The sequence below is a fragment of the Hermetia illucens genome, chromosome 3 (assembly GCF_905115235.1).
Source record: "Hermetia illucens chromosome 3, iHerIll2.2.curated.20191125, whole genome shotgun sequence".
Taxonomy (NCBI): Eukaryota; Metazoa; Arthropoda; class Insecta; order Diptera; family Stratiomyidae; genus Hermetia; species Hermetia illucens.
Window position 1 is genome coordinate 98,563,979 of NC_051851.1, and position 66,885 is coordinate 98,630,863.

Below are 66,885 nucleotides of genomic sequence, written 5' to 3' on the forward strand. Positions count from 1 at the left end.
GGTCTCAAAGTTGAAGTCCCCTATTTTTATTGTTCTTATTTGACCAATGCTATTTGATGTTGTTGGCTGTTTGGTTTTTGTGCAGACGATGTCACCATATATTTCGTCTCGTCTTAATTGATGTGCAGTCCAAGATCTGGATGAAGATAGATTGTACATCGCCGGTAGTTCTTCCCATGATGCCAATACCGTCAACATAGGCTAGTAGTTGGGTGGACTTAAACAGGATTCTGCCTCTCTCATTTACCTCCGCATCACGGATCACTTTTTTCAGGGCCAGGTTGTTGATAGCTTATGGTCTCGAGAGTGGTCTTACTGTTTATATCTGGCCTTGTACATTGGTCAGGTCAGGCTAATCACTCTTATGAATTTCGTTGGGATACCGAATTCTCTCATGGCCGTGTAGAATTTTACCCTAACTATGCTATCATAGGCGGCTTTGAAGTCGATGAAAAGATGGTGGAACTGATGGCCACATTTCAATAGTTTTTCCATCACTTGCCGCGGAAAGAAAATCTGACCTGTTGCCGATTTGGCTGGAGTGAAGCCTCTTTGGTATGGGTCAATGATGTTCTGGGTACCGCTGCCATCTGGTTTTGGGACGACGTCCGACTTCGTGTTCTTGCCGAAGGCCGAGGGAACAGGTTTGTTCGGATCCGGTGTTTAGGGATAATGTTTTTTAGTGCTTGCCTGACGCGACGATGCTGGACTTTTGGCGCCGGCTTGATGCTCTGGAGGACGCTGTTTCGAGCACGGAGGGACGAATCCTGGTAGGCGGTGATTTTAATGCCAGGCCCCTTGAATGGGGCATGCCTCAATCAGATTCCAGAGTGAAACGGATTCTGGAAATGGCGGCCAGAACCGGCCTCATAGTTTTAAACACCGGATCCACGCAACGTTTTGGCGCCCAGGCTGTGAAGGTAGCATTCCTCACATCACTTTTGCGTCGGAATCTCTGACAATCATCGGTGGACTGGTGGCGCGTCCAGGAGGACTTTTCGGCAAGTGATTACTAGTGCGTTGCATTCGAAGTGGTTGACGCTACTTGCCGGCGGGGATTTGGCTATAAGCTTGTCACCTGGAAAATCGGGGCTCTGCGGAGGCCCTGCATACTAAGTACCGACTAGTTGGATCGCATTGTGCGGGCATTGTTCCACAGACATTCTATACGGGTTGAAGTCAATAGCGCGGAAAGCGGTGAGGATTGCCCCCTTTTCACAATGAGAGAACTAGAACAAGCGGTTCTCACTGTGAAAAACAAGAAGGTGCCAGGTCCTGATGGGATCCCCAGCTGTTCCGGCAATGGCCAGAATTGCTCCTTGAGACATTCAACGCTTGTTTGAAGGAGAAAAGTGGCCAGACACGCGCTGATCAACAAAGGTAAAGGAGACCCGGAGCTCTCGTCTACAGACTGACCGATGTGTACGCTTCACACGGCCGGGAAAGTGCTCGAGAAGTTCATCAGAAGTAGATTCGCTGAAGCGATCCGCGCTGCCGGGGACTTTTCCAGGCAGTTCGGGTTCAGAACAGGGAGATCCACAGTAGATACTGTTATGGAGGTCGTAGATGTGGTTCATCGAGCCGAGGCACACAGCTGCCGATCTTGACGGATAGTGCTCCTCACAACGCTTGATGTCAAAAATGCCTTCAATTCCGTAAGGTGGACAGATATGCTAGGCACATTAGAAAACTCATTTCACGTGCTAAGCTATCTCTTGCGGATATTGAGGGATTATCTTAAAGACTTCATACCTGCTCTATGAGACGCTAAAGGGCCAAAGGAGGATGGAAATCACGTCCCATATCGATCGGCGAGTAGATCATAGAGTCAAAACCGGCGGTTAAATGCCTTGGTTTAATGCTCCACTCGAAGATGAGCTTCTTCGAGTAAATCAAAGCAGAAGCGGACAGGGCTGTAGCTGGAGTCGCGGCCTTGAGTCTTCTAATGTCGAATGTTAGGGGCCCTATATCTACTAGGAGACGTCTCCTTATGGGGGCAACGCAGTCGGTTCTGCTTTATGGCACGGAGGTATGGGTTGATGCCCTTGACAAGGAGGTGCATCGTAAACGACTTGCTCAAGTGCAGAGGCGGGGAGCTTTGCGCGTAGCGTCTGCTTATCGCATCGTCTCCGAACCGGCCGTGATGGTGATCGTGGGAGTGATCCCTGTTGCCTTCCTTGCCAAGGAGCGCAAAGCTATCTGCCGCCGTAAGGGCGAGTACTTAAGAGAGGTGCCCGTGAAGACGTCAACGCATCCTTACCGAGTGGCAACTTTTTTGGCAAAACGGGCCAAGGGACAGATCGACAATTTAGAGCCGTGGTTGAACCGAACGCACAGTGAGATTGATTACTTCCTTACCCAACTCCTAAGCGGGCATGGAAGTTTTTAGTCTTATCTGCACAGGATTGAGAAGGCGCGATCTCCTGATTGTGTATTTTACAATGGAGTAGTGGACAACGCTCTCTTGCGAGGGGTGGGACGGTTTTCGTCAGCAGCTTTATGCAGACACAGATCTCTCTCCAGACAACATTGTCAGAGAGATGCTGAAGAGCGCTGGGTTTTCTTATTGCGAAGAAGATTGAACTCGACCGGTGGAGGGATAGGTCGGTAAGGGTTCCCTGAACTGGCAACTCCCTTCTTCCCCTCCCCACCCGTTGGTGAAAGGAATTCCCTGACTTGGAGGCTCCCAAAGTCGGGAGAGCATTATTATTGGTATCCTTATGTAAGCTATGGGAGCCAACGTAACACCTAAATACAGCCCTTTGGCTGTCATCTCCAAGTATGATTTTGATATCATACCTAGAACAGGTTTCGTGGATTTGTTTCACTCCCTCGTAGAGGGTACCTTTCTGCGAAGTCTCTTCTGTAGGGTCGTTTATCGTACACGTATTTCCAATTTACTTCGTATAGTAAAGTAAAGTATACATATCATCATCACCATCATCATCAGCAACGGCGGAACAACCGGTATCCGGTCTAGGCCTGCCTTAATAAGGCCCTCCAGACATCCCGGTTTTGCGCAGAGGCCTCTGGCGTCCTGGCCTACGCCATCGCTCCATCTTAGGCAGGGTCTGCCTCGTCTTCTTTTTCTACCATAGATATTGCCCTTATAGACTTTCCGGGTGGGATCATCCTCATCCATACGGATTAAGTGACCCGCCCACCGTAACCTATTGAGCCGGATTTTACCCACAACTTGACGGTCATGGTATTGCTCATAGATTTCGTCATTGTGTAGGCTACGGAATTGTTCCTCCTCATGTAGGGGGCCAAAAATTCTTCGGAGGATTCTTCTCTCGAACGCGGCCAAGAGTTCGCAATTTTTCTTGCTAAGAACCCAAGTTCCCGAGGAATACATGAGGACTGGCAAGATCTTAGTCTTGTACAGTAAAAGCTTTGACTCTATGGTGAGACGTTTCGAGCGAAACGGCCTTTGTAAGCTGAAATAGGCTCTGTTGACTGACAACAACCGTGCGCGGATTTCATCATCGTAGCTGTTATCGGTTGTGATTTTCGATCCTAGATAGGACGGTCTCAAAGTTGTATTCTTCTATCTTTATTCTTCCCGTTTGACCAGTGCGGTTTGATGTTGTTGGTCGGTAGGTTTTCGGTGCAGACACTGCCACCATATATTTTGTCTAGCCTTCATTGCCTGCTCGATCTGGATGAAGGCAGTTTGTACGTCTCGGGTGGTTCTTCCCATGTTGTCGATATTTTCAGCATAGGCCGGTAGTTGGGTGGATTTAAAGAGGATCGTACCTCTTGCATTTACCTCAGCATCACGGATCACTTTTTCGAGGGCCAGATTAAAGAGTACGCATGATAGGACATCCCCTTGTCGTAGACCGCTGTTGATGTCGAATGGTCTTGAGAGTGGTCCTGCTGTTTTTATCTGGCCTCGCACATTGGTCAGGGTCAGTCTGGTCAGTCTTATTAATTTCGTCGGGATACCGAACTCTCTCATGGCCGTGTACAGTTTTACCCTGGATATTCTATCATTGGCGACTTTAAAGTCGATAAATATCATAGATGGTGCAACTGTCGTCCATATTCCACCAGTTTTTCCATCGCTTGCCGCAGAGAGAAAATCTGATCTGTTGCTGATTTGCCTGGAGTGAAGCCTCTTTGGTATGGGCCAATGATGTTCTGGTCGTATGGGGCTATGCGGCCTAGCAAGATAACGGAGAATATCTTATAGATGGTACTCAGCAACATAATACCTCTATAATTGCTGCACTGTGTGATATCTCCCTATTGTTGTATGAGATAGATAATGCCTCTTTGCCAGTCGTCAGGCATTGATTCGCTGTCCCATACCTTGAGCACAAGTTGATGAACCACTTGGTGTAACTGGTCGCCTCCATATTTAACCAATTCGGCTGTAATTCCATCGGCTCCTGGCGACTTATGATTTTTTATCCGATGAATTGCACGGACTGTTTCTCCTAAACTTGGTGGTGGCAATATTTGTCCGTTGTCTTCAGTTGGCGGGACCTCCAACTCGCCGATATTCTGATTGTTCAGTAACTCATCAAAGTACTCAACCCATCGCTCTAATATGCCCATTCTGTCGGAAATCAGGTTTCCCTCTTTGTCTCGGCGGGATGAGCATCGAGGTGTATAAGGCTTCATCCTGCTGATTGCTCCCTGTACTTTTCTAGTTCACAGACTTGTTGGTTTTCCCAGGCTTCCTTTTTCCGTCTGTGAAGCCGCTTCTCCGCTCGACGGAGTTCGTGATAAGTCTCTGCGTGTGCTCGCGTTCTTTGAGAACATAACATTACTCGGTATGCAGCATTCTTCCGTTCCGTTGCTAGCTTACGTTCATCGTCAAATCAGCCGTTCCGACTCCTTTTGCGGCTGGGGCCAAGTAAGTATACATATGTACATATAAAGTACGTATATTGAATACCGCTTGTACAATGTAAAAAAATATATCTATCTGAATTAGCCACTACCCCAAACCTTCATTTACGTATGCATATAAATACATAAATATGTCTGCTTGAGTAATTGATATTGATATAAATGATTAAAAAACTTAAACGAAATATTTCCTTGCGACCTGCTTTTGTTGTGGTATTGACGAATTGGTATGTTATAATGACTTCATACGCATTTTAGAATGCATGAAATTCACATAAAATGCCAACGTTTCACCTTTTATAACTTTGTTAATATTAGTTGGATTTTCTTCAAACTGTGCATTATATTCTTCATTACACGCATGCCATTTTGTACTTCTGGGATGAACATAAGGGGGGTGACGGGCAAATTTCTAAAATGTGGAAATATAGTATTATTAACCTTATTTGTGCAGATATCGCCACCGGATATATTTTGAGGCCTAGATTTCGTAGGGATGCACCACTGCGATTTTTTTCAGATTTTTCGGTTGGATAGGTTCTGAGAACGAGACCTGTTACACTTTTTGGGGGTCATATTTTGAGCCCTCACTGCCCTATGTTTCACCCAATATCAAACATTGAACCAGTTTCGAAAAGTACTAATTGGGACCTTTCATTTGATACCCCACATGGTTACATTCTGTGAAAAAAAAATGTGCACCCTCCATTCACATGTATGGGGAGCCCCCCCTTAAACTTAACATAAGATGGCGCCACTTACTGCATGTAAAGGGAACACCAGATTACATACTCTCACCAATTTTCGTGACAATCGGTTTAGCCGTTTCCGAATAAATCGAGTGTGACAGACAGACAGACACCGTCTCGATTCTAATAAAGTTTTTGTTTCACACAAAGTCTTAAAAATCAGAGCTTGTACTTCAAGAGATACTTAAACATTAGGAGAGCGGGCGAGAGCGGAATATGACCGGTTTACAGCTTCTATTTCTAGAAACCTTAAAAATCTGCAATTGCGAACTTCTACTTCAAGAGCTGCCGGAAAATCTCGTGATGTACGGATTGCAAAATTTCGAGCATGGGCTATTTTGAGAGCTACTGCAACACCCGCAAACTAAACACACGACAGGAAACTGAACGCCCCCGGCAGACTCAACCAAGAATTAGAATCAATCTCAAGAAAAGAACATTTAATTGCCATAAAGAGCACGATTAAAAAAGTTTCAAGACGTCCTCATTGGTTCAATGGGAGAGCCCACATTGGCGGCCGGGGGCTTCAGTTGAGCTGAAAACATCATCCATATACTAGCACGCCGCAACATCATTGTTCAACTCTGGACGTTGAAGGACTTGAGACTAGAATTTGAGACATTTTTGTGTGTGAGCGTTTATCAAAAAGATTTACCAGCGATAAAGGCGCCCATAAAATTCTTCTTTACAGCCTAAACATGAATAAAATCCTCCGATTCCGGCCTCCTGAATAGACGAAACTGACAATACTTCATCTCCTTCAGGCATACTTGACAAGCCGAACTGAACGTGAATGGCGGACCTTACATTATCGTCACAATCACAACCTGGAGTGATTAGCACCGCGTCACTTGTGTATACTAAACCTGGAGCAGCATTCATATCATTGGATGCGAAGCCTATCCAACACCTCTGCTGCAATTAAGAGGTACGGAGCTCGAGTTGAGCCCATAAGGTCCTCTAGCCATGGCATGGGTACATCCACCACCACTATGGAATTCCCATAAGGGGGTTAGCCGCAAATAACCGGGTCAAGACCACATTCTCCCTCCCCTGAAATAAGATGCGGTGAAGCTTCGGGGCGAGAGCCGGTTTGACCGCGTTTCTCGAGTACGTGGAAAAATGCAAGGACAAGTGTATTCCCAGATCGGTTCACTTCTTCCAGTATGTACCTGAATCCGCAGTTTTTGCAAATGTACACAGGCCGAACAACGTCTGCCGGGTCCGTCTAGTGACTTAGAAAAAGTTCTCAACTTATTATTGCCTAACATTTATTGGGTGTTTCCTTCGTCGAGGTTCGATTCCTAATTCCGCTTGCCGGATTGTTTCTTACTATTCTCAGAGTCATCGAGAATGGGGATTAGATCACATTCGAATATGTACATTATTATGTATACATGCAACAATATGGAAAACTTCTTCAGCCTAATATCAACACTTTAGGCTTGCAGGTAGCTGCTACATCATTGGCCGATACCAAAGAGGCTTCACTCCAGGCAAATCAGCAACAGATCAGATTTTCTCTCTGCGGCAAGCGATGGAAAAACTGTTGGAATATGGACAACAGTTGCACCATCTGTTCATCGACTTTAAAGCCGCCAATGATAGAATATCCAGGGTAAAACTGTACACGGCCATGGGAGAATTTGGTATCCCTACAAAATTAATAAGACTGACTAGGCTGACCCTGACCAATGTGCGAGGCCAGATAAAAGCAGCAAGATCACTCTCAAGACCATTCGACATCAACAACGGTCTACGACAAGGGGATGCCCTATCATGCGTCCTCTTTAACCTGGCCCTCGAGAAATTGATCCGAGATGCCGAGGTAAATGCAAGAGGTACGATCCTCTTCAAGTCCACCCAACTACTGGCCTATGCTGACGATATCGACATCATGGGAAGAACCACCCGAGATGTACAAGCTGCCTTCACCCAGATCGAGCAGGCGGCGCGAGATCTTGGGCTGCACATCAATGAAGGCAAGACAAAATATATGGTGGCAACGTCAGCACCGAAGACGAATCAATCAACAACATCAAACCGCACTGGTCAAACACAAACACGAAGAAGAATAAAGATAGGAGAATACAACTTTGAGATCGTTGACAATTTCTCCTATTTAGGGTCGAAAATCACAACCGATAACAACTACTATGATGAAATCCGCGCACGGTTGTTGTCAGCCAACAGAGCCTATTTCAGCTTACAAAGACTGTTCCGCTCGAAACGTCTCACCATAGAGTCAAAGCTTTTACTGTACAAGACTAAGATCTTGCCAGTCCTCATGTATTCCTCGGAAACTTGGGTTCTTAGCAAGAAAAATTGCGAACTCTTGGCCGCGTTCGAGAGAAGAATCCTCCGAAGAATTTTTGCACCCCTACATGAGGATGGACGATTCCGTAGCCTACACAATGACGAAATCTATGAGCGATACCATGACCGTCCGGTTGTGGATAAAATCCGGTTCAATAGGTTATGGTGGGCGGGTCACTTAATCCGTATGGATGAGGATGATCCCACCCGAAAAGTCTATAAGGGCAATATCTATGGTAGAAAAAGAAGACAAGGCAGACCCTGCCTAAGATGGAGCGATGCCGTGGACCAGGACGCCAGACAGCTTTTAGGGATATCGAATTGGTGGACCTCGGCACAAAACCGGGATGTCTGGAGTTCCTTATTAAGGCAGGCCTAGATCGGATACCGGTTGTTGCGCCGTTGATGATGATGATGAGGTAGCTGCTACAGTAGCCGTTTTGTTATGCATCGCGGCGTTGAAGTTGATGTCAAATCTTCCGCTCACTAGATTTTCAAATTCAAAAAGAAAATATTTCATCATATTTTTAAATTATTATTTAGGCCTCACAGCAATGAGCAAAATATCTTACAGCGCCGTGATTATTCAATCCTTCCCTTCCACATAATACAGACTTTCTGGCGATTCAAAAGGCATTACAGATTTATCTGGTATTCTTTACCCACTGAGATGCACTTTTGAGAAGATTTCTGTCGACATTGGTTGTACGAACTGACAGTACTTGACAATCGATTGTAGTCCTTGGTCTGATGCAGGCATGGCGACAGACCAACAGGCTATGCTGAGGTTCACACTTCCGCCGCAGCTCACATCTTTTTGCCAAAAGTACCCCAAGTTCATTTGGTCATCGAGGTCTGTAATCGGGGAATTTATCTATGTACCTATAATAACCCGTCACCAGCAAGTGTGGTACTCGAAGATACAGTATTTGTCGCTGCTCAGGAGCCTTGCGTAGTGGTGATTTATTCTTTGCCCCATGTTACCCTTGGTGTAAAAAGTTTGTTTCCAGTAAACAAATAGAAGGAGAGTGTCGGAGCTATCTTTTTGCGTTAAGAAGCGGATTGGCGCTTGCTGTGGGACGAAATTTGCGCTGTTCAAATATAAATATCTGATACTTTAATATTTCTATTATTATCATTTCTCATTGAGAGCAAATGCTCCCGTGACGCTTTATGCGGCGCGGCCGTAAGGTAATATTGGATTTTCATGCTAGAAATTGAGATTAGACTGGGCGAGATCGACGCGGCGGTTAAAAATAAAAACTTTATTCTTGGCGACACTAAAAAATTTTTTTAGTTTCCGAATTATTTGGTCGACTCGCCATTTACTTTCGCCAAAACTAGTTTCAAACGTTTCGTTTTGTTTAACCATGAATTTTAGATAAAAAGTGAACCTCTATTTGTTTTTTATTATTTGTAATTAAGTGTTTAAAGCCCGAAAATATTTGTAAAACGTTAGAACGGAATTGATTCGAAAATTAAAATACAAAAAGTGCTAAAAATGCGGCGCTTCTCGTTTTGGGCCTTAGTGGCACTGGTGCTCCTTTCCATTTGTTGGCACGGTAGGTGTTCATATGCAGGAACTACGAGCGTGTCTCGGTCAATCCTAACGTTATGAGTGTTAAGTGATTCATGGACATTTCAAATTATATAATAAAAATTATGCAATGCGAATTTGTAGGGTTACGTGTAATATTTAATTTTAGAAATTAGAGAATTTGTGATTTACGCAGGTGAAACTATGAAGTGCATAGGCCAAGCTTGCACCGATTCCTCCAAATATGGACTGAGTACAATGAACGTTTTGTCCTTGATGGCTCTAAAAACTTCTGGCATTTTGCTCTAGAAATTTGAATATCAGGCATATTGTCATATGTGGGTATGATTTTGAAGAAATTGAAGAAACCTGAAACGGAACCAAGAGTGCAATGTTAGAAGTTCTAGATTTCCTGCATGACCTCAAACAGCTTAACTAAACGCGCTGCCTCCATCATAAACATGAATTTGAATTGAAAACCACAGTTATTAGGTTTAGAACCGAGATCAATGTGTTGTGAAAATTTTTGGAGTACATTTTGCAAATTTGTCAAGTTTGGGCACGTATCCAAATCAATATTACAATATGTACAATGGCGCTCCCAAGAACTAGAATGAAATATTAATAAACATTTATTAAAATGAATATATTTTTTGAGTTTGCAATAATTGAAAACCACATTTTTTGCATGTAATTTTAGATCGACAAGCGTTTGCAGAAGAAGGTCCTACGGAATCTGAATGCCGACCGTACATTGAAAAAGCCTTGCACGAGTTAAAAGCTCCCGAATTAGGTGAGTTTGAAATTTGTAAAATTATATGGGAATGATTGTTAAAGTCAAAGAAAGTAAATCAAAATTAGGACAAGAAGAGAGCTGGGGCTATTATGGTTTTAAGTTATAAAGATTATTAAATATTTCTATTAGGCATATACACAGGAAATGCCGGCCGATTGAGCAGGAATTGTACACTATGTGGTCTTTCGATTACATTGCTGCTCCAACTTTTTTTTTATTATCATATTTGTATGAAACAGAGGAATTAGCTATATGAATGCAAATATAAATGGTTTGCTTTCCCATCATCTTTGAACACAAATACCAAGGAGTTTGACTAATAAAAGTTACTGGAAATGCCGCGTATATATCACGTACATATGCATCAAGGGTCGATTCTTGCCTATTTTCTTTCTGGCAACGCCTTTCCCTTTTAACTTTCAATAAATTGATTGCTGATGATAACTTGTGTATAAAATAACCTTCGGATCGAAAGGTTTTCACATAATTATACCATCAAAAATGCGCCTCTAACAACTTTTCCATATAAGCCATATTACTGCTGATCGAGTGCAACATCTTGGTCTTCTTTACTCAGAGGCTACCATCGTTGGCCCTAACCACGTTGAACTTAAGGCACCATGTAAGTTTTAGCTCACGTAATCTAAGGTGGTGAAATTTGCTGTCAAAACTTATTAGCCAGTAGTCGCAACCATGTTCCATCTAAGACACCGCACACGTTTTTACTGCAAAATTATTTCTTCCGCCAAACAACACAAGATGAGAAAACAATATGAAATATTAAAACAACATAATAACAATAAATATCTGTCATCCGGGGAAAAAATCAAAACAGACGACTACTTAAAGTTAATATGATTCAAGCGGTACTTTCCCCATTTAGCCCAGTAAACCTTAAGGCGTTAGTTAGTCCTCCTCTTTGTAGTGGCGATAGGGCAGGGCGAAAAACGCCACGGTAGCGTTCTTAAGCATCAATAGCCCTTACAATAATGGACTTATGACACCTGCTAAGTAATCGCTCATTTGTCCTAAGATGGTTAAATTTTCTGTCAAAACTTAACAGGCAGCAGAGCTAACTAAACGAAATTAGGTTGTAGGTTAAGTTTTCACTAATGTACATAGATGTCTTTGTTTTGTTGTGAAATTATTGTTGTTACCAAACTCTTCTTGAGAGCGCTTTTAATTAAACTCAAGAAATTAAATCTATTTTTATTCATTCTACCTGTATTTTAAAAAATCCACAAGACCACAATCATTCATTTTTAAAAATGTCGCTCAAAAATAACCATTAGTGCTCCTTTCACGGTTTAAGTTATGGACCTTACACCATTTCTGCCATTTTCCAGTTTCTCCACTTCACCTTCACACAATGTCTAAATATTCCATGATTAATAACGTGCAATACATGATGATTGACGATCAACATGACCACAGTTTCCTTAAGACTCTACCATCTTCATCCGGAAGTTTAAGTTTGAGCCGAAGACAAAGCACTGAGCGCAAGTCGAATTAAGTTGAATAAACATAGTTCATTCGGTACATTCACATACGGTGGAAGAAACTGAGACGACGTAAGTCTATCATGGTTAGGGATTTTCGCCTAAATGTGCTCAGGTTCTGCTACTTTCTCTGATATCATTTGGCAGATAGATGTAGCGCTGATAGCTTGAATTGGTTCAAAAGCTAGCACTTATGGGCGTTGATATCTGCTTGCAGTATTTCCGCCGCCCGCCTGCCATGGCTCTTCGGGCGGTGAACTATTTAATAAAACAGAAGCCTTTGATATTCAGGCTGCGTTGGTGTCGGATTTTGACGAAACACGCCACAGATTTCTTCTTCTATCCCGAGTGTCTATTGGAAAACTCTATGTAAACTCTATGTTCGTGCAGCAGGGATGGGGCACTTTACTTCATGAAATGGTAATGACAATACCACATTGGCTACGTGGGTTACAGAAGTCGTGGAGTTTATAACCGTATTAGTCCTGTTCTATGCTGTAGCTGTAACATCACACCACTGAGTTTTCTCAAGGTGCATCTCTTCCGAAGGGCTCGTATAAGTTTCCCCCACCTAATGGTGAATTTACCAACGCTGATACGAACTTGCATGGCTCGAACTATGTAGTTTGAGTGAATAACTCTTGCTCATTTTTCGGCACCCTGCCTTGTTGAATACGGTAGATGTGCCGACATTTTCTTGCCTATTCCGACGCTTACACTTGACAACAAATAACAATGCTCTATAAATTAGCTAAAAAGTTATCTAAATAAAACATAACATCAGAAAGTTTAATGCGACAAGTGTTATTATCAACAGCGAAAATGGTATGATGTGGTGGAGTGGTAATAGAAGTAGGTGTGCCATTCGAAATGCCTTAGGAATCAAAGGGAAATACTTTGGGAACGATTTATTTCTGAAAACTGATTGCTTTAAATCTTAATTATGCCTATGCATGGCGTATTGCCGTCATTATGCTTATTATATTCTGCGCGATTGTAAATGAGTTTTTTCCAAGAAACGATTGCTAGGTTAATATATTCTCGTGAATGTTGTTGCTGTCAAAGCGCATCTTCAGATCTCTCCATACCAATCCAAACCCAAGCACTGAGGAAGGCGATAAGTAGCCGCTGAAATATGCATATTTGCAAATTAATAAAAAAAATTTAGTAAAGTTGAAGGAAACTATTTTGATATTTTTATTTACATTAACACAACTTTTCTCAACCCCTCAAAACACAAGGTTTTGAATCTCCCGATACGTTTACAATGCTAACTTTGGAGAGCTTCTAGGAATATATTGTTTCCAGTTAACGCCTCCCTTCCCTCTATATTGGGTAAATCTGAGTCTAGTACTGCCTCACTGTTACCATTTGGGCTGTTAGCAGTTCCCTGATCATGAGCACGTGCTTAGAAGAAGTCAGCATTAGTTGATTTGAGTTTATTTTTGGGAGAACTCATTACAGTGGAAGAAGTTTTCTACTTCATTTTAATTTGCTTGGTAGCCAGTATCGCTGTCATTCTCCGCAAACTGGGGAAAGCGATCATACTGTATATCTATGATACCCATCTAGAAACGCTGTAAGTCGGTGTGAATAATGTTTCTCACCTGTGATGATTTCAACAATTACAGGTGACCAGCAGTCAAAGTATTTTTAAGGAAGAGTAAATTCCTAATATTTTTCTCACCAGAAATGCGGTGCCGTAATTTAGAGGTATCAAACTTATTCATTGTGATCGAGGATCTGTAGGCCATTTCAGGCCTTGGCCTGTAGGATCCTCCAACCATCTCCATCCATGATCGTGTTCTCCAATTTTGAAATCTCAGCAGTGGTGTGTTGTCTTCGCAAAGAGAATCGGGCCAGAGCTTACGAATAATCTTTTAGGTATCCGGGTGTCATCCATAAATTACGTGGCCAGCCCATTGTAATTTGAAGTAGATTATTTTAGAGACTTTAAGGTCATCAAATATTTGATATCACCCATGTCCGCATTTGATTCACAATTGGCCGTTCTTTCGTTTAGCTGCTATTATTATCCTCAGGACCCTCCCCTCGAAAGTAGTGATCAGTTTTTCGGAAGTATGTGTTAGATTCCATGTTTCATATCCGTAGCATAAGCACAGGTGTTATTATTGCTTTGTACATATACTCATAGCCTAGTTCCCTGTGTATACAGCTGACTTTTAAAATCGGCAGGGCCGAGTAGAAGACTCAGTTTGCGAACTGAATTCATTAGCTTGATTTCCATCCTTCGTCAGTTGAACACCTAAGTATATAAACATTTTTACATTTTCCAAGTTGTTAATCGTTATACTTTCTCTGGTGCACGTAGTTTTTCTCATTTATGTCATAATTTTCATTTTGTTTTTGTTAATTCATAGTCCATCTTCGTCGTGATGTTTATATTGTTCGCATATGCGACGATTTTACAGGACATATATAGCAGTTCCTTTTGTGTCCACAGACTACTTTTGTATAACCTGGCCGAGTGTCAGATGGAATAGTCGGGGTACCAACCCATCCTGCTTTAATCCGACTTGTGCCTCAAACGCATCTCTCAGACAATTATTGATTTTGCCATTCGTTGTTGTGGGGAGCACAGTTAGATACTAGACAGCTACCTCACTCTCCCTTGCCCCTCAAGGGGGGAAATCAGTGCGAGTACACACGATTTCAAATTGTTTTGTCCTTGAGCATGAGCGAGATGTACCGAAAACCCGATCAGCTGTGTTTGACATACCGCCCGGACTTGCCAATGTATTGGTGAGATTGGCAAGTTTTTGCTTATGCATAAGTGAATACGTGAAACAACTTTTTGCTATATGGGTGAGCATGCCGTAGTACCAGAATAGCAGAAGCTCACCGATCTCTCTCTTACCAATACGATTTGAAGAATATTATGCCTTTTCCTTGTTTAGCGTTTCTGATGTGTACAGATAAGCTTCTGCAAGCACATTCGCAAGTGGGGTCATTTTTGTAAGGGTACTGCCTATAGTAGATCTACTGTGGTGGGGAGGAGGGTTTGAGGCAACGTACTCTGTACTATCCTCAGTAAAACAAAAATAAAATGCTGAGATCAGGGAAAGAGATAAATAGAGTATAGTTGGAGTTATTCTACTATGCTAAATCCTACCTGATCTCTCTTGGTGACAGGCCACGCGACAGGTCGACCAAGAAAATGCATAGAATGTCGTTACAAACATGATGATCGGATTAAGTCACAGGCCTAGGGCGTCCACCTCAGTCGACGCGGCAGGACGGGCCCCGATCCTGCCGAGAAATGGGCAAGGGTTCTTGACGCATGGGCGGCGTCAGGACGTAAGCAATTTAGTCCGCACACAACGAACAAAACAAATACGTGTCTGCACGCGAAATGTTGGTACCCTGACTGGAAAGACGGAGGAACTCGCAAGAGCCCTTCGGAAAAGGCGCATTGACATCTGTGCTCTGCAAGAAACCCAATAGTCTGGTGCCAAAAGCTGCAACATTGAACGCGAACGCGGTAAAAATGGCTACAAACTTCTCTATTTTGGGAACCCACACACTCAATACGGTGTTGGCATTGGCAACTCAGAGGGTTTCCGTGATGCCATTAAAGAAGTCGAACGATTTGATGATCGGCTGATGAAGCTCACCATTATATCAGCTGATCGCACTATTCACTTCTTCACCGCGTACGCACCATAGACAGGCCGACCTGATGCCGAGAAAGATGCTTTCTAGCAACTTCTCGATGAAAAGACTTGTCACGTGCTTGCTGACGATTACATAATCATTGCCGGCGACCTTAATGGTCATGTGGGTGAAAAGGCAGACGGTAACAGGTGCCATGGGGGAAAGGGATTCGGAGCGCGCAATGAAGGTGGCGAGCGTATAATCGATTTTGAGGACACCCATGACCTTGTACTTATGAATACATGGTTCATCAAACGGTTGTCTCATCTTGCCACATTTTATAGTGGGAACAATAAAACGCAAATCGACTATATTCTCATAAGACGCCAACATTTTACCACTGTCACTGATTGCAAAGTCGTTCCCTATGAGACCATTGCACCTCAACATCGGCCGTTGATTGCTGTCCTGCGAATTAAGCCACCGATAAAACGGCGTGAAGAACGCACTGGCCCGCCGCGCATTAAATGGTGGCGATTTGGTGAGAAGAAAGAAGAAACGGTCTCATTCATACGATTGCCAACCATTACGAATGTGGAAGAATCATGGAACCAAATGAAAGACACGATCCACAAAGCGGCCTCTGCAACCCTCGGGGTCACCAAGCCGGGTAAGGGGTACATCAACCGAGATACTTGGCTTTGGAATGATGATGTTGAAATGAAGGTCCGTGAAAAGAAACGCCTCTACCACAAATTTCTCGACGATAAAACGCCTGCTAATTGGCAAATTTATAAGAATGCTAACCGGGAAGCAAAGAAAGCGGTCGCTGTCACCCGAGCGAACCATTTCAAAAATCTTTACGATAAACTGGACACTCGGGATGGCGAGAGAGATCTGTATCGACTTGCTAAAAGCCGTGATGAACGCACACAGGATATCGAACACTTCTGTTGTGTTAATGACAAGAACGGTAGTTTGCTTACCAACCGTCGAGCCGCAACGGATAGATGGCGAGAATACTTCGAGCAGATTTCAACTGAAGAATTTGCTCATCCTCCACTTCCACAATCATTGCCGACATTTGGAGCAGTTCCACTAGTCAGCGCAACTGAAGTCGAGGAGGCAATAAAGCAAATGAAATCGGGGAAAGCAACAGGACCTGACGACATCGCATCTGAGCTCTGGAAAGCGAAGAGCTGGGACCCAACACTGTGGCTCAGTGAATTCTTTAACCGGGTTATTCAGGAAGGAAGAACACCATCTGACTGGCAAGAAAGTACCATTGTTCCAATATGGAAAAAGAAAGGTAGCCCAGCAGAATGTTCAAATTACCGTCCGCTCCGGTTACTTTCCCATACCATGAAGATTTTTGAACGCATTCTTGACAACCGTATTCGCGAAATCGTTGAAATAACCGTGAATCAAGCCGGATTTGTCAAGAACTGCGGAACTACTGACGCAATACACGCTGCGCGGTTACTCATGGAGAAACACCGGGGGAAGCATCGCCCTCTTTACATTGCCTTTCTGGATCTAGAGAAAGCGTTTGACCGTGTACCACACGAACTCATCTGGTATGCTTTACGGCAACACTTCGTGCCAGAAGAACTCGTGCGCTGGGTTCAATTGCTCTACCACGATCCCAAAAGTAAAGTTCGAAGTATGGCGGGTGTATCAAAACCGCTTCATGTCTCTGTTGGAGTTCATCAAGGAAGTGCCCTCTCACCACTCCTCTTTGTCCTTGTTATGGACACCGTCACACGGGATATCCAACGTCCAGCGCCCTACACACTGCTTTATGCAGCGGATGTTTTCCTAGTATCTAATAGCAAAAATGATTTCGAGCAATTTGTCCAAAAATGGACAACCTCATGCCTCATGCAACACGGTCTCAGATTGAATTTAAACAAAACTGAATTTTTGACGACAGATCCCCATGAAACAGGCACAATCACTGTCAGCGGCAGTGATCTGCCCAGAACTGAGCGATTTAAATACCTCGGGTCAACGCTATCAGCCAATGGAGAGCTGCGTTATGAAATTGCTTCACGCATTAACGCAACCTGGATGAAGTGACGTTCCACAACTGGTGTCCTTTGTGATCGACGTATCAACGAACGTCTCAAATCTAAAATTTACCGCAATGTCGTCCGTCCAGTCGCTCTCTATGGTTCTGAGTGTTGGCCGACCATAAAAGACAATGAACGGCGTCTTGCGGTAATGGAGACGAAGATGCTACGTTGGACTAGTGGCGTCACATGTTTAGATCACATCCGAAATGAGGATAACCTCAATCGTTATGGGGTTGCACCGATCGTGGAAAAGTTGCGAGAGAGGCGTCTTCGATGGTATGGTCACGCAATTCGTGCAAACGAGAATTCACTTGCCAAGATTGGTCTGAACATCGAAGTCGATGGTAAACGACCAAAAGGCAGACCAAAGCAACGGTGGCTTGATACGCTGGATGGGGATTTGAAAGCCTCGAGATTGCAACCAGATCAGGCATTCGATAGAGCCAAATAGCGAAGTCGATCACGACGAGCCGACCCCGCTTGTGAACGGGACAAAGGCTGAAGAAAAAGAAGAAATACATCTAGGTCAATACTGTCATATGTCTGTTCGTTGGAGAGAAACAAATTATGACTAGCTAAATCTTTCAGACCAATTTGTCTAACATCCTTGAGTTCAAACTTTCTTGAGTATTTTGAAAGACAGTATTGTATTCCATTGAACACTACCTAGATCAAAGAGTTACCGAAAAGATTAAGTTGTTATCAATGAAAATCGTCTTTTTTCGCCTGAAAAATAGTTGTTGTTTCAATCTCCGTTCATTCATAACATGTTATTCACTCGCCAAAATAAACCCACGTGCCGCCTCCTTGATTCATTTCACATCATTGAAATCATCTGTTTGCGAGAATTTCAATCTGATTTTTAAAATTGCAAAAGATCTAAAGTACACAAACACATAGATGTATTTAAAGTGTCGTTACTTTCAAATAAGTAAAAATCGAAGGTGGTTTTGATAGAAATACGGTAGGCTTTTTGTAGAAATTGTTTCGGGAATTGGATGAACTACTGGGAGAAGTGTAATGTATGTAGTCGCCCCGAGCCCGGAGTTTTCTAGGGGGCCTTAATAGAAATTTCAATGAAAAAAAGTGATAATAGGTGACCTGTAAAATGTTCGCCCCAGATTTGTATAGTTTTTGCCCCGACCCCGCTTTTCACATAATTTTCACCCCGGGCACGGATTTCCTTTCAACGGGCCTAAGCATAGCACGTCAACTACGTTTACACACTTGTCGGTTTGCTGCAATGTATTTCAGCTCCCCTATCTATCTATCTACTGCCACTTAACACCTTGCCATTCAAATGCCCAGGAGCATCTAGTTCCTATGCCAACAAAGTCCTTCGTTCGAAATTGTCTCAGGCCAGAATAATCCGATGATTCAACCTAGACAAGTGTTGATGGAGGCTGGCAGTTCCGAGTAAAACTGGTGGACACTTTCCATGTGCTGCACTCGTATAACCACAAAGACAGAATATTAGCACTTGATGCCGGTGGCTGAGATACCAACATTTTAAGATTTTGGACAATATAACAAAAGCGGATTTTGCGCTCTTAATACGCCGACAAACATCGATTCGGTGTTTCCATCGGCACAAAAACGCATGAAGAGCGTCGCTGAAAAAAAAGTATCGGTAACAGAACACAATTCTGCTGAACTCTGCTTTGGAATTCAGAGCCCTCTGAGATTTTCCTTTGCTATGAACTATGAAATTTAGTGTATGTAGTCTTATGATATGTATATTTTTTGATACACACCAACTTTTTATTATTTGTCCACTTCTTACGTCCTGCTGACACCAGAAAAAAGTACATTGGCAAAAGAAACGATTTTCATTGTGGAAACGTTCGGCATCATTGCAAAACTTTGGACATCATTAAGATAAATTATTAAATCAATTTCGGCAGCGATGAGCTAATGCTGTGGGCTATCTTGGGTAGATGGGCATGATCATTTAGCGCTCCAATCGTCAAAATTGTCCGGATAGCTAAGCGGTTAGGGGGCAAAGCTGTCGTATGGAAGGTCGCGGTTCAAATCTCGCTGGGGGCAGAGGAATTTGTTATCGTGATTGGATGTCGGACACCAGTCGACTCAGCTGCGAATGAGTACCTGAGTCAAATCAGGGTAATAATCTCGGGCGAGCGCAATGCTGACCACATTGCCTCCCACAGTGTACTGTGGTGTACCGTTACGGTCTTGAATGAAGTGCTCTAACACACTTCAAGGCCCTGATCCAATATGGATTGTTGCGCCAACGATTATTATTATTATTATTAAATCAATAGATTTCAACAGTTTAAATGTAACCGGCTTAAAAAATGTGCTTTTCTTCAAATTGTAGTAAAATGGTGTAATTGACATTATGGGCAGAAAAACTGATATCCTAGCAGAGAAAAAAGGAGCCATTCTTACTTTCATTCGTGGTAAATGGCATAACGACTGAGAAATTACCCGCTTAGAAGTGATAAGTGTGAGTACAGTTTCCACATATGCGAAAAATATCCATGGAGGAAAGAAGAACCAACCAAGTCCGCGATCGAACTGTATGAGCAAACGCAAAATCACGATTGTTGTCAGAAAATTGTTGGAGAAGTCCTAAAAAATTGAAGACTAGTGGGATCCTCTTGTCCATTCGAATAGTGAAGCGTCGAAGTTCTTAAACTGGTCTAAATCATATTTTCCCAAAAAGGCCAAAACTCAGAAGAAACGATGAGCAAGGCCAATTTGAATTTCTTAAGCAGTACAAAACATTCATTGCAACTGATTGGGAAAAGGTAGGACTTGAAAGAAAAGTAATTACAAAGTAGCTGCGGATAGTTTTGGTTTTTTAGTTCCTATTTAGTGATGAATCCACTGTGAAGGCATTGACATTGAGTTTGTTTCCGATCGCCGAAAATCAGGAGAGAAGTACCCCCTTCCTGCGCTCAAATAACTGTTACCCTCCAATGATGGTTTGGGAAGTGGTAGTGAACAACAATCCCATTGTGGAAGGCAGCAAAAATCAGCAACAATATTTAAAAGTCTTAAACGATGGTCTTCTGCCATTTAAACAACGAATGGAAGCAAATAGAGGTTCTACAATTTTTATGCCGTGCCATGTCGCCAAATCTGTCAAGAGTCTTCCTTGGCTACCCAAGTTTCCTGATATCATCAACCTAATTGGAAATGGTTGGAGTGTTTTTAAACAAAAGGTTTATGAGAGGCTAAACCCTACGAAGAAAACTTTAACAAAAAATATTCGTGAAGTATGCCTGGGCAATTCACTTATGTCGTTGTGTTTAGAGTATGCCGTGCAGAATTGAAAGCATAATTTGAAACAAAGGTTGATGGATAAAATGCTAATAACTTTTAGATTGAATATACATTTATTTAAAATTGCCCATTTTAATAATTGATTGATTGATTACTTTTTTATCCTTTTTGAAGCATAATTTATTTTATTTCCCAGTTCAGAAGCTTTTTCTTAGTATTCATAATTCGATGGCGCTGCACTGTAGCATGTGATTTTTTGCTGCAATAATTAACTAAGTAATCTCTTCGTAATGCCTCTCCTCTCCGCAAAATACTCTGGATACACTCCATGTTGAGGATATTTAGAAGTTTTCTGGAAATAGATGAAAACCAGGTGGAGCCGGAAGTGCACACAGTTCCAAAATTTTCCGAATGAAACCAGTCTGCTCTCTGTCTTTTCCGTTTTGATGTGTCTCGATATTATTTTAGTCATTATCTTTCAATTGACTCACTCAAGACGGTTGCCCTAATGATTAATCCCTTTTCTTCCCGCTGGGAATTATCTCTGATTGCCAGGATTTCTATATAGTTGGGTGTAGAAATTTTGTGGCTGTAGCGGGGGCTGCACGGAAAATGTCCATCGAGGCCTGTGGCTTACATCGTTTGAACGTATTGATTGCGAACAGACAGATAGACGTACAAACGGAGGGACAGTCAGACAAGCAAGTAAAGTTTTAATTTTCAAAGCTACCCGGCAAATAATTGCGGTGTCTCCTCCTTTGAAAAGTCATGCTGCCTCAAAGTGTGGCTATTTTCATCCCAAAAGTGTACAAAAATTCAATCACACAATGTAGTTAGTGGTTTCGCTACTTCTGTTTTACTTGTTTTATATGTTCCCGAAAAGGCGGCATCAGAGTAATTCATCGACGAATAAAGTACATTTCTCTGAAAATATGTGCAAATATAAACCGTCGTTATAATCACTTTATGACTATAATCTATCTATCTCCATTACTGCGACGCACCTTTCATTGCTTGATGGTCGGTCAGCTCTCAGAACAGTACAGAACGACACTGTGGTAAATTTTGGATTTGAGATGCTCGTTGATACATCGATCACAAAGGATATTAGGTGTGGAAAACCACCATATACATCCATATTCATATGGACTGATTTCGTAGCACAATTCATGATTGGTTGAGGTTGATCCGAAATACCTGAATGGCTCAGTTCTCGGGCGCCTTGCTGCTATGTTCACAGAGCAATGTGCAGAGTGCTGGAAGTTGACTACCTAACGGAACAATGTCCATAATAAGAACAAAGAGGCGGGGGTCTTTCTCTTTGAACTTTGCTCTTGAGATCTCGGGAGAGCAATTTAAGCCAGGATTTCCGCTGGCGCTAGGTGCTGCCGCAATGCATACCAAATAAGCTTGTGCAGAACACTGTCAAACGCAGGCAATGAAGAGGGAACGATGCTGCCCACGATGTTTCCTCATGAGTACCGGGCAGCGTTTATTATGTGAGTAGTTTCATAGTTCTTGACAAACCCGGATTGGCTCGAATTTTAACGGTGTCGTATTACTCTTCAGATAGCTGTCATGTTGTTTCTGTGGTATTGAAATCAGTATCTCTATATTCAACGTTCAAAGCTGTGTTCAAACTCTCTCTCTCGATTTTTACCATCACAAAGCATAGTAGAAAATTTTATTTCGATAAATTTTCTGCAAAGTGGCAGTAAACAAGATGAATATCATTTTTCGGAAATGACTCATTTTAAATCGTCATCAAATTCATTTGCATGAGAAAGTTGACTAATACTGTACCGGAAAAAATCAACGAATTTGTTGGCCGGTACACGAAAAAACTATTAACTTGAAGTTTGTTATATAACGGAAGTACAAATCCATTTATACCTGGGGTGCCTAACTTCCGGACTGCCGCTTGCTTATATACATGCACATATTTATTCTATGATTAAGGTCAACTCCCAATATTCACGATCTGTTCACAGTTTTTAAGCTGTGGGTGGTATTATCCCTAGGTTGCAGGTGCCTTTTAGTATGTTTGAACCAACGGAAAATGGTGTTAACTGGTGTTGAGCGCCCTAGATCAGGGATCGCCATTGGAAATTCCACTCAGTTGCAAATGTTCACTATTCGCAATCGAGTAGGGGACGCGAACGAGCTCATTATGCGATTCTCAACAAAGTTTTAAGAATTAAAAGGAAAAACGAATACGATTGTCATGAAATAAAAACAATTATGTGGGGGGAGGGGGAGCAAAATGCTTGATGCCACCAGGATATTCATTGCCAAGTTCAATTCCTGCAGTGTCCGAGTTTAGCGCAAACGCAGAGTGATAAAACCGGATGAGATTCGCCGATCGTATCTGAAGTCTACGAGGCAAGTCGGACAGGCGCAGAAAGATTCAATTTTGGCACGATCTGTGCAATTCTAGATGAGCGAATGTTTTCTTGTTGAATTTGGGATGGGATTTCAGATTGTCAAATCGTCCACTTTGTGGTGACGTCTTTGGCTGTTATTAATCATCACATCAGATGGCCAGGGTAAGTGGGTCTTTGGCAGAGTCATACACTGACCGATTGCGAAAGTTTAATAATGGGAGAAGAGTAATGCACTTTGCAGCTTTGAATATTTCTTTTCTCGTGTTACAATGCTATGCTAAGTTTGCTAAGAGCATCAAAAGCTGTCTTTAACAACAGACATTTAATAAAAAAAAAAGTATAATACAAAATTGTACAATTGCTGATTATAAATTGGAGATAAATGATCACCAATAACAACGTTACAATGGAAATTGAACTTCTTACTGAATTGTATCTATTTTAGAACTCGCGCAGATATTTTGCATGTAAACAACTAAAAAAAGCTACTTGCAACGATCAGCTGATAAGTGAGTTGGTGGTTGGGAGGCTATTTGGGGCTGTACGATACGCACTGCTTTGAAACGGTGTCTGTGTAAATATCATTGATAGTCCGGATAATATGGGACCCCACACACCGGCAGCTGCCAACGCCGGAATTTATTTTTTATTCCGAGCTGGTCTGCTTGTCAAGTTTCTCTTGTTCGCTGTGCTCCACATATAATCTATGACCTTATATTTAAAAATAATCGGTTAATTATTTGGGAAGGCTCAAATGAAATAATATTTGGCTTGGATATTGGTGCGATTTTTATGAGAGAACCAAAGTTTATTAAAATTTATTGGAAAGCTTTTGCCTCCAAACTGATGTTTACAGATGGGACCAAGAATTTGCGTTAATTGCAAATAGATACATGCGATATTCTAATGGGCGATCAGCTAGTCTTGGTACATTCGAAACTTAAAAAATGTTGAAATGCTACTTTTTCCATCCAATCGTTTTATGATATTTCCTTCGCACATTTTTTTAATTTTTCACACTATGTTTCACTTTTATGATTACTCGTGAACTACGATAAATAGTTCGATTTTATATAATTAAAACAATGTGAAGTGTTGCAGTTCCAGTTAAAACAGTTTCCATTGTTTAATTTTCAAACTAAATTTCCCAGAAGTACATATTGAAATTTTACTTCTGCAAGTATTCCAGAAGGATTTAACTTACATTCTGGAGAAAATTATTAATAAATGAGCCATTTGTGATTTAAGGGAGGAAACCACCTCAGAAGGCCTTTTTTCACATATTTTTTTGAGATGTTTTCTTAGTGGGAAGAATTATTTCGATTTCAAGCCAATGTGGGTATTATATTAGTCATATTCCGAACTATTTCGAAAAATTTTTGCCAAAAATAAAAGAGTTATGCGACAATATTCCGTTGAAGGTCGTAACTAGAGTTCCCCAACTGAAATCAGAAAGCTTTTAATTTTACATTACTAAGAATATAAATCTCAATGGGGCTAAAAATAATGAAAATCAAAAATTTTACAGGTTTTCGAAAAAAATATTTCGATTTTCACTGTTTTTTTACCAATTACGTAAAAAAGGCTCTCTTAAAAATACAATTTTATCCCAAATGCTAGTTCATATTCTTGGTAATTTTGTAAGGAATCATGCTTCCAAATTTCATAATGATTGACCTATTACTTTTTAAACTAGAATTTTCAGAAAAACGCGGGAAAAATCCATGTTTGAAAAATCCACTTTCGGTTGTATATACATTTATCACACAAGAAAAACGAAATTTTTAAGAAAATTGGACTCAATTTTTTTAGCAAATTATTTCAATTGTAAACAATTACGAGTAGAACTCGTATGGAAAATTAATTTGAAAAGGAAATATGTAATAAGACATGATCATTATGCTTTGTTAAAATGGCTGAAACTGTTTTTTTTTTCAATGTAAACACCTGTATTAAATATATAAAAACAAAGAGATTGTTAGAAATCCAAAATCGGCACTTCCATTATACTTTTGAAACAAGCCGCAAATTGTAAGTTTTATGTAATAATATTAGAGTGCTCGATAGTTCCATGTACATATAACCCACTAAAACTTTGTTAATAATAGTATGATTGTCACCCAGTATGATGCTCTATATAGTGGTCTCTATTACTGTAAAATTTCATAGTAGTAGGATGAGCGTAAGGAGGTTTTCCACTAAATTTCCCAAAAATATAATATACTTTTATAACCTTTAGCTGATCAGGTAGGAATAAGGAGGTATTTTGGGGACTAGATGTAATATTGGGTCATCACTGTCATTTTTTCAGATGTTTCGGATGGGCAGTTTCTTTCTAATGTAAATAATCCCTTTCCAACCATCCCGTTTAGAATTTTTTTCATTGCCTGTCTGCCGAGAAATTGCAGTCCGTTTGCTTGAAGACGTACATCTTTATATCTTTTTGTACTAATTTCTTTGAAAACATATAAGATACGAACTCATATTGTTTTTGAATTCAAACGCAATTTACTTGACAGCTACGTAGACGTGCTTTGCCTTGCTTGGTTCTCTATCCCTCTTCTGCAGCCAAGACTCAGTTGCATTAGCATACTACATGGGGTGAAAAGCCCGCCTGCTACACATGAAAAACAAAATTTTAGAATTTTTTTTATTTATTGTGGTATTTTGGTTGCCGTTGCTGAGGAAAGTCATTTGATTTTACTCATTTCAGTCGTCTCTTCACACTTGAGATGTCTAACAATTATTGGACTTCGTTAGTTTCATGTATGGGTAATTTCTGAGTATGCTTAATTGCCTGCTCTTTGATGACTTAACTAGCCAACCGTATTATCAGGTTCCTATGTAGATCCTCACTACGAATGAACCAGGGAGCGCCTTCCATGCCTCTAAGCACTTTGTTTTGAAACGTGTATATGACGTTCATGTTGATTTCTTTGGTCGTCAAAGAGCTGGAAAAACCTCCCCAACAGTCAGTACATTTGCCTGCATCTGGCCTTGCTTTTTTCTTTTTTTGTAATATAGCTTTTCGAGCTGAGGTTAGCATCGAGTGTCATACTTAAAAAGTTAACACCATTCGTTTGTGGAAAGAGACGATTTTAATAAGGGTTTGTTTTACACAAAACCTTAGAAATGATTCTATGTGCCTCACAAAAGGTACTAGTCCTTTTCAGCTGATTTTTCACCTTGCTTTAGGCGGATTTCGGTTTTCCTGTGAGGCTGACCACTACGCAGTTAGCTTACTGGACTCCGGTATCGTCGCACAAATTGGTTAAGATTACGATAAAACAACAGTTTGAATCATCAACCACGCAATAATTTTTCATATGCAAATGTTTATGGAGAATGTTTCGCACACATTTTGTCGATATCTTAAGGGGCTCATACCGTGTAAAGTTTGCTTTTTCGCTTTTTCAGGAATTTTTTGTGACGAACTGGATAGAGGTACAAATACGAATTTTCCACCATATATTTATATATCTTGTGCATGCGCAGTCATTTTTCCATCCCGTTCATTATTGAAATACAGGGCAACTTATACGCTCATCTCCAAAAAAGGTGTTTTTCTGCTGCCACGCTAGAGGGCGTTGTGATCATCTTTAAAAAAAATGTAAACGGCATCTTAACGTGTGGGCTTAACAACAGTCCCTAAACTAGGATTATTAAAAAATATTGAAAACAAAATTGTTGGTGCCTTGTTAAACTTTTTTTTTTAATTTTGGTGTTCTTCAAGGCTTTTATTAATGAATATAAAAAAAACTACCGAATGAATCGCAATAATCTTAGTTTGCGGACCGTAGAAGTCGTAAAAATTTCATCCACAAACAGACGGTCGTGGTATCGCTCATAGATAGTGTCGTTGTGTAGGCTACGGAATCGGCCGTCCTCATGTAGGGTGCCAAACATTCTTCGGACGATTTTTCCCTCGAACACGGCCAAAAGAGCGCAATTTTTCTTGCTAAGAACCAAAGTCTCCGAGGAATACATAAGGACTCTCAAGATCATATTCTTGTACAGTAAGAGCTTTGACCCTATGGTGAGACGTTTCGAGCGGAACAGTTTTTGTACGCTGAAATATTGTTGGCAACCAACAACCGTGCGCGGATTTCATCGTCATAGCTGTTATCGGTTGTGATTTTTCACCCCAGATAAGAGAAATTTTAACGGTCTCAAAGTTGTTGTCTCCTATCTTTATTGTTTTCGTTTGACCAGTTCGATTCGGTGAACAATCTTACAGCTACGACTTTTAAACTATCGGAAGCGATTTATAATTGGTTATAATTGGTTTCTGGACTGTGTACGTTTGTCGACAAAATGGTATCGAGAGACAAGTTTTTTAAAATTCAGCCAGAGTTCTAGCGCTGCAAACTAAACGTTCAGGGGTTAGATGGTGGGACTCTATAGAATACTCATTGTCCTCTTGCAGCACTATGCATTTGTACGGCTTAAGGTCTGACAAAAGTAAGTGTAAGTGCGGTGTCAGAATGTTGCTGACGACTACCCCAAGGCACACCTCATTACTTGGGAGTCGGTTTCGGACAAGGTCTTGACTGTGAGAATGCGATCTAGGTTAAGGCGTATCACAGTTGTGCAGTGCTGTGCAAAAAGGGAGATTTACAATATAGAGGATAAAGGTTAACTGTTGGAGCTCGGGAGAAACCTCCTCGAGGTGACATCGTAATTGTGATGAAAGTTCTGAATCAGAAGGTGAGTTCTGATAAGACCTTGATATATGGGGGGGAGGCGTGGTTTTGGCGACCGTAACAGCTTCTTGGAAACTTTTCCGTGGAACCGTTGCAGTAGTCTGTAACGAGTTGAGATTTCCACTTATCTGTAAATCCTGCGAATTTGAGGTCCTTTCCAGTAAGTTGACCTAGGGGGCTATTTGTGTATTTCCTGCCGTCCCGGAAATATATTATGAGCCTGGTTTCCGTTCCGGACTTTCTTGTAAGCACCACGTTAACATCATTTGGATAATTTTGGTGCAGTGAATGGAGTTTTGGTCACCATTCACCATGTTGTTGGAGAATGTTTTCAATAATGCGAATGGGAAGTGTATCTAGAATGCTCTAAGCGGAATGGGCATTCCGAAGAAACTAATGGCTATTATCAGAGCAACATTGCGCAAAATGTCATGTGCTGCACCGAGTTAAAATTTCGGAAGAATGTAAAGTTGAACGTGGAGTCGCCAGGGTTCTATTCTGTCACCTTCTTCTTATCGCTGACGTTCTCCATGTTGCCTTGTCCGAAGAACGTGCATAGGTTTAATGGATTATGCCATCTTTCCTCAAACACTTCGATTATATTGGCCATATGGACTTGGAAAAGGAAACACAATTAAATTAATGCTCTCTAAGTTATAAGCCTAGAAAAGAGATCAAATTTAAAGACAAAATAAGTAAAATAAGATAAAACAAGCAAAACAAGGATTTCATATTGTAGTAGTTTTAAGTGACCTATGATTGGGAACTTTTCGCCTCAATATGTTTTCTCGAGGTCAACCTTCTGCCGTAGGCTGCAGGATGGATATACTGTTGAATTCGATGGCGAAGTATGGTCGCTTGTTCAGATGCAACAAGACCTGAGCACATTATTTTAATGCACTCCAACCTTAATTTTAAATTTACGCAAAATGAAACCCTTATATATATGTAGGCATATATAATGAAGAACTACATCATGAACACATAATGAACATGCGCAAGCAATGACTGTTAAATTCTGCATACTAGGCCATCATGCCAACCCTTTTCGAATGCCTGGGGGACATCTCGAAAAACACCGAATAGTCCTTTCTTCTAGCTCTGCTTCCGTTTCGTGGTTGAGCTGCTTAACGGTTTTGTTTTCTTACAAAACGTATTTGATGTTTTGTATAAAGAAATTTTTCGAAAAGTTTCGAGTTGTCGGACCCAGTCCGGTGATCGGAAAAATAGCTCACAATAAACTGGCCAATTAAATTAAATTCTGTTATCTGTAAGGAGTAATTGGATGTGAGAATGGATAGCAGATTTTCAGCAAAATGGTTTGTATCCTCTTCTTTCTGTTGCTGCAAGCGTTTTGGTAGTTCTGCTGCAACTGGTTTCCACTTTTCCTCACGCACCCGCTCCTTAAACTTCCTTCTATAATACACAAATAGCATTTCAGAAGCAGAGCGATAGCACAGCTCTATTAATACTTTTGCTGCAAAAGCTCACTGTCATGTGATGTGTTTTTAAGGCTTTATATAAACACAAAACCTTATTAAAATTAGTTTACTCTCTGTCTGTCCGTCTGTATGTCTGTCTGGCTGTCTGTCTGTCTGTCCGTCACACGCATTTTTTCGGAGATGGTTATAGCGATTTACACCAAATTTGGTAAAAAGGTGGGAACTGTGAACGCTCCCACATATAGTGAGTTATATTCTTTTACGTCGAATGTAAGGGTACATGCAAAAGGGTGGTGTAAATTTTTTTTCATCAAATATAGTCATGTGGGGTATCAAATTAAAGGTCTCGGTTAGTACGTTTCAAAGCCGACCTTAGTTTTGACATTTGTTGGAAAGGTGGGTAGTACGGGGGGTTGATCATTTCTTTAACGGATTCATTCTCAGAAACTACTTAACCGAAAAATCTGAAAAGAGTCAAGAGGCTGCTACTGTATGGTGCCTAGGTCCCCAAATACCCTCCATACTGATACCTGTTCGAATAAAGTTAATAATAGTACATTACTATAATTTTTAGTAATTGATAGGAAAATCCCCCTTAAGTTCACCCTAGAATCACAAAATAGAGGCAATGTAGTCTACAGCATAGAGCATGATCCTACCAAATTTGGTGAAAATCACACTATAATATAACAAAGTTATAATATGTCAAATTTGTCGCTTCTGTGTAAATTCAAGACTTTGAGTGTCAATATCACTTGAAAGTGGATATTCTCACATAATATATGTATATATTACGTGCTACATACTAATGGGACAAATGCACATTCAAATCTCTTTATAAAAGAAATCCACAAAACCTTTCATACCTGAAGCGTCCAGCTTCCGTTTTCCCGACTTGTTTTAAGCTTAGTCCAATGCAGTTTGGCTTAGTTTCTAACGTTAAAAATTGATTGAAATCTGCCTCTATACTTTTGCTCTAGGTGCTTCAAGCCTCTACTATTTTCACGGAAAGTTTAAACTTTCTCGCGGATTCTTTTAAGTTCTTAACTTTTTCTCGGTCAGACTCCTTTTAGGTTTAAAGTTGCGCTTGTCAACGTGGAAAGGAAGCAGGTCCAGTTTCATACTAATCTTTCATGTTCCGTGGATTCCGCATCATCAGTACAGGAGGGAGACGTATCCTCTTGAATAATTTATATTGTGAACATATGTCCAGCTAGTTAATTATGGTCTGTCAGAATGCCTACAATACTCCTGTAAATTTTCCTGCTTTTCGGCAGGATAAACTTTACGGTATGCATGGGTCTGACAGGAAAAGTTTGGTGTATCTAGCAGCATTTAGGCTCTGCCACCTGTAATTTTGGGAAGCTTGTTCCCAGTTTTTGAAGACACACTTAGCCAATGCTACTGATATACCAATTGCTGGTTCCGAACTTGGCATGGCTGAAATTGAACCCTCTTTTGCTAAAACATCCGAGATTTCATTTTCCTCTAAACCAAAGTAACCAAGTACCCAGAGTAATTCCATCGTATTGAATCTAAAGATAGAGTTTAAACGGTTTCTGCAATCCTGAATGACTTTCGAGGTGATCAAAGGGCTGTGTGTGTGTGTGGTGGGGAGAAGCTACAGCTTCTGAGCACTCAGGCCGTGTTGGCCCATTGTACTCGCGTCCCCCGTCTAACGGAATATTCCGGATTCGTTAACGTATCGTAGGATTTCCGTTAGTGGATGTGATGCTACCCGTCGTAATTGGAGAACATCGGCACCAAAGATTTGATGCCTGATGCGTCCATAGGCGGGGCATTCACATAGGAAATGCTCCGTGGATTCCGCTTCCTCATTACAGGAGGGACACGTATCATCTTCGGTAATTCCTATTCTGAACATATGCCCAGCTAGTGAATTATGGCCTGTCAGAATGCCCACAATACACCTGCAAGTCCTCCTGCTTTTCGACAGGATAAACTTTGCGGTACGTATGTTCAGTTCTGGCAAGAAAAGTTTGGTGTGTCGAGCAGCATTTAGGCTCTGCCACCTGTCATTATGGGAAACTTGTTCCCAGTTTTTGAAAACAGATTTAGCCAATGCTACTGATACCCCAATTGCTGGCTCCGGTCCCGGCATAGGGGAGATTGACCCCTCTTTCGCTAAAGCGTCCGAGATTTCATTTCCTTCTATGCCACAGTGACCAGGTACCCAGAGTAGTTCCACCGTATTGAATCTAGACATAGAATTCAAACGGTTTCTGCATTCCTGAACGATTTTCGAGGTGATCAAAGGACTGCTCAATGTCCTCAGTGCAGCTTGACTGTCACTGCAGATTGCGATGCGCCTGCCCTTCAACCGCTCGTCAATCACCCAGTTTGCCACCCTTAGGATCGCATAAACTTCGGCTTGAAAAACCGTTGCATATTGTCCCAAAGGAAAAGCCCACTTCTCGTTTTTATTTGAGAGGTAGACTCCGGCTCCAGAATCCTCTTCTGTTTTTGAGCCATCCGTGTAGAAGACTTCCGTATATCCCTCCACGCATTCCTCTGGGTCTTCCCAGTCCTCTCTACGCTTCAGGGTAACTACATATCTTCTACCAAACAGATGTATGGGGACACGAGAATCGGAAGGCATTGTAAGAACTGGATTCAGTCCTCCCAGTAACTCTTCCAATGCTCTGTGCCCCCCACATCCGTTGTTTTCCCATAGATCTAATCGAATTAGCCTATGAGCTGCTCTCATTGCAGTGCTTTGAATAAATATATCCAGGGGCTGCAAATTGAGTAGTGCATTCAGAGCTGCGCCGGATGTCGTGCTCATGGCACCAGTGATACCCAGACAAACAGTTCTTTGCAGTGCAGCTAGTTTACGGTGAAAACCTTTTTGTCTCACTTTAACCCACCACACTACGGATGCATATACGAACATCGGCCTAATGATGGCAACGTATATCCACATTACCACATGAGGCCTGAGTCCCCATGTCGAGGCAAAGGTCCGTCTGCACAGCTCATAAGCTGTGAGATCAAAGGGCTACTCCACACCCTCAATGCAGAGTGGCTATCACTGCAGATTGCGATGCGCCGGTCCTTCAACCATTCGTCAATCATGAAAAACCGTTACATTTTATCCCAAATGAAAAGGCCGCTTTTCGTTTTTATTCGAGAGATAGACTCCTGCTCCAGAACCTTGTTCAATTTTTGAGGCATCGGTGTAGAAGACTTCCGTATATTCCGACATGCGTTCCTTTGGGACTTCCCAGTTCTTCCTACGTTTCAGGGCAACTTGATATCTTTTACCAAACAGATGTATGGGGACCCGAGAATTAGAAAGCATTGTAAGAAATGGATTCAGTTCTGCCAGCGACTCTTCCAGTGTCCTGTGTGCCCCACGTCCATTGTTTTCCTATAGATCTAATCAAATTAGTCTATTAGCTGCTCTCATTGCAATGTTTTGAATAAATATATTCAGGCGCTGCAAATTAAGTAATGCATTTAGAACTGCGCGGGATGTCGTGCTCATGGCACCGGTAATGCCCAGACACACAAGTTCTTTGCAGTGTGGCTAGTTTACCGTAAAAATTGTTTGTCTCACTTTAACCCACTACACTACGGATGCATAATCGAACATCAGCTTAATGATATTAACATATATCTACATTAACACATGAGTCCGGGGTTCCCATGCCGAGACCAAGGTCCGTCTGTACAGCCCATGAGCTGTGAGAGCTGGTTTCAACTTTACCTCTACATGTTTCTTCCAAAAATTTTTTTTATCTAGAGTGACTCTCGGGAAAGTTGAAGGGATCTCCTCATCTCTGAGAGGTAAAGTTCATCCAGTTTTCTCTTGTTTGTAAATAATACCATTGTGGTTTTATTTGAATTAACTGGAAGTCTATGCCTGAGGCAGCAACTGTCAATCAAATTAACGGCACGTTGTATATTTCTACACACCGTTCCAAAATCTCGACCAACAGCAAGCACAGCCACGTCATGAGCATAAGCTTAATCATGGATTGCCAAATTTTGCAGTTCGCATAGTAGTGAATCGATCAACGTATTCCACAGAAGTGGTAATAGGACACCTTCTTGGGGGCAGCTTCGTTGCTTCTGCTGTTAGGTAGCGATCGACACCCACGTTAGCACGCATCAATTTCTACCTTAACATAGCATAAATCCACTTAATTAACACCATGCGCTCTGGTGGCATCACAAAGTTTTTGGAAACGCGCAGTCAAACGCCCCTTCAGTGTCCACTCACCCTTCAGGGTTGCATCCTCTATCTTTGAAACCAAAGAATGAAGAGCAGACTCACAGGACTTTCCACGCTGTTAAGCATGTTGGTTTTCAATAAGTGGGTTCGACCTTAGCGCCTTCTCAAGAATGTGGCGCTCAACCAGTTTCCTCAAACCTTTCAGCAAGAATAAAGTCAAGTTGTCAAGTCTGTCTGAATTTCTTTGGATAATAATAATCAGATTTTCCAGGTGTCGGTATGAAAACTACCTTATTACAAAGAAAGACTTGCTAGAAAAATATTTCTTAGCAATCGCTCTAAGTGTTCCATACTTTCCTTTGGCATTGCTGGATAGATGCCATCCATGGCAGCTGCTTTGAAGTGCTCAAAGGACAGTATAGCTCTAACTTCTTCGCAGTGTTCCAGTTCACCTTGTAACACTTGCGTGTTGAAAGGTTTGGAAGAACCGTCAACTCCGTTCCTGCAACTTCTCTCACCAGTTCTTCTGGATAGTGTACTTCCAAGAAAGTCTCTACTGATTCCAGTCTGGAGCTCGTGAAAGTACCATCGGGCTTTCTAAGAGAGTCCAACTTGGCTGACTTAACCCTTTTAACGATTCTGTACATCCTTGAAGTCTCTCTTTCCACTTCCAGTTCCTCACAGTAAGCTCTAAAGCAGTCTCGTTTGGAACACTTAACGGGCCTCTTATATTCATGCTGTGAGTTCCGAAAGTTTAACCACTCTTCATTCTTATTGCATTTACAAGCACAGTTCAGAAGTAGCCTGGTTGATTTCCTGAGTTTTTGCAGTTCTCGATTCCAACAAGGGACCGTTTTACCGCTTTTGGCCTCAGGACAGCACTCAAGCCTCTCTCTAAAAGTGTGCTATTCATAGTTTTAAAGTCATTTTCAAACGCCAAAGGAGTCCTTGGTCGCCCAGGAGCTCCACTTTGTCGCCGAGAAGTTCAATGAGCTTTGTCCAATTCCTTTTCCCAGGGTCTTTGTATTATTATACAAACCTTTCGCCCGCACTAGTCAGATTGAATTCTAGGATCAGTGATCTGACAGTGAGACTTCGTGTAGCATTCGCCAGTATGTAAAGTAAAGATTATTAGATCAATTACTTCACTTTTTCTCGATCCCACGAACGTAAAGGTACATCCTACGTTTGCAGTCTTAAGATCAGCTGAATTGATCTATTCAAATAACCTAACACCAGTAGTAGTAGTAAGGGTAGCCAGTAATCTGTGGGGTTTTAGCAGTACCCACGATTGCTGCTAAGGTGTTGTTATTCAAATAATCAAAGTTACGGTTAATGGTAGAGGTGTTATGGGTCTCGTTCATTGTAAGTATTGGGTAGATAAGGTTATTTGAAGTACCTTCTAGTATATCAAGAGTAAAATCACCATAGTGCCTATAGCACCGGGATAGAGGCGAAGGCAAACATTGATTTATGACCACGGAGATTTGAATCCGCTGAGAGAGACTGGCACGCAACCAACTAGGCTATTTCATGATCTAAGTAACAATTCTTCAGATACTTCCCGCTTAGATGGCATCGCTTACGTTTCTGTTTCTTGCTAAGAACGTAGAAATTCGGTTCGGATGGAAACCGATCTTAAAATTGCCTCTGTAACATACTATTGTAGATAGGAATTACACTCGAAATACCCGAAGTGCTGGTAACAAAGTAGGGCTCACTCCTTCCACACTAGCTATTTTTTCAGAAAATCTCAATTATTTTTCGAACGATGTCAATAACGCTACAATTTCTGTCAATGTGTGAACTATTTCTTAATCAATAATAAGAAAACAAAATGACCGCTAAATGCAGTGGTGAATAAATTTGTATTTGAATAATATGCATTCTTAGAGAAATCCCTCTCCCATTTTATTTGCAGACAGTAATCCATTAGATAGTAGTGAAAATGCAGAACGAAACGATTCACCGGAGCATCATGATGCAAGTGAAACGGATGAGAAAGATGGAAGTCAAGAAGAGGATAATCCGCCTGATGGAAGTCAGGAGCAGAATGATGCGCCTGAAAGTGATGAGAAGGATAACGAGGAAGAAACTGGTGGCAAATCAGCAGAAGCTTCAAACGAAGATGAAGCTGATAATGAAGCGGCGGAGTCTGCAGACCAAGACGATGGATCAGCTGAAGACACCGAGGAAGCAGATCAAACTAAAGAAGATGATGATGATGCAGAAGATGCAGAAAAAGAAACTCAGTCGAAAGAAAGTGAATCCAAAGAAGCTACTTCTGACGAAAATGCAGAAAACGTTATTGATGACGATAACGACAATGTAAGTGCAAACGAACAAGATGACACGAAAGAAGAAGGCGATGCCGACGATGATGATAATGATGATGATAAAGATGATACCAAAGAAGACACAGCTAGTGAAGAAGAACCTGAAAAGTCCGCCGAACAGGCAGATGACAATGATAAGACTGATGAAGATGAGGATGATAATGACAGCAAAGCTGAGGTATCGGAAGATGACGATACCAAAGAAGACGATGATCAAAGTACAGAAGGGGAGGCCGGAGATGCTGATTCGAAAGAAGCTGATGATAGTAAACAAACAACCGAAGATACTGAGGAAGACAATGATGACAGCAAAGAGAAAGGGGATAATGAGGAATCAGGAGAAGCCGCTGATAGCAAAGTAGAATCTGATGACGACGATTCCAAAGAAGATGATCAAAGTAAAGGTGACGATGAGGCTACAGACTCGAAAGACGCTGATGATGATGACGATGGTGATGTTAAGTCAAAGGCTGATGACACTGAAGAAAATGAAACAAAGGAAGATACTAAAGAAGATACAGAAGATTCTGAGGAAACTGAAGGAAAAAGTGATGAAAAGGATGATGAAGAAAGTGATGAAGCTGCTGCTGCTAACAAAGATGATAGCGATGGTGATAGTACTGAGGCCGTTAAGGAAGATGACGATGAAGATGATGACGAAGAATCTGAGGAAACTGTACCAGAGGACGATTTAATGCAAGTAAGTACCAGTTTAATATTCCAATGGAAGAAGAATCCTTTTTGTAGTAGTGAGCGTAATAATAACTATTTTTTGGGTTACCCGGTTAGTATAGGCTGTATGTGTACTTGAGTGATAATTTGTCTGAATAGGAACATGTTGATTCTATTCACCTACTTGCCAAGCGAAGGGCAGGGCTTTATTGAGGTTGATCTTCAATTGCAGTATTCTCCTACACTTTCTTTCCCCTTTTGAGAAATTTATATCCCGGAAGCTCTTGCCCCTGACATTAGTTACTAACGGAGGTTACGAAACGTGCACTTAAATCGAGGACCCATTCTCAGTAACTGCTCATGCGAAAATCGCGTATTCGATCACTTCATTTCAAACGATAATGGTATGCTAGGAGGCAATGTAGTCATCATTGCAATCCCCATGATTATTACCTTTATTTGACTATCGGTCTTTCTGTCACGATACAAATCTCTGTGCCTCTAGTGATATTTGAACTGCGACCTTCGATTGGAACAGCTCAGCGCTGTAGCCACTAAGCCATCCATACAAAAAGCTAATTATAATATATCACTATATTTTGGGAAATTATTCAGGTCTTTTCTTATATTCATCCTAAGAGAACAACATTTTAAAGTTAAGTAGGTTATAGTCGTCCCCTTTGTGTATTACAAATGTACTGCCTCTTATGTAGATTGCCAATCATCATATTATAGTTAAGGGAGTACTCTGAGATATTAAATACATATATACTGTGTTATTTTTGGAAAAAAAACTTAAGCATTTAAGTTCACCTAAACACAAAAACAAACAATTCAACACGATTAAATTTTTTGTATAAAATTTGGAGGGAATAAAACAATGAAATAATGACGAAAGAGTGTGGGTTAATAAGAAGTGCGATGTTTATATATTATTGGTTGTCAATTCTTTCAGACGCCTTGGAATAGAATGAGTAGGAAATAGAATATACATGGCTTTTATTTTTCCCCATTTCTGGATTCCTTGTTTGAGTTGATTTACATTCCTAAGTTGGCGGCCATTGTCGAAAGCTTTGCATGATAGAAGACAACAAACGTTCTTGATATGGTTCGGATTCGGACTAATTGTTGGGCAGTTGATATGTCTCGAGATGGATAAAACTCCCCGATTTCCGTGGGTGGCATTACTTTCCTGGAAATAAACTCTGACGTGGCTATTTCACCACCTAATTCATTTTTGTATCAGTGAAGCAAAAAGTAGCAGTTCCTGGATATCCGACGTCTCCCAACCGCCGCTGATGTACTATTTAGGGATCACTTTTAAAACGCCAAAATTTCTGTCCATCCTCCAACCCGCCTAAATTAAATTCTTTGCCTTTGGTAAATACTAGAAGACATTCAATTATTTGCAACACATGTACGTCCATTCCCAATCTTCTTTCCTCCATTATCTCTCTTACCAGAATTCTATTTAATAGTGCAGTTCTGCCAGGTAGCTTCATACTTTAAAGCACAAAGTGAAGTTTTGTATTTACACAAAAACCTTAAAAAAAGTTGACTGACAGTTCCGTACAAGGCAGACCGTGCGTGACCGAGAGTGGCGGCAAGTGGTAATCTCACCATTTATATATAATATAATCGCAAACACGACATGAGTGCGAATTATATTGAAGTGAGATTCGTCGTATGTTCAGACCTCAATTACGCCGAAGTAAATTTTTTTATTGAAACAAAAAAAAAATCCCTTTTATCACGGAGCACACTACGTTGAACTTCCCGGGATTTCGCATGGTATCAGAACCCTAGGGCTTCGTGCTTGCTACTGCTTGTAGCATACAATAGAGCCTTGAATTCCTCCCGTGCATCGATTCGCTTTCATAATTCTGCTGTCAGCCAGATCTTATAACAACCTTCCCTGTGTAGCACCCGATAAAAGATAATTTTTTGAGGCGGTCCAATGCTCATGGATATTCTTAGGCGAGTTACTCAATGTATCTCGCATCGGTCTATGTTGAACTTGGGGGATTCGGGCTCTCCCTTGCGAGAAGTCGCGGACGCAATATGTAAGCGACCATCAGATGGTAATCCTGTTCGAGGCCCATGTCAGTGCCTCTTTTGTTACCCACGTCCAGGAGACAATTCCTAAATCTACTGCTGATCGCAAAGTGGTTAATCTGATTGATTACGTATTGGATGCACATTGAAATTCGGTTGAAGTAGAAAAGAAAAATGTTAAGAAGTTGTTCAATATAAAACTGCGGATATATATAAATAAATGCTTCTAACTTATCGTAATGTAAATCGTAATGGTTTCTGAATCGGAAAAAATTGATTTATTTTCAATTCTGTTGACAATAAAAGAAATATAAACAAATGAGGTGACCTTTCACTAATTCTAAGGTTAATAAGATCCATATGTTGCCCACGTGATACTTGATCATGGGTCAAGCACAGGGGAATGAGGACCCAAAATGTGAGCCCCGAAAAGTGAAACAGGTTTCGTTCTCAGAGCCTATCCAACGAATGAAGATGATGCATCTGTATGAAATCTAGGCCTCAAAATCCCGTGCCAATATCTGCACAAATAAAGTTAATACTAGCATATTATTGTAATTTAAAAAGTTACCCCCCCCCCCCCTTTCAATCGACTCCCCTCCTTATTTTTATTTATGACGGAAATCACTTCTATGGTGCTATCTAACAAAACTGTTAAAGACCGTTTTTAGAAAATAACTGTCTTTCAAATTATCAGCATTTTAAATTCAACCAAATTCAAAGGTGTGACGTCGAACTAGAGCCAAGAAAATTCAGTAACCCGGGTAACTGATAGTTACTGATAAAAGTATAAAACTGTCAAAATTAATTTCTCGCGTGAAATGCTAAGGAGGACGATGAAATATTGTTTCTTACCTTGTTGCACAAATAACTCCCCAAAAACCCCACAGAAAGCTTTTTGGCTGTCCCGAAAGGAGATTTTCGGAAGAAGTGGATTGCCAACGTCCTACGGAATCCAATTTTTTTCGAGTCAGGTTTAAATTATAAGGATCATTTCAATGTGAGTTAGTATTTTTAAACTTTAACTCCAATCTTAATAGATAATGTACGTTTGCGTTAGAATTTTGTGTCACTATTACTAAAATTCAAATCAAATCACAAAAGAAGAGATTCCGCCGAATATTCAACCCAAGGTTAGAATCCTGTTCAGTGCAATTCTATTATATTTTTTTTGCAGCCTGTGAATCCCTCAGAGCCGTACGTTTTATCGCCGATCAGGTAAAAATGTCAGAATTTGCTGTATAGCTTGTTACCATTACTGCCGAAATGTCAAGCAACTTGAAGAAGTGTCCATTCATGCATCAATTTCCCACTTTCCTGTTAAAAACTGATTGATTAATTGAAAGGAAACAAACACTAAACAGAATGACTTACCTAGATAAGATTCAAATTGCTCGCTCGATGACGTCACTGCGTTTTCATTTCCGCCTTGTGAGAATTCAATTTTGAAACCATTATAATTAACAAATGAGGGTTCCCAATTGTTTTTTTTAAATAATGGATATGGTAATTTGGCAGGTGAAGCTACTATCTCGGCGTAAAAATACATTTAACGCGGTGAGTCTATTCACCCTAAAGTTTCAAAATTTGGCATCAGTGTAAGTGATAATATAAGACAGAATTCTGAAAAGTTTAAAGGGAACAAAGTTACAGAAGGTCAAAGTTTTGCATTACACGTGAATTCAATGTGCTTCAAGACGTTTCGGACGACATTATCATATAAAGTGAACTCACATAAACGCGGGGCGCATTTTAGTTCTCATTTACTGGTTATTTTTAGTTATCTGCATACCAGTATTAGTCACTCGGGCAGACGTATGCCTATGTATATGTTAATAAAGTCTACAAGTAGTACAACTACTTTCTGTTTAGGGATGAGTGACACTAATTTGAGTAGCAACTCGCTCTACTCCACTCTTCAATAGATGGAGGACTTAGGACCACTCATCTATAAACAAAAACTGAAACCAGTCTTGGTATAAACCTGGCTCCTCCCAACAATATTTCATGCCTTTGTGGGGTTTTGAATTAAACGAAAATAGAGCAAAATGCCACTTCTAGCCGGTTTCTGTCACGCTGCTTCTTAGGCTACATTTGTTGAGATCCATCCCGCGATCGAAACCGACCAGTCACAAAATTTTTTTGCGGGTAGGGTTCCATTCAGGTGAATATAAGTATATCAACGTTAGGTCTAGGCCTGCCTTAATAGGGAACTCCAGACACCCCGGTTTTGCACCGAGGTCCACCAATTCGATATCCCTAAAAGCTGTCTGCCGTCCTAGCCTGCGCCATCGCGATCGAAACCGACCAGCCACAAAATTTTTTTGCGGGTAGGGTTCTATCCACGTGAATATAAGTACATCAACGTTAGGTCTAGGTCTGCCTTAATAGGGAACTCCAGACACCCCGGTTTTGCACCGAGGTCCACCAATTCGATATCCCCAAAAGCTGTCTGCCGTCCTGGCCTACGCCATCGTTTCATCTCATACAGCGTCTGCCTCATCTTCTTCTTCTACCATATATATGCATTTCCCTTATAGACTTTTCGGGCTGGATCATCCTCATCCATGCGGTTTAAGTCACCCGCCCACCGCAACCTATTGAGCCGGATTTTGTCCACAACCTGATGGTCATGGTATCGGTCTTAGATTTCGTCGTTATGTAGGCTCCGGAATCTTCCATCCTCATGTAGGGTGCCAGACATTCTTCGGAGGATTCTTTTCTCGAACGCGGTCAAGAGTTCGCAATTTTCCTTGTGGAGAATCCGAGTCTCCAAGGAATACATGAGGACTGGCAAGATCATTGTCTTGTACAGTAAGAGCTTTGACCCTATGGTGAGACGTTTCGAGCGAAACAGTTTTTGTACGCTGAAATGGGCTCTCTTGGCAACTAACAACCGTGCGTGGATTTAATCGTCGTAGCTGTTATCGGTTGTGATTTTCGATCCTAGATAGGAGAAATTATTAACGGTCTCAAAGTTGTAGTCGCCTATCTTTATTCTTCTCGTTCGACTAATGCGATTTGATGTTGTTGGTTGGTTGGTTTTCGGTGCTGTCGTTGCCACCATATATTCTGTCTTGCCTGTTCGATCTGGATGAAGGCAGTTTGTACGTCTCGGGTTGTTCTTTCCTTGATGTCGATATCGTCAGCATGGGCCAGTAGTTGGGTTGACTTAAAGGGGATTGTACCCCTCGCATTTACATCAGCATCACGGATCAATTTTTCCAGGGCCAGATTAAAGAGGACGCATGATAGGGCATCCCCTTATATTTTTAATGGTCTAAAATCGTTTTTTTTTTTGTTTACTTTATTTATAACTTATTATTTCAATTTCCTTTTTAGGATTTTTTTTTAGATTTTTCGCTCCTTACACTATAAGAATGAATTATAGCTAATTTTCTTTGAGGATTTCCTCTTCCCCATTTCCTCTCTAACCTGCAGAACTCACACTAATAAAGGGGAATCTTTCAATTTTATGGCTTGAGGATGCTAAGGGATTCTGGAAAGACCAAAGGCCACGCATCATTGGACATCTGAGGCTGGGGAACCTTCGAATAGGGATGCGATCCGTCGTGGATCTTTCCTCTCAATCGCGATAGTCGGGTCCGGACTCCTACGACTCTACGTGCGCGATCGAGCTGTTATATTTTGTTTGTTTAGCTCGGGTATGTGTATTTGGCTAGGTTCGCGCCATGTCCCATGTTTGTTTGTTTTTCAAATTCCGAGACCCACGAACCACGGACTACATACATTAGGCTATTACACTTTATATATCAACACAGATTCGAAATATACTATAAGAAAACAAACTAAGAATTCTGATTTTGTTGGCAGGAAAGTTCGGGAATCTCTTCAACTTTTTCCAGACTATTATCAGGGTTCACGACTTGATAAATATAAAAGCTAATAAAATATGACCTGCATAATCGAAGTTTATCAAATTGTGGCAAAGTACATCATCAATCACCTGAAATATTGTCGTCGGCAGAATTTTATCTTCACCTTTACGTAATATGACATTTTGAGCCGTCATAGGTTTTTTTTGAAACACTTATGTATATATAAATACTTGAATGGAATGCCCTTTCTCGAAAAACAGTCAACTTCTCTGTATATCTGATTCCTAATCATATAACTTTGGTTGGTATGGCGAGCATACATGGATAATAATTTTTCCTGATTAATTGAATGTTCGTAAGAGAGCAGATGGATGGAATAATAATAATAATCGTTGGCGCAACAATCCATATTGAAGTGTGTTAGAGCACTTTATTCAAGACCGTAACGGTACACTACAGTACACTGTAGGAGACAATGTGGTCAGCATTGGGCTCGCCTGAGATTATTACCCTGATTTGACTCAGGTACTCATTCACAACTGAGTCGACTGGTATCCGACGTTAAATCACGATACAAATCCCACTGCCACCAGTGATATTTGAACCGCGACCTTCCGGACGACAGCCTTGTGGTCTAACCACTCAGCTATCCGGACACAGAGCTGATGGAAGATAAGAAAGAGCAAATTATCAAACTTTTCCTAACATATCATATGGCAAAAACTTTGGACGGGTTACTGTGTACCGGCCTAGTACACTGCGTGACTTACCTAACAACTTTGCGCAGAGGGCAAGTCCGGAATTTCAGTCAATTGAAATTAGCTTCATATTGAATCTTCAAAACTAATTAACTGGTTAAAGGACGGAAGTAGTTTTGGGTTTTTTGGCATCAACCCTACTTGACGATATATTATTATATAATGAGAAAATGCTACTAACACATAAAAGTTAAGTTAAGAAGGACTTTTACGAAACCATACATTGCACCTAACTTTGTTTGTCTTTCTCAGGAAGAAATTGTTTCCCAAAATCTCCGCGATCGAAGCCATATAAGTGAAATTCTCTATTTGGATGACGAAGCTAAAGAAAAAACCATTGATCACGTCGCTGAGATTGTCCTCCGTGATTTGAAACGCATTTATGAAAATGCGATTAAGCCATTGGAAGTGACCTATAAATATCGCGATCTCAGTAACCGTCATTTTGGTGACTCAGAAATTTTCTCCAAACCTTTAGTACTTTTCATGGGTCCCTGGAGTGGTGGAAAATCCACTATTATTAATTACTTAACTGGAAATGAATACAAAGAGAACGCCTTGAGATCAGGTAAGGATATATTTTTTATTGAAAGTAACATCAATGGCTTTCATGGGTATCGTTTTTTTGGCTAGGCGCTGAGCCATCACCAGCATACTTTAATCTCCTGATGTATGGAGATGAGGTTGAAGTCTTGGACGGAACACAGCTAGTGGCTGACTGGACTTTCTCTGGATTGCAGAAATTCGGTCAGGGTCTTGAAGAACGTTTGCATGGACTTAAATTGCCAAACAGTTTGTTGAAAAAGGTATTTATTTTACTAAAACAGAAGTGGCTTCGAGAAACTTCGCAGTAAGTATGGCTCAGTTTGTTGCCGTCGTCTCTCTGCCCACCTTGGTTAGAATTGCAATTGATAATCAATCACGCTAATTTGTTCATAATTATTGCCTTAGGTCAACATTGTGGAGATTCCCGGTATCCTTGAAGTCCGAAAACAGGTCTCTAGGGTCTTCCCGTTCAACGATGCCTGCCAATGGTTCATCGACCGAGCAGATATCATCTTTTTGGTATACGACCCAACAAAATTGGACGTTGGACCCGAAACTGAAGCTATCCTTGATCAACTGAAAGGCCGTGAATACCAAACCCGTATTCTTCTCAACAAAGCTGATAGGATCAAACCCGAAGAACTCCTTCGAGTTCAAAGCGCACTCGTCTGGAATATTTCCCCACTCATGTCTTCAGCGCAGCCACCTGCAATATACACTGCGTCCTTGTGGTCTCAACCATACGAAGCTGGTGCACCGACGCGTCTCTTGCAAGCTCAAGAGAAAGCGTTTTTGAAGGATTTGCGCACAGCTATCGACAAGCGTATTGAAAATAAAATCGCCAGTGCTCGTCGCTTTGCGGTAAGGCCGGTCAAATATTATCTACAAATTACGTTTATTGAGGCAAACTTTTACAGGTTCGTGTACGCAACCATGCTAAGATGGTTGATTGCTATTTGACCACATACTACAACCACAAGTCCTTGTTCGGCAACAAGAAGCGTATTGCCGATCAAATCATTGACAACCCGCAAAACTACCATATTTACGAGGGCCTATCTACCCTGACGAATATCTCACGATACGATCTTCCCGACCCGGAAGTTTATCGTGACTTTTTCCGTTTGAATCCTTTATATGAATTCAAAAAGCTTTCGGAAACCTGCACATATTTCCGAGGTTGCCCAATTAACAAACTTGACGTTGCTATTGCCTACGATTTACCGGAATTGATTGGAAAATACAAGAAAATGGTGGAGACCACGCTACCGAAGGTCGAGGCCTCCGACACGAGCTAAAACGCGCCCACAGACAGTTTGTACTTAGGCAATGTTACAGTAAAAATCTAAACTCGATTAGCTTAGGAGACAGACATACAGCATGTAAAATTTACGCCAAGAGAATTACTTATTGTTATTAAAGTGAGATACGCTTAGAAAATGTTCGGAGACATAAACATTAATTTTAAGTTTAATATCGAGATTTGATCGTATATTTTACGAAGGAAAAACATTCTCAAACCAAGAATTTCGTTGAACAGGTTGTGCAATTTCTAGATGTCGCATGTACACCAATAATAATTACTTTGAATGTTCGTTGAAGTCGCGTCTTAGGTTCGATACATGAAAAGTATTTATGATCACTGCTAAATCGAGTATGTGTGTGTTAATATTCCCAACTTTCTTCTTGTCATTATTGAGCATTTATTGATTAAATATTTATTCTTTGTTTCTTCCCTGCTATGTATACCCCCACCACGGTACTTGTACTCTTTGTTAAAGCGAAATGCGTACTTAACTCTTCCGGGAATCCTCGTGACTACCGCCAATAATGTTTGACGCAGAAATCTGTGCTGACTTTATGTAGATAGGAGAATATATTTAGTATTGTATTGTTAATCAAACAATTCAAATACATGTTCGTCATTGGTAACTATTAAACAATAAATATATAAATATACCAAATATGGAGTGTGTTTGAGCATTGTTTCATTGTTCGGAGCTGCAGGTAAAACCATCCGAGATATTGTAGCTTTTCCAGGTTCTTGCATGCGTATCTATAAAATCGTAAGACACGCGACTCGCTCCCACTTCTTTACCTTTCAATAAAGACGCGCGAAACATCATCACAAAAGTTATAATGCAAAGTATTATAGTACTTACCGCAAACGTCAATTTTCATTAATCTAGAAGTAGAAGAGACGTTATATCCCAACGTCAGAGTACACCTGGCGATATGTACTGGCCGCGGCTTTGCGAAATTGACAACATTTTCTTTGCCTTATCCAGGTACAATCTGATGGGAGAATGCAATAATATAAAATATTCCTTCGTTTTTTTCATTACCAAACAATCCTTAACTTTCCTAAATTCTTCTTTTTCTTCAGCCTTTGTCCCGTTCACAAGCGGGGTCGGCTCGTTGTGATCGGCTTCGCCATTTGGCTCTATCGAATGCCTGATCTGGGTGCAATCTCGAGGCTTTCAAATCCCCATACAGCGTATCAAGTCACCGTTGCTTAGGTCTGTTGTTGGTCGTTTACCATCGACTTCGATGTTCAGACCAATCTTGGCAACTGAATTCTCGTTTGCACGAATTGCGTGACCATACCATCGAAGACGCCTCTCTCGCAACTTTTCCACGATCGGTGCAACCCCATAACGATCGCGGATATCCTCATTTCGGATGTGATATAAACGTGTGGCGCCACTAGTCCAACGTAGCATCTTCGTCTCCATTACCGCAAGACGCCGTTCATTATCTTTTATGGTCGGCCAACACTCAGAACCATAGAGAGCGACTGGACGGACGACATTGCGGTAAATTTTAGATTTGAGACGTTCGTTGATACGTCGATCACAAAGGACACCAGTTGTGGAACGCCACTTCATCCAAGTTGCGTTAATGCGTGAAATAATTTCATAACGCAGTTCTCCATTGGCTGATAGCGTTGACCCGAGGTATTTAAATCGCTCAGTTCTGGGCAGATCACTGCCGCTGATAGTGATTGTGCCTGTTTCATGGGGATCGGTCGTCAAAAATTCAGTTTTGTTTAAATTCAATCTGAGACCGTGTTGCATGAGGCGATCATTCCATTTTTGAACATGTTGCTCGAGATCATTTTTGCTATCAGATGCTAGGAAAACATCCGCTGCATAAAGCAGTATGTAAGGCGCTGGATGTTGGATATCCCGTGTGACGGTGTCCATAACAAGGACAAAGAGGAGTGGTGAGAGGGCACTTCCTTGATGAACTCCAACAGAGACACGAAGCGGTTTTGATACACCCGCCATACTTCGAACTTTACTTTTCGGATCGTGGTAGAGCAATTGAACCCAGCGCACGAGTTCTTCTGGCACGAAGTGTTGTCGTAAAGCATACCAGATGAGTTCGTGTGGTACACGGTCAAACGCTTTCTCCAGATCCAGAAAGGCAATGTAAAGAGGGCGATGCTTCTCACGGTGTTTCTCCATGAGTAACCGTGCAGCGTGTATTGCGTCAGTAGTTCCGCAGTTCTTGACAAACCCGGCTTGATTCACGGTTATTTCAACGATTTCGCGAAAACGGTTGTCAAGAATGCGTTCAAAAATCTTCATGGTATGGGAAAGTAACCGGATCGGACGGTAATTTGAACATTCTGCTGGGCTACTTTTCTTTTTCCATATTGGAACAGTGGTACTTTCTTGCCAGTCAGATGGTGTTCTTCCTTCCTGCATAACCCGGTTAAAGAATTCACTGAGCCACAGTGTTGGGTCCCAGCTCTTCGCTTTCCAGAGCTCAGATGCGATGTCGTCAGGTCCTGTTGCTTTCCCCGATTTCATTTGTTTTATTGCCTCCTCGACTTCAGTTGCGCTGACTGGTGGAACTGCCCCCAATGTCGGCAATGATTGTGGAAGTGGAGGATGAGCAAATTCTTCAATTGAAATCTGCTCGAAGTATTCTCGCCATCTATCCGTTGCGGCTCGACGGTTGGTAAGCAAAGTACCGTTCTTGTCATTAACACGACAGAAGTGTTCGATATCCTGTGTGCATTCATCACGGCTTTTAGCAAGTCGATACAGATCTCTCTCGCCATCCCGAGTGTCAGTTTATCGTAAAGATTTTTGAAATGGTTCGCTCGGGTGACAGCGACCGCTTTCTTTGCTTCCCGGTTAGCATTCTTATAAATTTGCCAATTAGCAGGCGTTTTATCGTCGAGAAATTTGTGGTAGAGGCGTTTCTTTTCACGGACCTTCATTTCAACATCATCATTCCAAAGCCAAGTATCTCGGTTGATGTACCGCTTACCCGGCTTGGTGACCCCGAGGGTTGCAGAGGCCGCTTTGTGGATCGTGTCTTTCGTTTGGTTCCACGATTCTTCCACATTCGTAATGGTTGGCAATCGTATGAGTGAGACCGTTTCTTCGTTCTTCTCACCAAATCGCCACCATTTAATGCGCGGCGGGCCAGTGCGTTCCTCACGCCGTTTTATCGGTGGCTTAATTCGCAGGAGGGCAATCAACGGCCGATGTTGAGGTGCAATGGTCTCATAGGGAACGACTTTGCAATCAGTGACAGTGGTAAAATGTTGCCGTCTTATGAGAATATAGTCGATTTGCGTTTTACTGATCCCACTATAAAATGTGGGCAGATGAGACAATCGTTTGATGAACCATGTATTCATAAGTACAAGGTCATGGGTGTCCGCAAAATCGATTATACGCTCGCCTTCATTGCGCGCTCCGAACCCCTTTCCCCCATGGCACCTGTTGCCGTCTGCCTTTTCACCCACATGACCATTAAGGTCGCCGGCAGTAATCGTCAGCAGGCACGTGACAAGTCCATTCATCGAGAAGTTGCCAGAAGGCATCTTTCTCGGCATCAGGTCGACCTGTCTGTGGTGCATACGCGGTGAAGAAGTGAATAGTGCGATCAGCTGATATAATGGTGAGCTTCATCAAATCGTTCGACTTCTTTAATGGCATCATGGAAACCCTCTGAGATGGCAATGCCAACACCATATTGAGTGTGTGGGTTACCAAAATAGAGAAGTGTGTGGCCATTTTTACCGCGTTCGCGTCCAATGTCGCAGCTTTTGGCACCAGACCATCGGGTTTCATGCAGAGCGCAGATGTCAATGCACCTTTTCCGAAGGGCTCTTGCGAGTTCCTGAGTCTTTCCAGTTAGGGTACCAACATTTAGCGTGCAGACACGTATTTGTTTTATTCGTTGTGTGCGGACTAACTTGCTTACGTCCTGACGCCGCCCATGCGTCAAGAACCCTTACCCATTTCTCGACAGGACCGGGGCCCGTCCTGCCGCGTCGACTGAGGTGGACGCCCTAGCATTTCTCCGAAGCTTGTGACTCAATCCGATCATCATGTTTGTAACGACATTGTATGCATTTTCTTGGTCGACCTGTCGCGTGGCCTGTCACCAAGAGAGATCAGGTAGGATTTAGCATAGTAGAATAACTCCAACTATACTCTATTTATCTCTTTCCCTGATCTCAGCATTTTATTTTTGTTTTACTGAGGATAGTACAGAGTACGTTGCCTCAAACCCTCCTCCTTTACCTGGGCTTGGGACCAGCATACTATGTTAATAGCATGGTGGAGTTCTTAACTTTCCTAATTTACTACTTTCAATTTACCCATTCCAATCCCTACATTTCAATTTTCACTGGTCCCTTTCCTCTAACCCCAAGAATTTATTTTCATTTTCACAATTCCAAATTTTATTTGGGATATTAACCTAAATAGTGCAAGCCAATATTGAACGGTGTTAATGTACAGTCGAATCATTTGCTTGTACATACATAATTTTGGAACGTTCTTGTTGTTTCTACAACGCAACGTTCCAATATAGTGAGAGGATCACTGTGTTGTCGTGTGCATGCTCTAGCCGTTCTTTTGTTTCTGAGCGAGGCTTGGGGTGTTCTTGTTGTCCCTGAGCCGGCATGAGCTTCTAAGTTCAAGGCCCTGTTTAACTGAATTGGGATGAATGGAACCGGGACCAGTTGATCATTTGATAGCTGGTGAGCGGGAGATGGGATTGGGAAGTCTAATGCGGAGGAGAAGATGGGTTGAGAGGAATACTGCTGTGGTGACTTTAGGGTGCTGACTGTTTTCGAATTAATTGGCCGTTGTGGACATCAAGGATTAGGAACTTAAGGCGTTAAGATTTAAAATTTTGACGATTATCGGAGAATTTTTAGTACTTGAAGCTAAAATAATTCCATTTTTATTGTACAATTATTCGCCACCAAGGAGTGTTGCCTGCATTGGATTATGTATGTCTGGGCCGAAAAAAATGGGGAATATTTTTTGTGACCCAACATTGGCGGCTTCCAGTTAACTTGAGTGACAAGGGGATTGGTTGCTATCTTTCAACAAGAGGAACTCTAAAAAACTTATTGATGTGCTACAAGAACTGAAGTCTGAAAATTTACGAAAATTAATCTAAAATTTGTAAATGGCAGCGTGACATTAATTATTTGAGCGAATGTAGAATTTTTATATATATTTTTTATATAATAAAAGGAACGACCTTTCTTCTTTGAGAGCTCCGGAAGGGGAGGGTATTTTAGTTGTTTAATAACGCTGTTTTCTCATTTTCAATCCTAGATCTTTCATTTCATTGTTAGATTTTAATTGTTGGTATGGTATTAGTATTAACGATTATTATTGTCTTTTTCAAAGTTTCCCTTTTTTTATTCTTTTTACTGCCTTTATTATTTATATTTTTTCAATTATTTTTATTTTTTTTTATTATTATTGTTCCTTTCACGATGTTAATTCTATTTATCTCTTTTCTTGAGTAGAATCTTTGCATGATTTTTGTTGTTGTAACTGCTTGCATTTTTATATGTTATAAATGTTATATGTTATAAACACCTTTTAGTTAATTTGAGGACTTCCTCTCCGCCTATTCCTCTCTAGTCCCGCAAAACTCTCTTTATTTAGGGGCATCGTCCAAGAGAATGGTTTGAGCATGCCAAACAGGGAGGGAACCTCAAAGGCCGTGCCTCATAATACATCTAAGGCAGGGGAAACACCGATCGAGGATGTAATTTGTAGTGGATCCTCCTTTCCGATCACAGCATTCAGGTCCGGAGTTTTACGACTCCACGCGCGCGGTCGAGGCGTTATTTTTTTTTATTTTCAATTTTCAGTTCTAACTCGCGTGATGTTCTTGCGGTAGGTTATTTTATTTTTTATTTATTTCTTTTTCAGGACCCGGTGCGGACCCACGCATTAGGAAGAATACATGATTTTTTTTTTAAAATGACACATGAGGGATCGAAATGCTCGAAGGACCCCTATATTTCCGAGTTGGTTAGCATAGAGGTATGCAAGCACGTGTCGGCGGAGCATTTCGATGATGCTTCAATAGTTGCGGGCGGACCTTCATGGTCAATTTCGCAATCTTTTCAGATTGTTGGTATTGCTCTCCCGATCCCGACCCCCTGATCGTTTTCGACCACTTAGGATGGTCTTTAGGCCATTGACAATCCCAGTTTTGTCATTACAGATATAATTAAATCGTCACTCACCATTCGAGCATTCATGACGAAGAAAAAAGCAAAAGGCCCAAACAGTAAGATATTTTCATATGCAACCAACATTATTGTCAAATATTGATTTTATAAATTACTATGTTATTAATTTTGTCAAATTAAACGATAAATTCAGAAAACCTGTAAAAATTAGGACATATTTGAATGTTTTAGGAGAAAAGTGAGCAGGTAAACAAAAGCTGAGTATGTGGAATTATTAGTCCAAAAAGTTAAGGTGCATATAGTGTAAAATATCACCTACGGGAATGTTCCCGGAACTAAATAATGAGGGTCTCAAGGGTGTGTCAAAACTATTGTGTCTTAGAGTTCAGGTTTAGGCACATCTCACTTGTGCAGTGCTCAACAGAGGCTTCCAATATAATGACGAATGAGGCTTTCTTTAGGCAATAACATGCAATTCACAAGCGGATTAATGCTAAACTGAGCTCTGACAACAACTTACTCCGATATGTAATGGGGAAGCACAGTCTAGGCGACCATAACGATGATAGGTTTGTGGATTTCTCCCGCTTCAAACTCCTCATTATTGGTGGTACTTCGTTCGAACATAGAACTTACCATAGGGTCGGCTGGGTTTCAACTGACTGACACGCTACGAACAATTAGATTGACCACTTTGCGATCAGCAGTAGATTTAAGGATTGCCTCCAGAATGTACCTAATAAGTGAGGCGTTAAAATCGGTCTCGAAATGCATCTCCATTTGATGCCACTTCCCGCAGGATTGAGGAGCTGCGAACCCCCAAGTTCAACATCAACCGCTTTTATGATCCAGCTGTCCCTCGACAGTGGGAGAGCTATCTTGGTGATCGAACGGGAGATACACTGAGTAACTCACCTGATAATATTGGTGATCACGGGCCACTACCAAAAATGCTCTTTTCTCGGACGCCGGTCCCGAGAATGCGTCATAAGATCATGCTGACTGTGGAATCATGGTAGCGGATTGTTGAACGGAAGATATTGAATGCTGCTGTGATGGCAAGCGTGACGCGCTCGAGATATGTACGAGCCAAATCTACAATCTACGCATCAGCGTCTACGTTCCAGAAATATGACCCCAATATGCAAAACGTGAGAAAATATGTTTCTCACGTTAATTGCAAGGCGCCAGACGCACAGTCAGCATTTTAAGTTAATAAAGATACCTGGTGCATATCTTCTCGCAACGAGTAGTCTAATTAAGATCGTCACCGGAACATCATATTTTGTAATCGTCTCTTGAGAATAAACGAGTATTTCTTGAAACGTATAACTCCGGTTTTTCACTTGACGGAACGTGGTAGTTCTTTTTTTGAACCTCCCATTCGGCCCCGTACATATTTCTCGTGCTGTGTGAAATTCGTCGAACTTAGTGTACGCCGAGGCAAAACGAAATGTGTTGCAGCGCTGGTCAGGCAAGCAAAAACTACAGCAGTTACACAGCAATGATTCAGGACTGTATATTATATCACGAAAGAAATGCCTGTGTTCGCAAATATCTCAATGGTCCTGTGAATAATGTTAATGGTCGAATTTTCATCCATAATAACGAGTAACTGAAGAGGTGCAAGGAACACTTCATCATTGTTCTTAACCGTCTCACATCCGTATGCTGTGGATGAAATGGCCAGTGACCGTAAAGGGGGCTTTACACGCAACGATAACTCGTAACAATTCATTGAACGATTTATCGCTCCAACAAATCGAAAGAGTAGAGCACTGTTTACACGCTACGCTAAATTGTAACGATTTCTTGTCAAATGTCACCCTACATCGACCCCCCAGTCTTTATAAAAGCTTTAACCATGGAGGAAGTAGTGTTGCTGTCGCTGTACATCGGTTGTTTAGTGAGAAAGGTGAAGAATCGTTACGATTCCCAGAAATTGATGCCGGCCGGCATCAACCATCCACTCCAACTCCAATCCCAATAAATCGCTACAATCTCCCGTTTACACACAACGATAAATTGTAACAATCTGATCGTTACGATAAATTGCTACAATGTATCGTTGCGTGTAAAGCCCCCTTAACATGCGAAGACAGACTGTTTGTTTAAACAAAAGAAAAATCATCTCCGCATCAAGGCATTAAAACGGAGTAAAGGCGTTGGGGTTGATGATCTCCCCACAGTTACTGCACATTTGCTACTTCCACTCCTACGGAAATCCTGATGATCCTATGCCTTTCCCAGGGAGTGGAAGAAGTGGATGATTATTAAGGTTTCGAAGAAGGGAACCCGTTTAGAGAGTGACAATTGGTGAGGTATTTGAATGATCCCTGCCGTCGCAAAGATAATAATAATAATAATAACTCCGCCGAAGCCGGTCCCAAGCCCGGTTGTGAAAGGAGGAGGGATCGATAGTTTCAGTCTGAATGGCTGTACGCCACCGCAGCGTCTCAGGGGGTAGGTGAGGAAAGTGCAGGAACTTTGCAGTCTTGCAGATTACTCACTAAGGAAGCTATCTCAACACCTGGCAGCTAGGGATAAAATGCACCACCAAAAACGACAAGAAGGAGAAATTTAAGGTCCGGTACGAATAACCGGCGGGAGTCGTCTGACTTGGTGACTGGGTCGGGCTCTCGTAATGGACAGCACGGCGTCGAAACCGCTAGTCGTGGGGCGGTTCGACGTCTAGGCGACACGACGACCAGGAGCAAATCTCCGCTTGCTGCAGCTGTTTCGCCACAATCTGTGGCGACCACTTCAGCAGGTTCGCGTAGGAAGCGGATGAAATGGACTGAAGAAATGAACATCTTCATCATCCGCTCCTACTACGAAATGACGGCGGGGCAGGTAAAACATCTTACCGCCCCTTGTTGCACCAGAGATTCGTCGAGCGTTTCCCGCAATTCGCGCACGTGACTGTGCAGCGAGCCGCAGACCAGTACCGCTTTATTACTCGCAGCGACACAATCCCGGCCACCATCAGGGAGCGTGTTCGACTTGAAGTCATTGGGGAAACTGGTGACCGAGAGTCGATGGGGGCAGAGGCGGCGGCATCACCAACACCACGCCGCACTGCAGGTAACAGTTTCAGTACTCGTCGAAGCACTCTTCTCCACCGTCCAGCTGAGGTTTCCGCTGAGGTTCGGGACGAATTCCAAAGAGCGTGTATAGAATTCTTGGATATGGATCCCTTGCATAGACCAGGTATTCCCAGACTCTATGCATCTTCAGCAACTCCGGGAATTCTATCTCAAATCAATGATGAGATTGCATCTCGACTGTGTGCTGATATGTCGCTGCTGCAACTACAATCACTTGTGTATTGTGGTGCAGTTGCGGCTATCAGATTGCACGGTCAGAAGATTCGCTTTCGTCTTATTGGTTTGAGTGACCAAAAAGATCCACCATGGAAAATTCGTCTGGAACGTCGGCGGGACTCACTAAGGCAGGACATTGCTAGACTGATTCAGATCAGCACTGGCAGTGCCAGCCGACGGGTGAGAAATAAAGTGCAGAGGGTTTACCGGAACTATGCCATCCCCTGTGAGACACCCGTTGTTGAAATTCTGGACACACTAAAACAGAAACTTTCTGTCATATGCAGTTGGTTACGACGGTATGGCGAAAGTTATTCCAGACGTGTCCAGAATGCAACATACGCGAGGAACCAGTGGAGCTTTTTCAGATCTCTCAACGAATCCCAACAGAGCGCCCAGACAATGCAGTTCTCGGTGACGGAAGCGAAAGAGTATTGGGGTGGACTTTGGGGGCTACCTGCCCAGCATGCTGAGCATGCTGAGTGGATCACCACCGAAGGCACCCGCCATTCCAATACACCTGGCATGAATTTTGCGGATGTCACCGAAGAGGAAGTTCGACGAGCCATAAACATCTCGAAGGACTGGAGGGGCCCAGGTCTGGATCGGGTGCAGAATTTCTGGTGTAAGAAATTTACCAGCGTACACAGTCGGTTGGCACGCAGTATAAATGAGGTCATGAGTCGGCCGGAGGAATTTCCACCTTTCCTCACTGCGGGGATTACCTACCTTATCCCTAAGAAGGACACGGTGCAGGACCCGGCAGACACAAGACCGATCATTTGCTTACCAACCCTCTACAAATTCATCACGTCCATTATTAATGGAAGGATCAATGCGCACCTCGAGACCAACAACATTCTGTCCGAGGAGCAGAAGGGGTGCCGAGTTGGGTCAAGGGGTTGCAAAGAGCAACTCATTATCGACTCGGTAGTTTTAGGACAAGCAACTAGAGGCCAAAGAAACCTCTTCAGTTGCTATATCGATTATGCCAAGGTTTTTGATAGCGTTCCGCACACCTGGCTAATCGACATCCTACATCTGTATCGCATTGATCCGAAACTAATAAAGTTTTTTGGCGACAGGCATGAAAGGGTGGCATACCACCTTATCGGTGCGTACATTTGAGGGTGCTAATACCTCAGAGCCCATCCGTATACAGAGGGGCATCTTCCAGGGGGATTCGTTGAGTCCCTTTTGGTTTTGTATGGCACTGAACCCCCTTTCATGGCTACTGAATGATGCTAGAGGTCATGGTTTTGCAATAAAATATGGCCTACGTGCTAAGTGCGAACTGACACACTTGATGTACCTAGATGACATCAATTTGTATGCTGGTACTGAAAACCATCTTAGAAGTCTGTTGCGAATAATAGACATGTTCAGCCGTGATATTCGGATGGAGTTAAGATTAGACAAGTGTCGAATCCAAGCCATCCGCAAAGGTCATCACGAGCCGCATGCCGGACATAGCATTGGTGACCTCGACATCGAAGCTATGACCGAGACAGACTTCTACAAGTACCTAGGAATTCTGCAAGGAACCCATGCTCGAGTCGATGATCTGAAGGAAGCTCTGCTGTCCGAGTTCCTACGACGTGTAAAGCTGGTGCTGAAATCGCATCTCTCGGGGAAGAATAAAATGAGCGCGTTGAATGTATCCGCTATCCCTTCACTGGCTTATGCATTCGGAATATTGCCGTGGACGAAGACCGGCTTGGAAAACGTCCAGCGGCGGATACGGACAACTATGTCCAAATTCCGAATGCATCACCCAAAGTCTGCCGTGGAGCGGATGAACCTGCCTCGTGATATCGGAGGTAGAGGCGTGGTTGACGTGGCGGCACAACATCATCGCCAAGTCGACTCGCTGCGCGCTTATTTTTACAGCAAAGAGCAGGCGAGTCCCTTGCATGCGGCTGTCTGTAAGGCAGACTGTGGACTGACTCCACTTAACTTGAAGGATTGATCCTTCAATCCTCTGAGTGGGGTGAAGTCGGACCAAGAGCGGATCGATGAATGGAAGTCGAAGGCAATGCACGGTAAACACGTGAATTGTCTTTGGTAGCCATTTGTCGATTTGCATCTGTCGAACAAATGGCTGTGTGCTGGGAAGCTCTTTGCTGAGACGGAGGGGTTCATGTGTGCCATTCAGGATGGCGTGGTCGCCACCCGAGCTTATAAAAAGCTCATCATGAAAGAACGGGTGGAGAACGACCAGTGCAGAATGTGTGGTTCGGCGTTAGAGACGTTGGACCATCTAATTTCTGGCTGTACTGCTATGGCACCGGTGCAATACATCACCAGGCATAATGCTGTATGTAAGGTTATCCATTAAAACCTTGCATATAAGCATGGGCTGATCACGGGAACATGTCCGGTTTACCGATATGAGCCGCAAGCAGTACTTGATAGTTCTGCTTACATCATCTATTGGGACCGACAAGTTCTAACTGATTGCCATACCGCACACAACAAGCCTGACGTACTGTTAGTTGACAAGACGGGTCGCTCCGCGTATATTATTGATGTTGCTATCCCCCATAATATCATAGAAACATTGAACGGAAATATGTGGAGAAGAAAGTGAACTATGAGCCATTGGCTCGGGAAAACAAAGAAATTTGGCATCTCGAGTGGGTGGTTGTAGTTCCCATAATATTGTCAGCTACAGGTATTGTACCTAAATCCCTCACGGCTTCCCTTGAAGTCCTGGGACTTTCGGACAGTCTGGTTCAAACCATGCAGAAGTACACCATTCTGCATACGTGCTCGATGTTGCGGGGGGTACGCGACGGATTCTCCCACTGACCTACCACCGGCCACCACCACCACCGCCCCTTTAGTTTTTAAGTAGGTAGGATCGTCCGAGCCTAAATGCTTGGCACTTAGTGCTAGTATTAGGTAAAATCCGGCATCTGCCGAGATTGTGATAACTCGGATATAATAATCACTTGTGGAGTTTAGATCTTCGCTTCATTTCTTCTTCAGCGATTTTTCGAAGGCTTTCGATAGCGCCAAAAGGAAGTGAATCTGGCGAGTCAGAGTGGCATATGATGGTATGGCGCAAAATGTCAAGGTAAAATCTCAGATTAATTTGAGGTCGAAAGTGGGATCCGCCAGGGTTGGAATTCGTCATCGGCGGTCAAAGGGTAGTATAGGTCCCAGGGCGAAACGTGGATTGGTACCCACGATGGAGCATAAAACCCGGGAAACGCCTACTGAACCAATAGCAATGGCTCTACTACCGAACCCTATTCCCACCTCCACGTGGTGATCGCTGGGAGTTCTTTCTTCATGAAAAACTGCAGACGGAGAAGGATGGAGGCGAGTCTCCCGCGCCTAAAAACGGGACAAAATTCACCAACTGGTCCTCCAGGTTGGGGGTTGGGTAGAGCTAACAACCCTACACGGAAAACAACTTGTTACGAAGCCACAACAGAAGCCTCGGACTGGATGGATAACACAACGGCGAACCCGGCAACGACAAAGGAATAACTATTTGCGCGTTTTCTCATGGAACGTACACTCCATGTACAGAGATGAAGCTACCAAGTAGCTAGTTGATATCCTGTCCCAACATAGGGCTGATGTAACAGCGTAACAGGAGATGTTTCCTGGTTTCCTGGAGAAGAGCCACTACACCATATATTATAGTGGCTATCCAGTAAACCATGTGCTCGGAGTAGGTTTCTTAGTCAGCCAAAAAATGAAACCTGCAGTTATTGGCTTTAAAAACATAAGCGAACGGCTATGCACTCCGCGCTTGCAAGGTAAATTTAGAAATATAAGTCTCATTAACGTTCACGCCCCTACAGAAGAAATTGCAGACTCGGAGAAGGATACCTTCTACGAGGCAGTAGAACGAACCCTCGAAGCCTGTCCCAGATATGGTATCAAAATTATAATTGGCGATTTTAACAGCCAAGTAGGGAAGGAGCCCGTATTCAGGCGATACGCTGGCTCCCATAGCTTACACCAAAATACAAAAGAATAACGGACTGCGGATTATTCAATTAGCAGTGTCACACGAAATGCTTGTTGGAAGTACCTGGTTTGCGCGGAAAGCGGTCCACAAACATACATGGGCCTCTCCAGACGGGACCACTTTCAACCAAATTGACCACGTGTTGATCGAACGCCGCCAGCTCTAAGCCTTGATGAATGTCAGAACATATAGGGAGCCAATGTAGACTAGGATCACTACCTCGTTGGCATGGTGATCCGAGCTCGAATAACAACACCACCCAGAATCCCCTTTGACAATCAGGTGAGAGTTAACACTGAAGCCATCCACAACACAGCCCTAAGCAACACCTATAAGAGGGAAATGGATGCCGCAATAACCGCAGTCAATAGAGGACCTGGAGATGAAGCATCAACAAATGATCTTCACAACCACCTGAAGAAAGTTATCATGGATACGGCCACAAACCTACTTGGCCTCAGCCGCGAAAGGAGTCGGAATGGCTGGTTTGACGATGAATGTAAGCTAGCAACGGCACGGTAGAATGCTGCATACCGAGTAATGTTCTCAAAGAACGCGGGCACGCGCAGAGACTTATCACGAACTCCGTCGAGCGGAGAAGCGACATTACAGAGAGAAAAAGGAAGCCTGGGAGAACCAACAGGTCTGTGAACTCGATAAGTACAGGAAGCAACCGCATCAGGTGCGGAAGTTTTACCAACAAGTCAGCAGGATGAAGCCTTATACCTCGATGCTTATCCTGCCGAGACAAAGAGGGAAATCTGATCTGAATCCGACAGAATGGGATTATTGAAGCGATGGGTTGAGTATTTCGATGAACTGCTCAACAACCAAAATATCGGCGAGTTGGAGGTCCCACCAACTGAATACGACGGGTAGATGCTGCCACCACCAAGTTTAGGAGAAACAGTCCGTGTAATTAATCGCGCTTAAAAAGTAGAAGTCGCCAGAAGCCGATGGAATTACTGCCGAACTGGTTGAATATAGAGGCGACCAATTACACCAAGTGGTTCATAAACTTGTACTCAAAGTATGGGATAGCGAATCAATGCCTGACGACCGGCAACGAGGCATTATTTGTCTCATACATAAAAAGGGGGATAACACGCAGTGCAGTAATTATAGAGGTACCACGTTGCTGAGTACCATTCTCTATCTTGCTACTAGGCCGGATAGCCCCATACGCCCAGAACATCATTGGCCCACACCAAAGAGGCTTCACTCCAGGAAAATCAGCAACAGATCAGATTTTCCCTCCTCGGCAAGCGATGGAAAAACTATTGGAACATGGGTATCAAGATATTCACATGCTTCCTGCTGTTCAGATGCGAAGATTTTATATGAGGATGACGTTATACACGTCTTAGAGTGCAATCAGTTCATGTAAAATACAAATCCTTCACGCGCTATAGCGTTGTTGATAGTAAATTCCCGTTCCCTCCCCCCCCCCCCCCCCTTCCATATACGAAACCGCAATAAAAAATCAAGGAAGCAAAAAAGGCCAAATATCTATTATCTAGGAATTCTCATCTAACGTTAAACCATTGTGATCTTACAAAGTTCACCCACCCACCATTCACTATCCACGAAAATAATCCTCAATATTTTGAGTATTTAATAAATTTAGGTGGTGTGCATATGTAATTGGCAATTCTCGTTTTCTTCTCCTCCTTTAGCCGTTGTCCGGTTCAGAAACAGGATTAGCTCGTAATTTGTAATTAATACATTTGGTAAATGACTTTCAGATGAGATCGTTTTAAAGAAATGTTCCAACAGTTTACAGATAGAAAGAACACTTTCGGCTTATATAGATATGGATCCTGGTATAGTGTGTTCCAGACTATTGGCTTCAATGTGGTGCAGATGTTTCCAGATGTTTTTAAAATGCAGTAAATTCAACCGAAGAAGACAAATTTGATGCTATTACTTTGCTAATAATAGTAGAATTCATATCGTTCTTTATGGTACTATGTCTTCTTATGAATCAAATTTACAATTGAATAAAAGACAAAACAAGTCAGGAAACCGGAAGCTTGACGCTTCAGGTATAAAAGGTTTTGTGTTTCTCTATTTGAGGAGCATAACGTTCTCCATTGGCTTATAGCATTGACCCGAGATATTGAAATCGCTCAGTTCTGGGCAGGTTACTCCCATTGCCAGAACTGAGCGATTTAAATATCTCGCAGGGCAGGTTACTGCCATTGCCAGAACTCAGCGATTTAAATATGATATCTCGAGTCAATGCTATCAGCCAATGGAGAACTGCGTAATGAAATTGTTTCACGCATTAATGCAACCTGGATGAAGTGGCATTCCCCAACTGGTGTTCTTTGTGATCGTATCAGCGCACGTCCCACATCTAAAATTTACTGCAATGTGGTCCGTCCGCCGCTCTCTAGAGTTCTGGCCGACTATAAAGGGCAATGAACGGAGTCTTGCGGTAATGGGGACGAAGATGGCGTGACACGTTTTGATTATGTCTGAAATGAGAATATCCGCGATCGATATGGGTTTGCATCGATCGTGGAAACACTGCAAGAGAGGCGTTTTCGATGGTGTGGTCACGTAATTCACGCTAACGAGAATTCAACAACCAGTATTGGTCCGAACATCGAAAGTAATGGTAAGCGACCAAAAAGCCGGCCGAAACAACGGTGGCTTCAAACGCTGGATGGGGATTTGAAGACCTCGCGATTACATCCTGATCGGGCATTTGATAAAATAAAATGACGAAACCGATCACCACTAGCCGACCCCGCTTGTGAAACGAAGGCTGAAGAAAAAGAAAAAGATGTGAGGAGCGACGAATGCACGACAGTTCCGTGTAATATAGCTAAAAATTCCATTGCCCTCTTTTTTCTAGAAAGCGATTTAAATATAATAAATCATTTGATGGAAAGGCCTGTGTTGACACTCTGAGTTTAATATTACTAGAAAATGCCAACAATTTAACCAACATCAAATATAAACAAGTCGGGAAACCGGAAGCTGGACGCTTCAGGTACGAAAGGTTTTGTGTATTTCTTAGTACGTAGCACGTAATATATCCATATATTATGTGAGAGTATCCACTTTCGGATGATATTGACATTCATAGTCTTCAATTTTCAAAGAAGCAACAAATTTGAAGTATTATAATTTTGTTAGTAATAGTGCGATTTCCACGAAACTTGGTAAGATCATGCTCTATATTATAGCCTATATCACTGCAAAATTTCATGGTACTAGGGTGAACTTAAGGGGGGTTTCTAACCAATTATAAAAAATTTTAGTAATATGCTATTGTTAACTTTATTTAAACAGATATCGGCATGGAAGGTATTTCGGAGCCCAGGCACCATATAGTGGCAGCATCCTGATTTTTTTCAGATTTTTGGGTTGGGTAGTTTCTGAGAATTGCCCCCTTAAAAAGTGATCACTTTCAACCCCCCGCACTCCCCACCCTTCCAACGAATATCAAAACTAAGACCGACTTTGAAAGTACTAATCGAGACTTTTAATTTGATACCTCACATGACTATATTTGATGAAAACAAATTTTACACCCCCCTTTTACATGTATGGGGACCCCCCCCCCCCTTAAATTCGACGTAAAAGGATGTAATTCATTGTATGCGTGAGCGTTCACAGTTCCCACCTTTCTACCAAATTTGGTGTCAATCGCTATAACCGTCTCCGAGAAAAATGCGTGTGACGGACAGACAGACAGACAGACGGACAGACACACGAGGTGAAACTGTCGCGGAGTGGCAAGAGAAGTAGGACGAGTCAGAAAAAGGCCGTTGGACTCACAAAATCATATGGGATATCCGGAAATGGATCGAACGACCCCACGGCGAAGTAGGTTTCGACCTAACTCAATTCTTGAGCGGACACGGAGGCTATCGAGCATATCTGTATCGATTTGGGCGTGATGATTCGCCATATTGCCCACAGTGTGCAAACATTCCAGAGGACGCAGAACACGTCTTTTTTCACTGCCCCAGATTCGAAATCCAAAGGGCTACATTAGAAGCTACAACCGGGGAGCACTTTACACCCGAAAATATCATGGAGCTTATGGTGAAAGCGAAGGGGATATGGACCGAAGTTGAAAAAGTTATTACAGCCATCGGAAAGAAGCTCAGGCAGGAGGAAGTCATCCGAAAGAATGAACGCGAGAGGAACACGAATGTTGACATGAGCGCAGAATAAATTCTGATCCAGCCACGCGACGTAATACCAAATGGGAGTCCCGCGGGGAGAGTGGAAAGAGAAGGAGGTGGTTTTAGTGGGTAAGAGTCCCACATAACCCTGTGGCAGGAGCCTGCTGTAGCTTTTGAAGCTTTCCACCTTCCATCGGGAAAAAAAAAGAGGGACAGACAGACAGTAAACCGATTTTAATAAGGTTTTGTGTTTACACAAAACCTTAAAAAGGGCTAGGGAGAATTAGATTCTTCTTGAATGGAATTTTAATATTTCACTCGAATCTGAATTATTCTCGTTAATTATGACGTCAGCATCTTATTTGTATGGCTTAGGATGCTGTTAATTAGCACGAGAGCACGATTTTTATGGAGCTTGGCATGTGTATGCACGAGACTGTCCTCTATGTCGGTCCAAAATTTAGTACATCTAGGATGAACTTAAGAGGAGTTTTTTAGTCAATTTCTAAAAGTTGATAATATACTATTAGTAAATTTGTTTGAGCAGATACCGGAATGGGGCATCTCTCGAAGATTAGATTTCACATAAGTGTTTTACACAAAACCTTAAAAAGGGCTGCAGATAAATAGATTCTTCATAAATGCGACTTTAATATTTCACGCGAATGTCAATTATTCCGGGTAATTATGACGTCAGCATCTGATTTGCATGGCTTTGGAAGCAGTAAATTCGCGCGAAATTGCTAAGTTTGAACTGCTATAACTTTGGCGTTAATTACCAGATTTCGACGAAATTTAGCACGTATATACGAAATATTGTCCTCTATGCTGGTACAGCTGCTGGTGTGATCTCCGGAAGTCCTCAGATGAATTTAAGGGGGGTTTTTCAGTAAATTTCTAAAAAGTAGTAATATACTATTAGTAAGTTTATTTGAGCAGATATTGGAATGGGACATATTTTGGGGCCTAGATTTCATCTAGGCGCACCACCCTGATTTTTTTCGGATTTTTAGGTTGGATAGTTTCCGAAAATGAGTCGTGTCTCACTTCAAGTGCATACGTTTTGACTCCTTACTCACGCACTTTGCAATTTATGCCAAAACCCATGTCAGTTTCGAAAAGTACAAATCGAGACCTTTCGTTTGATATCCTACACAACTATATCCAGTAAAAGAAATTTTGAATCCCCCCTTTGCATGTATGGAGAGCCCTCCTTTATACTCCACCTAAATTTATGCCGCTCGCTGCATGCGTGGGATTTTATAGCTCCCATCTGTCCACCGAATTTCGTTCGGATCGGTTTAGTCGTTTTGGAGAAAATTGCTTGTGACAGACAGGCAGACATGACCCCCATCAAAATACTATTATACAAATCGCGAAAAGTGATTAAGATGATCGCGCATCTTTCACACCAAGTCAACCCGCACATTGGAAATGGTTTTAGCAGCTGGTAATGTAATGGAATGGTTTGTGGTGTATAGTAATTGGTAATTCTCTCATGAAAAGTACTATTTTTTTTTATTTCAATACAATGCCATGAAATTTGCCAATATCATGCGATGTATCTTTCTGCAAAATCGTGTGTACCTACAATAAACTTGAGGAGGGTTTTCATGTAAATTTCAAAAATATAGTAATATGCTACTATTAACTTTATTTGACCAGATATCGGAATGGGATGTATTTTGAGGCCTATACCTATACAAAGTGCATCACTGTAATTTTTTTAGGTATTTCGGTTGGATAGGTTTTGAAAATTTTTGGTCCACACTCTATTCTCTCCAATTATGAAAACCATATTCTGTCAAAAAAAATAGGTCAGCAGAAAATCAATAAATAAACAGACGCGATCAGGTCGTCTTTCTAAACCATTTACAAATTCCAATGTGCGGACCAGTAGGAGAAAAACAAGAAATTCTACTCTTTACTTGGTGATAAATTAATCAAAGATACGAAAAGAAATCACTAAATCTCCAGCTTATGCAGGGCAATACGGAAACGCGTACAGAAAATCTAATCAAGAAGAAATTATTTCTCTTACCACGGTGGGAACCCTAGCAATGTTCGTGCAAGCAAATTTAACCAAACCAAATCGACCTATATGCGTCGTTTCCTGCCCAAAGCCACTCACCACCAGGCATTACTTAACCTTTTCCGGTCTGGTCCTAAGACCAAAAATTCGCGCGAGGTTGTGTGGTCTCCAGGAATCGTCAGACAGGCTTCTATTGCTGGCTACGGCAAGGATTAGAACCTACTCTCCCAAGATGACTGACGTGTGGGTTGCCTCAAGAGCATTTAGTGCAGGACAGTAGAGGAGGAATTTAGAGTTCTTAGGAAGTTCTAGAAGGAGTTAAGGGGGTCATCCCGTGTGAAGGCCGTTTTTTTGCCTTTTTTTGAAAAATTATTTTGAAGGACTGGATGAAGATAGGAACGTGATTTTTTCACCATATGTTTATTGATATCTCTAGTATATGTGATTTCAGATTCATATCGTAGCTAGTTTTTGGAATACGTGTCAATTTATGCACCCATCTCCAAAAAAAGGTGTTTTTCTGCTGCCACGCTGGAGGGCACTGTGTTCATCTGAGGGAAAAAACTAAACGGCATTTTAATGTGTACAACATTCCACGGTCCGCAAACTAGGATAATTAGAAAATATTAAAAGGTAAATTTTTGGTGGGCTTTTAAACTCAATTTTTTGAATTTTGGTGTTTTTTTATGGCTTTTTTTATGAATAAAAAAAACGACCTGTCCGATCGCAATTATCCTAGTTTGCAGACCGTAGAAAAATGTATTAAAGAAGTCGTGAAAATTTCAAAGAATTTGGTTGGATAGATTTTGAGCTATGGTGGCAGTCGATTTTCAAGATGTAGTTTCGAGAAAAACGCATTTGAAAATTTAAATCCGGTTATCAACAGTAAAATTTTAATTCACCATTAATCTACTATACCTGGTTCATAGAGAATGTCCTCCGTTTCTTCAAAAAAGTCTTGTAGGGCCGATTGTTGCTCTCTGGTTTCAATTCTGGCTCTTTTAGCGAGGTCAGTCGATGATCATTCGGACCGCCAAATTCGCACTTCATTACGGCGGTCGGCACAAACCTGACATATGTGACCAACTTGACATCCCATTGTCACTAGGATTTTGAGAATGCCATTGAATCCTTCATTGAAAATAATTACAGCCAGAAAAGTGTTTAGGAGCGAAAGTCCAGATCAATGCATTTAACGACTCATTGTTATTCTAGGTCTCTACTCCTAAACATCTGTTCAAGAGATCATCTCGTGACAAATATTCGTAGATTGGTTTGATGACTGTTTGAACTTGTTCAGTCAAAGGTGCCTTCTCGTGGTGGAAACTATCCAGTTCTCCTTTAGCTTCCGCTTTGCGCCATTTACAGCAACTGTCCTCGCCTGCTGGACAATTTTGATGCTGAGGATTTTCGTCTGTAGAACATTTATGGAAGAAAGTTGTCCAAATTTCTTGCTTCGTTCCTTCTATCGAATTTGCGTGTCGACGAATAGCTAGCCCAAAAAATGTAGTGAGGTCGTTAATAACCTTATCAGTAAGTTCTCCAGCCCCTTTTCCACTGTGACTCTTCTTTGCATTTCTTAGCAGATTTCCCATTCTTTTCTCGACATGTCCTACTACTACCACGTATATTTTATTATTTACAGAAATTTGTAGAAATACCGGAGAAAACTCCAGCAAAATCCAGTATAAAATATACAAAACTTGTCGAAATTGGAATATCCATGTTCATGCTTGCTAAAAGTTTCTTTGCTGATGTTGATGCGAAGTCCTTTTTCTTCTCTGATAAGTATCGATTCCCATGAAATACTCGTTTTTTAGTGCGAGCATGACGTTGAACGTTAAAGCGATCTCCCTTCGTATGATCCATTTAAAAAAATCACTGAACACACAAACAGCACAATACTTACAACAAAATATAATTGAGTATAGCTTGAAAGCCTTTCAGTGCTCACTCTAGGCTGGATTATCCTTTTTATTCCAAACAGCAAATAAGTTTAGACAATTGATTGGTTTTTCATCTTTTTATGTCTATACCTGTGTTCGAAATTATAAGGCTCAGGTAAAAAACTAACAGGTAAAAGAAGATTCGATGCTCTTTCTCATCGAGTACTCTAGCCGCGGCTGCAAACTCCTTACCTGTTTAACACTGTAATTTCTGAGCGACTCGGAATATCGGAAAATCCCTTTGCCCACATATTCTCCACTATATATAGATACAATTCATGTAAAAAAAGTCGATTTCTCCAACCCGACACACGGGAAGACTCCCTTAAAGCGTATTTCAAT

The 66,885-nt window shown here is 41.9% G+C and overlaps 1 protein-coding gene across 1 annotated transcript; it reads left to right on the forward strand.

The window, feature by feature from the left end:
* Window positions 1-9,145: 9,145 nt before the first annotated feature.
* LOC119651531 lies at window positions 9,146-45,607 on the forward strand. The gene is made up of 7 exons (XM_038055162.1): window positions 9,146-9,490; window positions 10,166-10,258; window positions 35,348-36,462; window positions 43,339-43,654; window positions 43,720-43,892; window positions 44,038-44,493; window positions 44,550-45,607. The coding sequence occupies exons 1-7, from the start codon at window positions 9,430-9,432 to the stop codon at window positions 44,928-44,930; spliced, it is 2,595 nt and encodes an 864-aa protein (XP_037911090.1). The 5' UTR covers window positions 9,146-9,429; the 3' UTR covers window positions 44,931-45,607.
* Window positions 45,608-66,885: the final 21,278 nt, after the last annotated feature.

What these genes read in the sequence shown, in the direction of transcription:
- LOC119651531 (XM_038055162.1), top strand. Translation starts at nt 9,430, where the DNA reads ATGCGGCGCTTCTCGTTTTGGGCCTTAGTGGCACTGGTGCTCCTTTCC. An exon ending in GTTAAAAGCTCCCGAATTAG is followed by an intron (nt 10,259 to 35,347) that starts GTGAGTTTGAAA and finishes TTTTATTTGCAG; the next exon opens with ACAGTAATCCATTAGATAGT. An exon ending in CAGAGGACGATTTAATGCAA is followed by an intron (nt 36,463 to 43,338) that starts GTAAGTACCAGT and finishes TGTCTTTCTCAG; the next exon opens with GAAGAAATTGTTTCCCAAAA.